Below are 72,089 nucleotides of genomic sequence, written 5' to 3'. Positions count from 1 at the left end.
TAGTGATGGAAATCAAATGTGCCTTGTTGTAATCTTTCTTTAGCCCTGAACATGCATTTTAAATTTCACTGTCATAATTGTAAAGCAGACATGTTTTTTTGCATAAAAAGAAATGTCAAATGGTTGCATGACATCTGATACATGTGTACACATATCGGCATCTCAGTAGGTCTATGTGCCTTATACTTATGTACCATATGCTGAACAACATTTATTTACAGGCTCTCAAAGTGCTTGTACAAGTTCTGCTGTGTACTTACAGGTGCAGGTATGTATGGGGGTTCAACCTTAAGGGCTTCCAACGAGACCCAGTCAATATGCTTAAAGAATGGATGCTGGCGGATGTTTCCATGAACTCCTAATCGCATGCCTTGATCTTTACAGAGGAGCTGAAAGAGAAATTTGATTTTAATTTCGGGACTTTGATTTACTCAGCACGGAGCACAAACTTTTTCAGACATTGCATTTCTACACAATACAATCAATTTACAAACATTTTGCTGCCAGAAACATATAGCGTGATTTGTCCATGGCTACAGGAGGTCGATAAGGAGATCAGATCTGGGGTCTGTAGTATATCTCACATTTCTACAATCAGAACATCTAACCACAAATCATTCCTTATATCTGTCCTAATATTGATCTCTCTATGCAACTACGGGTGTTCTATGCAACTTCACTGGAATGTACTTTATCTTTATGTATTTTACTATGTCCTATTGTGTATGAGAGGAGAATATCTCTGTTCAGGAAATCTATGAGTAGACATCATTTATCTCACATTTCAGGAACGGTCTCTGTTAGCGCAGTGTCACATGGTCTAGTTTATGTTGTGTACATGCTCTTGAAAGACAATGATTTTTGCACATAGTTCTCACAAGTAAAGTGCTGAAGCAACTTTTCTGCCTATAGATATTAAAATTGCATCATTTACTGTGATAACTACTAATATTAAATTTAAAATGTATTTTACCTTTTTCACGATGTCCTTTACATCCGCGCCAAGTGCTTTAAATAGTGTGGTGTGGTACTTACGTCTTCCTGTAACCATTTGGGTCATAATGACGCCAAATGAGTACCAATCAGCACCGGCATTATACTCCTCACCAGACAGCATCTACCGGCAGAGAGATAATAGTTATTACATTTGTTTTTAGCAATCAATTTTTCCTTCTTGTTCTTTAATCCCATTGCCCAAGTCCATCACTCTCTATATAATATTTTATGTGAAAATAGATAGATACTATTCACTTACCTTTCCCCACACTTTCTTCCTATTTACTGATAATAATACTTTTATTTATTTATATAGTACTTTTTTTTCAAAAGTGCCCAATAGTGACATTAAAAGACATATCATTTAAAACATATAATAAAATACAGCCTAACCTTTCCCCCCAAAATAGGTATCTAGCACCAGTATTATAGCCAGGACTCCCCACCAGTAAAGCAGGGCATAATGAGCGTGGGGTCTATCTCTTTCTGTGGTTGGATCATCAGTGGTCTTCTGCAGACAAATCAATTGTACAACTTAAACAGGGTAGACCTGAAGTCTCACTATGAAGTGAGAATGATAAATATGCAAAATTATCTATTTATGTAACGGATAATGACAATGACTGATAATCTCTGTTGGAAGGTCTTGTGTGAAACGGCACATTGCTTTACTCATTATTGGATACTTGCAGATGCAGTTCATGTGCAGGCTTCTTCTAAAGTGTCCCCTTTGTAGCCACATTGCTTTTCTCTAGGCTTCTATACAAATATCTATAGTTACATAAGTAAACTGTAGGAAAATCCTGTGCACCTCACCTCAGGAGCAACATAGCCAGGCGTTCCAGCATATTCAGTGGCTGTTCGGTCTCCATAGATGTTCTCAATTGCAAGACCGAAGTCTGCGATCTTTACATGGCCCGTTTCAGTCACTAGGATGTTCTCAGGCTTGAGGTCTCTGTGAAGAAACAAAACCTTTGTATGCACTTTGCCATAAAGCGATGCTTTCATACAAACAAGATTTATTTTGTTGTGTAAAATGAAATTACACTTTAATTATGTACATTGTAAACATTAGTAGTTTTGAATGTAGGTTTAATAGCAGTGTCACTCTGGAGTGTCAGCGCCTATTATAATCATTTTCACATTAGTGATATTGGTTTTCTCACTTTTGTATGTTTGTTATTTATGTGTTTAGAAGTATTCTATTACATTTCATAAATAGAGTCCTAATCAGAAAGTTAAGAATCCTTTGATGACTTTTAATGCTCTGAGAATGATTACATTTAGGGCCATTTTGATATTCAAAGCGGATTTAGCATAATGCCATAAACAAACCCAATTTACTAATCTCACCATTACTGTTTATACCCCAACACATTATACTCAGTCGTGTCCTCACACATTATACCAGAACATTATTCCTGCACAGTGACCCCACACAGCTTAGATACCCTGTGCAGAGCCCTTTCCAGTGACTAGTATACAGGATTGCCTTTCCCCTAGACCACATTTTCTGTGCTGCTCCCTGATACCCTGATTTATTAACAGGCCCAAACTCAATCACTTCCCATTTGTTTATAATAAATAAATGTTTTTATTTACCAGTAATTAAAATGCTCAGTGATGTTTTTAATGGTGGCAGACATGGGTGACTCATGGCATCAGAGCCCTTGCACCCAGTAAAAGTACATATATGTAATAATAAGTTACAAATGTGATCTGATGATGAAAGCGTGGCCTGCCTAGTACCCTCTTCTGTCCTATGCCAGGCCTATGTTGCTTGGTATCCAGTTTAGAACTTTCTAACTCATATATTGTTTCACTGCATCTCTGAGCTGCTGCTAACCTTTACTATTATTTGCTAAATCACATCTTGTAAAACTCCCATACTGAACTCTGGTAACAGCTTGGACTTTCAGAACATGAGAAGAAATTTAACACTAGCCAAACATAGCTTATGTTCAGTTTCCTGGCTTGTACTAAACTCTACTGCCCAATTTTCATGGGATAAAGGAAGTAGAGCTGCTATCAGTCAGTTGTAGAGGGAAATATTTGCCAATGGATAAAAGTATGACAATTAGAAAGTAGAGAGCAGACCTCTTATTAAATATATTATTATCTGGAAATTAGAATCCATTGTAATATAACTTTATGAAACTACTGTAAAACGATAGCATTATAATTACCGATGGACTATGCCCTTAGAATGGAGGAATTGTACCCCGCATACAATTTCTGCACCGTAGAACCTGGTGGAAAGAAGAATCAGACAATCATTATGTCCATTAACAGAGGAGTTGTTACCATCTATAGTATGGAACCCATCTGACCACTTCTAAGATCGGCATAAAAGGTAGCCACATGCAAGACAATTTCTTTGGCCTATTTAGACTTGATAAACTGCCTGGAATTGTTTAGTGTATTAGTTCCCGCAACCTATAACAATCAGCCACAACAAGAATAACATTAGATTTGTATCCTGCATGCTCAAAAGTGTAATAATCCATGACCGAGTCATGTATGTGACACATATGGTGTTTGATATAGGGAGAGAGACTGTTCCTTTGCCCCAGTGATGTGTTTTGTGTGATGCTGCTATAGGGGGAGAGGACAATGACGTATCCCTGCCTCAATCAACAATTAAATAAACATTAAATAAAAGGCTTGTAAGGAAAAATACGAAGCAAACAGTATTGGAAATAACAGTAGATGCCAATAATGGTAATACCATTAAACGATATATCTATAGTACATAAACGCAACAGTAGCAACATGCATGAATAACAGAAATCATATATTAAAGAATGATGGTGGATTTAAGGGCAGGGAGGGTTTGGTTAATAGGCCCCTATGACTGATAACTTAACGCTGTCAAAGATAGGTATCACATATATGCAGATTTGAAGGGAGACCTTTTGGGAATTTTGTGTTCAGCTGATATATCCATCTTTCTTCCTCTTTCAAGATCATGTCAATAAATCATCCCTACTCCTCCATAGTTTGAGACATTTTTAGATGCAAATAAATCTGAGAGCAGTGGGGTCGATGGTCTGTCAGGAAGTGATTTTGAAGGCGATGGGTTTTCCAATTTGTTGGTTATATTTCTCAGATGTTCTGAGATTGTTACTTTTAGTCTTCTGATGGTAATTCTGATACACTGAAGGACATTCTAACAAATATCCTGCTGGTGCCACACATGATTTTTGTAAATCCACCTGTTCAGCTTAACACACAAAATTTAGAGGGTGAAGTTTTAGACTGCAGAGGCTGAAGAGTGTCACAACTAATAATAGGAGTAGATGGGCAGATTGGGGCATTCCTAGCTTAGTTCATCCAGGCACTTCAATGCATCTAGTTTTCAGAGAATGCAGGTGTTCCAGGTTTAGTGTCTGACCATAGAGACTAACTGGCCCCATAGCTCTAACTTTATATATTGCTGGTCTTATCAATCATGGTGACATTGCTAAGTTTTTTATCTGGGACCCAGAACTTATAAAATTCACAGAGCTACCATGGCTATGCTGATGACTTTACCCAGGAGCCAGTTAATGTTGAGACTGCGACCTGTTTATCACTGCTTATATTTTTGTATCCTACTTATAAGATATAACTCAGATATGAGTCATGCTTTAGAACATCTATTTCTATTGGAAGCACTCTTTCTGCAAAATATAGTGTAAATAGTTATTTATAATATGCCATCTATGTTCCTGATCAATGCATTTAGTCCTTCCTATATCCAGTGGCTTTTATAATGTATTATTCTTATATTTACCTTGCACTGGGGATGTTAAGGGGACCTTTCCTGCACAGCAAGTCGTGGAAATCTCCTCCTCTTGCATATTCCATTCCAAGTAGCACAAGCTCCTGTTTTGTGGTAGAAGCAGAAGTATAATTAAATATGTGGGGTTAGCCAGGAGGAAAATATAAACCAATAATTAAGAAATATATATGTTATGTATTTTAAAAAATGTCCCTCCCTTCCTGTTTCCTTTTGGGATTATAACAGACAGACATTGGGAGTGAAAGATGAGGTAATTGGAGGCATAAAGAACATGGAGTAATACTAGTCAGACTTTCAGCAAGAAGGAAGTTAGAGAATATGCTTTTAGGAGACAATAGCAGAACAGACTTGAGGAAATGCAGTCATTATTCCAGAGGCTGTATTAGCACTACAAGCTGTTATTGGTAGCAGCCATACACAACCCGTGGGCCACATGAGGACCCCACGCCATTTCTTGCAGCGTACATGTAGCACGAAAGATGCAGGGGTACCTATTAATATTATTATATTATTATTATTATTATATTATTATTATTATTATTATTATTATTAATAATAATAATAATAATATTATTATTATTATTATTATTATTATATTATTATTATTATTATTATTATTATTATTATTATTATACCTAAGAAATATAACTCTTCCCCTGTATTAGTCCTGTCCCACATTGCACCGAGTCTCAGTGTAGTTGTAGGGGTTTGCCCACTGTGATGCAGTGAATCACATCCATTTGTTAGTGAAGTCAGTGTGGCAGTGAATCAGAATGAATGAGCTACCACTATTGCTGTATTACAGTTGAGCACAGTCTTGCATTTGAGACTAAGTTCCGCTGCCTTGGAAAGCAGGTAAATTATATGAAGGGAACAGCATGACAGGAGGAGTGCAGGAAATAAGTGTGTTGCAACAGAGGGGATTGGATGTTCTACAGGCGAGGGATGGGGAATAAATGTGTTACTTTAGAGATAAGGGGATAGGATGTGTTACTAGATAGGTGAGGGGGAGAGAATGTGTTACCACAGAGGTAGGAGGGATGGGAAAGAAATGTGATACAACAGGTGGGAGACACGAAATGTGTTGCTACAGTGGTAATGGGGAGAATGTTTTACAGCAGCGATGGCGGATGATATATCACCAACTATATGATAAAAGGAGTCATGGTCAGCTGGTTCATATATGAATTTTCAATGTAGGACATTTCATCCTCATGATCCACTACCTTGTCCCTTATATCAGTCCAGTGAGTGCCCATACCCAGATAACCCCAAAATGAAATGACTAAATGACCAGTATGGAAGTAGTGGACAGGGCAGGAGATTCAAAACTGCTGTGGAGAGGAATATAAAACTGGATGTGGAACTTAATTGTGATGCGAATGAGCCCGAAAGATTCCGGATGTATCTGGAATGTAGGAGATAAGATTTGCTGTTTAGAAAAGAAACATAATTTCCAGTAGAAACAAGTGAGGTTATATTGCATATGTGTGGATATTTGGCAATAAGGAGGTGGTCCCAGTGGTACCTTGGTCTGGAAAGCAAAGCAGCCATGAACGAGGAAGGCGCTTCCAGATGCAAGTTGTAACACTGTCCTCTCCACCATCACATGCTCACTGCCCTCAACTAGCAGATCCCTCTTGCTGATGACTTTCACAGCCAAATGCTGACTTGTATAAGAATCTTTTGCCAGCAGGACCTAGAGGAGACATTACAGGGTCAGCCTCACAAGAGCACAAAAACATAAAGACAAAAGCATATGTAACATTAGAGGACAAATAAAGTATGTGTGCAAAGGTTTATAGATATCTTCTGAAATTGTGACATTATCTATTATTGATGTTACATGTTATATAATGGAGAATTCATATTTTATAACATTTAACTATGTGTTGTCATGGTTTATCTAAATGTCCCTAACCACTAGTGTAAAATATTAATGGGGACCCCATCACATTCCCGTTGAATAATAACACCCAATGCACATACATACACACATATATATACAAATATATGTCCATGGAATTTTACCTATGATGCCTGTCATACTGGGTGTATTTCAAAATCTACCCTTATCACTTGTCTGCCCAACTCATGTCACAACATTAAAACCACCTGTCTAATATTGTGTAGGTCCCATTTGTGCCACCAACACAGCTCAGACCCGTTGAAGCATGAACTCCACAAGACCTCTGAAGGTGTCCTGTTGTATTTGGCACCAAGATGTTAGCAGCTGATCCTTTAAGCCCTGTAAGTTGTGAGATGAGGCCTCCATGGCTCGGACATGTTTTTCCAGCACTTCCCGTGCTTGATTGGATTGAGATCTGGGGAATTTGGAGGCCAAGTCAACACTTTGAACTATCTGTCACGTTTCTCAAACCATTCCTGTGGTGTATATTTACTAAACTGCAGGTTTGAAACAGTGGAGATGTTGACTATAGCAACCAATCAGATTCTAGCTTTCATTTATTTAGTGCATTCTACACAATGACAGCAAGAATCTGATTGGTTTCTATAGGCAACGTCTCCACTCTTTCAAACCCGCAGTTGAGTAAATATACAGCCTTGACTGTTTTTGCAGTGTGACAGGGTGTATTATCCTGCTGAAAGAGGCCATTGCCATCAGGGAATACCATTGCCATGAAGGGGTGTACTTGGTAAGCAGCAATGTTAATGTAGATTTTTCGTGTCAAAGTAACATCCACATGAATGCTAGGACCCACAGTTTCCCAGCAGAACATTGCCCAGAGCATCACACTGCCTTTGCCAGCTTGCCTACTTCCCATAGTGCATCCTAGTGCCATCTCTTTCCTAGATAAACGACACACGCGCACCCAGCCATCTACATGATGTAAACTACAACATGATTCATCAGACCAGGCCACCTTCTTCCATTGCTCCAAGGTCCAGTTCGGGCACTCACATGCCCATTGTAGTTGCTGTCGGCGGTAGACAAGGGTCAGCATGGGCACTCTTACTTGTCTGAGGCTGCCATGCACTGTGTGTTCTGACATCTTTCTATCATAGCCAGCATTAACTTTTTCAGCAACTTCTGCTGCAGTAGGATAGTGTGAGACAGTGTAGGATTAGGCCAGATGAACTAGTCTTCGCTCCCTATCTATATATCTATCTATATATTTTGGTCAAAGCGGGGGTCTATACAGAGGTATGCCGCACTGCCACTTCTCTTACCTACCTTTACTTACCTTCATTGTAAAACTATTCAATTCCACTCACTTACATTTTTAATGCCCCCACTTCTAAATTTCCACTTCAACCACTATATACTATATATATACATTACTTTACACAATGTATAAAATAAAATAAAAAATCACACACACAAAATTGAAATTTATAGTAAAGACAGAGATGATATCCTATCACTCTCAAGGATAATTTAAGTTGTAAATGCTGCTGCACCGAATCTTATTTTGAAAGAAGTAGGTAAACGTCTAAGTTAATAAAAGGTTTGGACGATGAACTTTACAATTCTTCTGCCTGCATGCAAACCATCTCCTTATTATACCATAACTGCACTGCAGAACACAATGAATTAACAATATTGTCCTCCCAACTTTAGAAATTTGCACAAAACAGAATTCACATACATTGCAGTTTATTATTCCATTGAATGACGAGCAAAACTGAAACTGAAAGATTATATCTGCAGAGAGGCCTTTTCCACTGCAAGATATGATATATGTGAAACTGGGATGAAGCTCATGTCTAATAACATCCGCCTTCAGACATAAATACCTTGTGACTATTGAACACTCATTACTTACCTTTCCAAAACTGCCCCGTCCGAGCTCACGGCAAAACGATAGTCTCTGGATGTTGTCAGAGACTTTATCTCCGAGGCAGATGGGCTGAGCAATGCTGGTTCCTAATGGAGTGATAAAATAGATTACATCAACATTTGCTTTATATTATAGACTATATTATAGACTATAGGTTGAGCCAACAGTTCTATTAATTCCTAAAACTGGGACAACTATGTGATATGAAGATTCCCATTTCTATACTGAGGAATTCTACTTATTATTGAGTGCTAAGTGCAGTTGAATAATATGGAGTAATACTATTCATAATAATAACATACACACACAAAAGTACACATACATATGTGTGTGTGTCTAACTTCACCGAAGGAGCTTTGTGCAATGTGCGCCTACACGTATTATTACAGTAAGTAAAACCCTCTATGAAGTGCAAGCAAATGTCAGTGATGTTTTACTGCTTGAACTTCCTGTAGAGATGCATCGCTCAAGGCTCCTACAGGACCATAGGCTCAACTGAATTCCTCCCTTCATTTTGGTTGATTTCCTTTCTGTGAAAAACAGGACAGTCTACAACATTTGTATTTGCATTACATCTGCCAAATGTGTGTGGTCACATGACAATGCTCTTACTATAAACCAATCACTTATCAGCGCCTAACCAGCAGCACCGGGAATTGCCATATTCAAATGTGCAAAGCCCTGCAGAGAGGTCTAGACTTCAGTATAGAACTTACCAGGGTTACTGACAGTAAGAAAGAAGCTATATTGTTCAAGAGAAATGTGAGTAATAACCATCCCTCTTCAGACACAACAAGAATACACTTAGAAGGGACACCCAGGGGTCTATGCATCAAGCTAATTTCCATGGCTGTATTTGTTATGCTTTAACTGCCTCTGTGAAATCTCCCCAGTTTAGGCTAATACCGTGCAGCATCACAATCCCCATAGATTATTATAGGGACTGCGATGTTCTGCAATGCTTAAAGCTTTGCTAAGCTTCGCATTGCACGGACAGGTAATGCCATCTCAGGATGGCGTTACCTGTTATTTCCTATGGGATTCTGCTGAAGCCACTCTGTTTCGCAGAATCCGATACAAGGTTAATGCTGTGTGCAAGTGCATAGCACTCCTTTCTGTCACCAGCAGCGGTAAGCTGCCGGTAAGCAGGAAAATAACTCTGTTACAGAGGGGTCACTTCACCGGGGCTCCCAGAGTAGCCCCGACATGATGCATCCTAGCGCTACATAAATATACATCACTGCGATGTGCAGCGATACATATATAGTTGTACAGCATCAAATTGATGTATAGACCCCCCCGTGATTCTGAAATTGTGTAGAACTGTGAGACCCTTACTTACCCCATTGTATATTGGATGCTGATATTACTTTTAGATCTAGACAAGTTTTCCTGATAATGTGTCAGTAAAAAATGTTAGTAGTCAGTAATATTTTATAACATTGTCATGAAAAAGCATTTGCAAGAGTTAATAACCCAGGTACTTAAGCAGATAAATTGTTGAAAGTGTCAATTGTCAATATGGGAATGATTTGGGGGATATGATCATTAATCTGAATGTAGGTTTGGGACATTAAGTTTAAGCAGTGGCTTTTGGACATATAATATAGTATTTAGAGATTTATGATTGGATCTGGAGATAGATTGGGATATTGATATGATGTTTGTGACTGTTAAGGGCTCATTATGGACAGATTAGGTTTTGGAGGGAACACAAATAAGTGTCTGGGCACATTAAGGGGTAAGAGGATTTATCATGTAGTTAGGTAAGGAACATTTGAAGACACATTAGTAAATAGTGATGTTGACAAGAAACATTATCACATAATTTATGAGATGTGATTGTGATCTATGTGCTGTGACAAGGAATTGGAATGGAACAACACAAAAAAAAACTTCAGCCTACATTCAGAATTGCCCATCTCTCAGGAAGTAGGTCCTGGGACATAGTAAGAGATGAAATACAAGTAAAATGCTTTTTATATTGCTCCATAACTCTAGTTTAAGAGTTGACACGTCAATGATTTAAATATTAATTCCTGTATGTTAAATTATGTACAGTACTATATATATATATATATATATATATATATATATATATATATATATATGTGTGTGTGTGTATATATATATATGTATATATAAATGTTTGTGTATATATATGTATGTATATACATATATATATATATATATATATATATATATATATATATATATATATACATATGTTTGTAATACAGTGGTGTGCATAATTTATAATATATATATATATATATATATATATATATATATATATATATATATATATATATTTATTTAACATGAGTAATGGTTTAATAAAATTATGCTAAGTTACTTACAGCAAAACATAAATTGGTGGTATTGCCTTACTGGTAGACTCAATAATGCTTATAAATGACAATCTTTGTATTTATTGAGAATAAGGGTTGAGTTATAGCTGGACTGAAATATTGTACCCCTTGGACTAAACCAACATTTTACATATTGTATGTTTTGTACAAGAAGTATCAGTAATTTGTAAGGTTTCATTTAAATCATCTGTTCTTAATGTGCAATTTGTCTTTGCTATGGAGATGTTCTATTCAATCACAAAAATGTCAAATGAGACATCTGGATTGGAGCAATGTTATTCAACACCTGTCTACAATAGGACAGCACAGCAAAATCAATGTAAATTGGTTGTATGAGAATAATTTCTATGTACGAGTCCACAGGTGTAAATGAACCTTCAGTATCTACCTGCTCCATCCTGAATATGTTTCTCCATCTCTGACCCAGATGTGACCTTTCTCCTTTTCTTCCCGTGCTTTCTCTTCATGGACACTTTCTTCTGGTCTACATCCGATGAGTCTAAAAGTCTTCTTTTCTTCCTGTGCTTTCTCTTCATGGATACTTTCTTCTGGTCTTCATCCGATGAGTCTGAAAGTCTTCTTTTCTTCCTGTGCTTTCTCTTCATGGATACTTTCTTCTGGTCTTCATCCGATGAGTCTGAAATTCTTCTTTTCTTCATGGCTGCCTTCTTCATCTCTTCCTCCTCTTTTTTATCTTCCTCCTTGGCGCTTATTCTCCGCTCTGGATCCAACATTTTCTCTGAGACAACTGCAATGCAGGTAGGTTGCTTCCAACTGTCGCTGTGGTTGTCCACTGGTCTGAAAGTAAACACCTTGGTTGCCCCGGCAACAGCATCATAGAATCTTGCAGTGAGGGACCATTTAACTGCCAATATCACTGTGATATATAGGGTTATCCTGTATGTGTTTATGTGCATTTAACATAAGTTGGGAGGTATGGGTGATATTGACACTGCATACAATAGAGGTTTCCTAATTTAAGGGATTAAGTTGAGTTCATCAATGAAGATTAAAATTGATTTATGTTAAGTTACATATGGAATTTTGTTTACCACTTTTTTCAATACCCTTTTTTAAATTTATAACAATACCAACTAGTTATTGGAAGATTATACTCAGAACACACAGTTAGTGCAAATTATGATGTTTATTGAACAGGTGAACATAGAACATGAATCTTACAGTATAGTCTCTTGTGAGAGGTGAACTTTCCATGACTGACAAGATCCCATTCAGGAACCTAGTCAGTCATGGAAGTGTCACCTCTCACAAATACTATCATCCTTCTTGAGATATAATGGCTGCTTTCCTCTGGATCCTGTACTGTGCCTTGTAATTTATATTACCGTTCTAATTGAATCTATGTACACGTTTCATAAACCAGGCGCAGAATGGTCTTAACTTAGATGCGTTGTAATTAGAGATGCTCACTGATCCCCTTGTTTTGATTTTGGTTTTGGATCTGGATTACCGTTGTGTTTTGGTTTTGGTTTTGCCAAACCGCCCTTGCGTGTTTTGGTTTTGGTTTTGTTTGGTTTTGTTTTGCTATTTTTGAAAAAATAAATTTTTTTTGGTCTAAAATAACCTAATTTAGTGCTCCACCAGTTTCTTGGATAACTGAGGTAATTCTAAAGCTAATAAATTAGGAAAAAACATTTTAATCCCTGGTAGGCCGTCCTTAATTCTAACACTTGCCTGCAAATTATACAGACAAAACTGATTGTCTTCCCCCTCCATCTTTGACTATTGTCAATGTAGCCATTGTCTTTGGGTGTATATTACACCCTCCACTTATAGTTAAATAGAAAAAAAGCAGCCTGCATAGACTGAACAATATAAAGAATAAATGGACCAAGGTAGTTTGGTGGCTGTCTATGACCCCCCTCCACTTGTAGTTAAATAGAAAAAAAGCAGCCGGCATAGACTGTAGAATTAGAATATTAAAAGAAATGGACAAAGGCAGTTTGGTATCTGTCTGCATCAGACCCCCTCTCCACTAGGAGTCAAATAGAAAACTATTCAGCCGTTATAGACTGTAGAATATAAATAGAAATTGGGAAAGGCAATTTGGTATCTGTCTGCATCATCCTCATCAACATCATCATTAGCGCCCTCGCCGCCTACACAAATCTCCCCCTCATCCTCTTCTAATTCCAAAGTGGCATCCTCAATTGGTGTATCACCGACTACACTCGGGCTGTTAAGACACACATCAACAGAACTGCTGAAAGGGCCCTTCTTTATGGGTACACTAACAGAATGCTCACGATTAGACATACCACTGGTGGATGGACTCTCCACAGGGATTGGTGTCATTTCTGATTCTGAGCTTACATTATCCTCTAAAGCCTTACTGTTTTCTTGCAGCTCGGCTTTCACGCGTAACAGTAGTTGTGCACCACTTTTAGACTCCAAATTACTTGGTCTTGCTTGGTCACTAGTGACCATACAAGAAGAAGGCTCAGCAACATTTTTTTATCTGCCACTAATAGAGAAAGGCAAAGGCCTCATTCTTTCTTTGCCACTGCATGTGTAGAATGGCATGTTGGCAATTATTTTTTTATCGGTCACTTAACTTTTCCTCAGTTACACTTCTTTTTCGCTTCAACACGGTAAAAAAAATGTTGGTGTGTGTTTTTTTCTCTGCTTTAAAAAGACTATGTACTTTTACATAGGCTTTACCAGATGACGTACTGGGAACACTACCATCAGGACTGATGCCAGCAAATGCTTGCTGATTCTGCTCATATGTGGACTGCTTTGAATCCATTTTATTGAGCCCAAAGCACTTGTAGTGCAAAATATTGTATAGATACTGCTGATAAATAGGACGTTTGACAGCCAGAAAAATTAGTGTTTCACACTGGGAAATATGGGACACCCCAAAGCACTTGTAGTGCAATTTTTTTTATAGATACTGGTGATAAATATCAATTTTGACAGCCAGAAAAATTATTGTTTCACACTGGGGAATGTGGGACGCCCCAAAGCACTTGTAGAGCAAAATATTGAAAAAAAAGACTCCTCTATCCTCCTCTTTTCCTGCTCTAACAATTGCTAATAGAATTGGTAATAATAATAGAATGGAATAGAATAGAATTGAAATAATAATGGAAAGAATGAGGTGTACAATTATTGCTCTGTCCCTGCTCTAATACAGCCTGTGACCTAACCCTGCTCTCTCCCTCTGTCAAATGGCGATGGATTGCTGTGGAGGCAGGTATTTAAGCATTTCAAATATCGTGAGATCTGACGACGTCACAATGACGTTTTGCCTCGATTTCGATTCCGAACGGTCGGGAGAGTACTGAGCCTGCTCGGCTCGGTACTCGGATAGGCAAAGTTTGGGTGGGTTCGGATCTCGGGGAACTGAGCCCGCCCATCTCTAGTTGTAATGTTACGTAAATATCACCATTCAGGTCCCTGAGAGTTTTGATTCACCAATACCAATGTCATAAATTGACAAAACATCTATCAAATTGCTAGGAAGTTACTATTATAATCAATGTGGCAGTTAGAAAATGCACAATACTGTGATACATGTTGCTTTTCTTGTGTTAGTATTTTAGCAGGACTGCTATGTAGATTTATGTTCATATTTTAGAATTGAAATGTACCATGACACAGGAGCACATAATTAGTAGATGTCAGATATTTGTATATATATGTGGGCAGATATAAATGGGTTTGTGCTGATAAGGACATGCACCCACGTACTTAGTGGAAATTATGCAAATTTGTAGTGAGCATGTCTGCAAAAATATGTGTACGCCTACATCTGTATGCAGATCTAACACTTGTGACTCCTTACTCTTGCAGAGGTAGAATGAAGTGAGGGGCTCATAGACTCAGTCCGAGTACAGTTAGAAGGTATTTGCCTAATTGGGATCTAAGGGAGACCCACATGGAGACACAGATATATCTCCTAATAGCCATCTCTCTTGTGGGTACCCAATGGCTGGAGCAAATACCCACAGATGGTGATGTCAGTTTCCAAGCACTATTTAACTGCTTCTGATTGGCTGATTGTGGATTCAGCTCTGAAGCTGATAGTGTTTTGATCATTGGTCGTGCATATATTATATGAATTTGTGGGCATATTTTAGAAGTTTTGCTACTATCATTCATACATAAAAAGTAAGATCATACCTGTTTTTATTTAAATCAAACCTAATAGGGGATGAAATAATAAGTATCATACAATAGACATAATATGATATCAACCGTTGGTCTCAGTAAATAGCCAACTCGCATTTCTCTCCTATGAGCTTGTTCATGGCTAACCCAATTCTCAGCAGTCTCTTAGTTGTGCCCTCATAGTAGAGGCCCAGTAAATACTGTGGTAAATAGTCCTGCCCACAATTTATAACATACCACATAGTAGAGTCTCCAGTTCATATTATAGCACAGTAATGACCTCAATTCCTTTTATGCCACACATAAGTGCCCCAATTCATATTATGCCTCACATAAGTGCCCACAATCACATTATGCCTCACATAAGTGCCCCCAATTCATATTCACTGGGGAAATACAATGGAAGAGGCCTACCAGATGGGGTGTGTCCAACCACTAGCGAGGCATAACCAAACCACCAGAGGGGGTGTGGTAAGCCCACAAAGGACATCTAGCACTATAGTGTAGTATATAAGGAATGCATTGTGTACATAGAGTCATTAATAAAAGTAAGGCAAAAAAAGGAGTAAATGTTCTCTAGGACAAACCATGTTATAATGCAAGAGGTGCAAATTAATTTATTATTTTGCACATAAGTTAAATACTGGCTGTTTTTTCATCTAGCACACAAATACTTAATAGCTTTATTTTTACACTGAAATGTAAAGTTGATCTAGGACATGACCTACCCCATCTATAAATATGTCCCCACATTTTAACTTTACCTCCCCCTCCAATGCAACATGGTTTTGCCCAGGTACAAAGTTACTCCTTTCTTATGCTTTGCTCTCCTTAATGACTCAGGCCCAGAGAGTTCACAGACAGCCTGCCCCTTACATTGGGCAGAACAGTCACCAAAAATTGAGATTGTCCCACTAGAATCAGAAGATTTGACAGACTGTCCTGCTCTCTCTTACCTGTTCTTGTCCCTTTCACCACCTGTGGCCGCAGGTTTCTTTAGTTGCTGCATTGCTGGATTCCATGATAGGTTATTTCCATCGATATTTACAACCATAAAATGTAGGAACTTATAACACACATCAAAGCCAGGGGCAATACGTGAGATTTTGTCTTTTGGTATTTTAATTACCTTCTTTATTTCTTGATTGACGATTCACGATTTGTGAAAGAAGAAAAAGTGTAATTACAAAGCAGAACATGAGAAAAATAATATAAATAGTAAATATACACACAGAGTAATGTACTAATAATTCACAAACACGTATGCAATAGTTTTAGAAACGTGCCAGAACTAAATATTTTACGGCAAATTAGATTGAACATTTTTTCACTGGAAACTAGACTCTCTGTAAATTAGTTATCAAACAATGCACAGAGATACTTGAACCTAGAATAGAAAAGTACAGAGTGCGATGTATTGCATTTCCCATCTAGCCAAATTAAATAAAATGCAAAATATTTAAATTCTGCCAGGGCGTGTGAATTATTCACTTACTACTTGAATTTTATAAAGTGAATTTTCATGTAAATTTTTAAACTAAATGTAGTTATCTAGTAAAATCTCCTTTCTAGCTTCCCAGAATGCTTCATTCTATTATACAGGAATTGCTACTGCAAAAGTGTCATCTTGACACAATTATACTTTGCATTCTTTCAGGATAAGAAGATGTCTTAGATGTATGTAACAGGATATGATTAGAGATTGGATGTAGGAAGAATGACATCTAGGCAGTGAGCATGAGGAGTACTAGGGTTTATTGCTATTTTTACAAAAAAAAAATCACAGGGTTAAAAAAAAAAGAGTAAAAACTCCAGAACCAGTTGACGAGTTTCTCCGCCCACTTTCATCACTGGCGGTTTCATCAGAAATATAAATAAGAATTATAAATAGAGATGGGCGGGCTCGGTTTCCCAAAAACCGAGCCCACTCGAATTTAGGGGATCAGAGTACCAAGACGAGTTTTTTCGGATTCCAAAACGTCATTGTGACATCGTCGGATCTTGCGAATTTTGGAATCTATAAATACCGCCCTCCACGGCGATCTAGCGCCATTTCAGAGAGGGATACAGAAGGGTTAGGATAGAGTGTAGAGCAGTTGGGCAGGCAAACTTACAGAAGTGAAAGAGAAGAGTGGTAGCAGTGTTCAAAAAAGCTCCCCCCCACTGCCACTGTAACGCTACCCTGCTCCCCTTGATCCCCCCCCCCCCCCCCCCGCTGCACCTATAACGCTGCCCCCCCCTGCATCCCCGCTACCCCTGTATAAGACACACCCAGGTTTTAGACCCAAAATTTTTTGGAAAAAGGTGCGTCTTATACGGTAATTCGGACTCCAAAATTGGTGCACAAATACTGTTACATGTTTAAATGCCGAGCTAGAGGAAAACAGTAAGGCATTAGAGGATAATGTATACTCAGATTCAGAAATGACACCAATCCCTGTGTAATCGTGACCATTCAGATAGTGTATCCATAAAGAAGGCCCCTTTCAGCATTTCTGCTGATGTGTGCCTGAACAGCCCGAGTGTAGCCGGTGATACACAAATTGAGGATGCCACTTTGGAATTGGAACAGGATGAGGGGGATATTTGTGTAGCCGACGAGGGCGCTAATGAGGATGTTGATGAGGATGATGTTGTTTGTGTAAATCCTGCACCAGTGGAAGCAGTTCTGGCACGTGACAAGAAGAAGCCCATTGTCATGCCTGGGCATAAGACCAAAAAAGCCTCTTCTTATGTGTGGAATTCTTTCTACCCAAATCTTGACAACAGTTGTCTAGCCATTTGTAGTGTATGTAAAGCCACAGTCAGTCGAGGGAGGGACCTTAACCATCTAGGAACCTCATCCATGTTAAGGCATTTGATGCGAGTTCATGGCAAGGTGTTGGGAAAATCAGAAAGTTATGGTAAAAAATAACAACAAGCAGTCCATCAGCAGCTAGAACCCTTCTCTCACCTACATCCCGTTGCCTGCAATCTACACCCACAACACCGTCCTCATCAATATGCTCAGTAGTGATCGGAAATAGTCCTGCATCTAAGTTGCTAAGACTCCTGCACTATCCCTGATTCCTCTGAAGAATTCTTGAGCGTTAGACCCACTGCTGCTGCTGTTGCTACTGCTGGGGGTGAATCTTCATCCCAGAATCAGACCAAGAAGTAGACTACTAGTAGTTTAAAACAATTGATTGTTAAACAATCCTTTGCAAGAGGAAGCAAGTATGAAAGCTGTCACCCAGTCACAAACCAGATCACAGACGCCATGGCGACAATGCTCGTATTAGATCTGCGTCAAATATCCACTATTAATGCAGCTGGTTTTAGACTTGAGGTCTTGTGTCCCCGTTACCAAATTCCATCACGACACCATTTCAGTAGAAAAGCTATTCCTCACCTTTATCAGAAGGTCCGCATAAATTTTATTTTTGGGCTGCAAAATGCCATTCTACCCACTCTACACTTAACCACAGATATGTGGACAAGTCGAACTGGGCAAACTAAAGATTATACGACTGACAGCCCACTGGGTTGGTAATTCGCCTTCACCAGCAGGAACAGCAGCAGCATGTACCCAAGTATTTCATATTTGTCAGAGGCAGGCTACTCTGTATCACCGGCTTCACTATGAGGCATACAGCTGACAATCTGTTACAAAAACTAAGGGATGTCATTGCAACATGGCTTATCCTGCTTGGACTCTCCTCAGGATATGTCATTTCTGATAACGCCACCAATATTGTAAGAGCATTACAGCTGGGTGAATTTCGTCACATTCCCTGTTTTGCTCACACAATAAACTTGGTGGTGCAGAGATTTTTAAAAAATGACAGGGACGTGCAGGAGATGCTGTCTGTGGCCCGTAAAATATCTGTACATTTCCGTCATTTGACAACAGCGTTTAGGAGATTGCAGCAGCTGCAAGAGCAATTTAATTTGCCTTGCCACCAACTGAAGCAAGAGGTGGTAATAACAAGGTGGAATTCCACCCTGTATCTGAGGATGGAGGAACAGCGAAAAGCCAAAATTTGTTGATTTGTGTTACAGCACATTTGAGCTAATAGTTCCAGCTCTTTCAGGCGTAATTATCATTCAGAGCACCATTCTGGCAAAAGCTAATATATTTTTGCCACTAATTAAGAAAACTGGTTGTCTTTCTCCAGTAGAGATAAATTCCACCCAGCATTATTGCCGTGGGAGAAGTTATCACCCAATTCATGTTTGGGCAGTTGTGTCCTCTTTTGCCATGGCAATGGAAAGTATAGGTATTTCTTATAGATAGATCTTATAGATCAGTCTCCTAGTCTGCTCCCTACTCTAGGAATATATGAATACTTTAGCTCTGGGTCCTGCACACGCTTTGATTAAAACCACACGGCTGGCCTCTCCCCGTATTTATATATGTATGTGTGTATAAGTCTATGTGGGATGAGATGGGGAGTCAGGTCATTAAAACTAGGGGTTAATCGTGCTGGACAACCCTTCTCATCCAAAACTGTCCATTGTTTAATTCTTAAAGGATGCCAGGTGGGTTCGCAAATATAACTTTATTCTTATTTTTAGTATTGTAATGCAGTAATTATATTGAGGTATTTTATAAAAGATAATCTGCATACAGATGGAATGCTCATGGTAATTAGCCTTTAGTTTAGGCAGCAGGGAAGGTGTTATCTTGATGAGCACATTCCAAAATAATGTTGTGTTGAAGAAGGGCTGTGCTACTCTGTCCAACTGCCATTGGCCAGTATAAATTTCTAATCATTTCCATATGCACATCACCAAAGAGGATATTGTGACAAACCATTGTGTGTGCCAAAAATGACGTCCATATATATATACACACACACACACACATATAATACATTTGCAGCCTTCGCCAACATCAGATGGAAACCTTGTCACTTATGTATGAAATAAAAGATTCTACGGGAAATTAAAATTGATCATGGCCTATTCATGATACATGTGTGGAAGCCTCAGTGTTACTGCAAAGTAGGCTACCTGATCATCAGGTCATTCACAGATCTGTTTCAAGCCATGTCCCAAACTGTGACATTGGTGCCCACCGCCAGTTGCTTGGGGAGTCACAAGGCAGTGGGATGCTTATTGTGGAACACACAGACTCTTCCTAGTCCTGGGAGTCATCAAGTTCCAAACAGGTGTAAAACACGTAGTAGCTCATTCTCTTTATTCCGATGCTGTACAGCATGGTACTATTCTGTGTATAATTCACCTAATGGCTGGTTACATTTGTGGTTTATCTTTTTAGGTAGTGGTATCCTAATTGGGATTTTACTAAGATATCTGTAATCCAATGCAGTCTGTTAGACATTTTATTTTCCACCATTATTGTGTTAATAGCACAGGAGACTTCTATCATACTAAGCTGTATTTTGTTGGTGGGTAGAGATGCTCGAAATTGGTTCATCAGACCTCTTCTAGAGTTCAAAAATTCTACAACTTTAAATTGCAGCTAAATTTGAAAAAAGGAGAACAAGATCAAGCTTGTTTGAAGTTGCATAATCCACAGAGCATCTCTATCAGTGAGTATGGATTAATACAGACAGGAAATCTTCCCTTTCCCACCAATTGTGTCAGGCAACAATAGGAGGAGGTTGAGGGAATATAAACGGTCATTAGAGGCGGAGTATTATTTTTCTTTTAAAATGTATCCTATTCTAGATATAAGATGCTATGTTTACCATCTATTCTTAATTTAGGAACGTGAAATGTTAGTATTTAGTAAAGAAGAGTATTTAGCAGACTTGTCATGATTGGGATTGTAGTGCAGCGAGGTGAGCTTATACTGCATTCTGTGTAACCGGTATAAGTGAAACTGCTCAGCAGCAATGTGCCCTGGGAAATTATCTTAAAACATTATCAACTATGGGGCTCATTGTGAGTGGGGTGTATGCCCCTTTTGCTTAGCATAAAATACACAAACCTGCACATGCTCACAATAAAGTGCTCTCCGTCGTCCATATACAAATGTGGGACTTGCTCCTCCTTACATCTGGAGAGGCAGAATGCAGACTGAGGAAAGTAAGGACGTGTTCACATTAGTATGAACTAAGGACCCACACGGAGACGCAGATATGCTTGTCAGTAACTACATACATTTTGGATGCCTGAGGGCTGGTGCAAATACATTCTGATGATGGTGATGACAGTCGCCAGCAGGGGCAGGCTGGGCTGGGGGACAGGGGGGCATCTGCTTAATTAGTTTATATCTTTTATTTCATTATTAGCATTTGTACTTCAGTAATATTCATTTGGATATACATAAGTGGTGTGAAACAGCTTGATAGAAGATCAGTGTTTGAAATGTAAGACAGCACTGATCTTGCTTTTCACACACATCTGATGAACTTTGCCGCTGGTGAAAGAACATGTATACCATTTATTTATCAATTGAAATGCACAGTTTTGTTTGAAAGAGGGTATACATACTATTAGAAGGTTAGATGCAGGTTGTTTTATGTTATTTCTGTATGTTTTAAGAACGTTTATGTGATTTATTCTAATTCCGATTACACCTGAATCCTGCTGATTGAAGTAGAGGATTGGTTAAGAGAGGTTTAAATACCCAGAGGAATGCTTCTTTCCATTTCTTGAAAAAGATTGTGACAATTGAAACGTTGACGTCAGGTTCGGAGATTACTTACCGCATAGATATTCTCAGATACAGTAAGTCACCTAGCGGGGATTCATGTATTTGATTATATGCTGTTTTACCATCTATATGTGGTAAGGATCCATGTGTACCGATATCCAGGATTGATTTTTAAGGAATGTATTTTGTTTGTCTGTATTTTTATCCAGTTGTCATATTGGTAATAAAGCTCTATCTGTGATTTTATGCCCTCCTAGTTTATTTCTATTGGTGAATATATATTTTCCATAAACCGCTTATCGGTTGACTTCTTTTACCTTTACCATGGTTTTACTGCAAGAGTTAACTTACCAACATAAAATAAAGACACAGAGACTTGTTTTGACAAAATGAAAGGTCAAAATTTATTGAAAGATAAATATGCTGAAAAGAGGTGGCAATTATAAGCAGACCAATCAGCCCTCAGGCCACACCTGTAACTTGTAATCTCTGTCCAAAATTATTTGGATAAATCTAGGCGTTAAATGCCAATCTTCCCCATTTGGCACATAAGCTGAGGCCCGCCCACCTAAGCGGAGCCCCATAACCTGAAGGGTTATTCTGACTAATTGCCCAATCCCTTTAGGGGCGAAGGCTTACCACGCCTCGAATGTAACCAAATTGGCCACTGATTGGGTTGCTTACTGCCACTACTAACCTTTAATTATGAAAATCACTCGACATACAAGACAAACAAATACACACCCTGAGACTAAAAATATCGACTGGGCGGGAGGGTAAGCTCTCCGGATGGCAAGAGGAAGTTAACTGTTCTTCCCATACGTTATAAGCCTTCCTGCATATAAGCCTTCCCCTACATCCCTTCTGATTGGCTGACTTACTTCCCACTACACCCAGCTAAGTTAACTCTTGCTATACCTCATGTGATGAAACGAGTGTGATAACCCTGTAACCATTCTGTTTCTCGTTGCTCACATAATGTGGATTATATCAAGTAATTTTATAGCCCTTGCTTTTGTTCCCCAGCTCACCAGACTACAACTGCATTGTCTAATTACATGTGGCTAAGGGGACATTGTAGCTCAGTGTAAATATGTATGTTGTGTATTGTTTATTGAAGATGTGGCAGTGAGTATGTTATTCATTGTCCTTAAAGTGAAGCCAGGAGGGTTATGGGTAAAGATCAGGTGGTGTCCAGGATACAGGTGAGAGGGCTGGATCTGCATTCATTCTCTCCCCCCCCCTCTTTCCTCTACAGGAAGCATGGAAATGCTGGGAACACTGTAACATCACAAAGTAGTGTAAGGGGTTAATTTTAGGAGGGGCTCACTGCTACCTTATCCTGGGAAGTAGGGGAAGCCAAATAGTATCAACTGTTCTCCTTAGGACTAGTCCAGACGTTTTGTCTGCATCCCAGCAGGGGGCTTCTGTGGAAGGACAGCTTATTTCCACTGCCCTCTCCAACACCCCCTAGTCCTGCACTGACCAATGGTTAAGAAGAATAGACCCAGGGGTTTGCCCAGGGAGGGAAAAGACGGTGGAAATTAGAACTGAGATATAAGGAGCCACTCCAGGGGGGAGGGGTGGTCATTCTGGGATTTCATTCATGAAAGGTGCAAGATCTGGGTTTTGAGTTGTCATTCTCTACTAGAGTCTATATTTGCAGCTGAGAGAGATCCATGAGTCATTAAGTTTGGACAGCCAGGTGACTATAACTCCTTAAGCTAGTGGGGTAAGGGATAAATGATGTGGTAAACCTGCCTTGCATTTATTTACTGTGTGTACATAATATTCTATTGTTGTTTGTATGACAATAAATATACTGTTGTATTTTTATAACTGCATTTGCCTGAGTGACTATACGAATCCTAGAAGGTACTGGGTAGACTTTCCTGGCATAGGAAGGCATCCGTGGGTGCATTGGGCCAGATAAACACGGTATCTTCACACCTCATATTTTTGACCAACATGCACCCTCACCATTTATATTACTTTGGGCTAATTCCAGCCCTCTGTTAATCTAAACCGCTTATCGGTTGACTTCTTTTACCTTTACCTCTGCAAGAGTTAACTTATAAAATAAAGCCACAGAGACTTTTTTTTTTTACAAAATAAAAGATCACAAATTTATTAATAGTAATAATATATAATAATGAAGGAAAAACACTACTACAGTCGCGCAACGCAGGGTGACCCATGCGGAGGTAAAACCGGAAACCCCGGGGTGCCACCAGCCAATCAGGCCCCGAGGAAAAGAAATGGAAAAATCCCTCCGCGCCTCCTTTTAACAAGACAAGCAACACATGTCATGGGTCAGCCTTACCAATTCGCATCTATTAAGCCTAGAGCGCAAAGGATGGCCTAACATACTGTCTAAAACACTTTGATCTCCATCTAGCCAAGGCCATGATATTCTGCTCCCCTGTCGCTACTGTAGCAGCTCCTATTCTAAAAGAATGAGTCCCATAATCTGCTTTATTCAAACCGAGCTTAGCAGCACAATTCTTAAAGACAGCGGAAAACTGGAACTTCGTAAGGGGGTACCCATCACGATGCCTAAGCCAATTACCACCAGAGGCAGGGGCAATATCTCTATACAACCTTGTTAACTCAACCGGGCAAACTACAATATCCTGACTACGATTCAAGCTAATCCTCCACCCCCTACCCAATGGATCAGTCTTTGATCTATAGATATTACAAGCTATGCTGTCATTCTTTACCACAACATTCTTGTGAAGCAACCCCGAACTAATTGCCAATCTAGAGAAAGCTAACAACTCACCTATTCTAAAAGAACCGAAAAAAGCCATTGCAAAAGCCACCCGAAACAAAGCAGCCACAAACTCATCGTTAGCAACTAACAAAATCACATTCATCAGACCTACTAACAATCCCTTGTCAATAGGTCTACGCATGTCTTCCACCGCAGTGGAGATTCTAGCCCAACCTCTTAAACCTTTACAAACCAAAACATGCTTAGTAGCATCACGACTACCGTTAAGCTGAAGCAAAAAGGAAACACCTGACAGAGCCAACACCATACAGGGCTTAGATTTACCCGCCTGAAAACAATGCCACACAAAAGACAGAATGCGCTGCTACTCAGTCTTACCTCGAACCTCCCTTGATTCACAAAACCTTTCCCAGGACTACGAAGCGTGCTGATATTTCTTCACCGTGCCCGGAGCTACCGAATGTTTAGCAAGGTCCTTTATACCGGCCTTATAATCTGCCAGACAAAATCAGGGAATGAAACACCAACATCATTAGCATTGGGCTAGCAAGCAAAACTTCTGCCAATCAAACCTAAATAAAGCACCCGCAATCCGATTAGCCGCCACAGGCACATGCAGTTACAATCTGCTTTATAGACATTGTCACTATCGCCAGGTCAGGATAGAGGAGTTACCTCTCTAACTGTTTCTCAAGATATGCTGAATGTTTCCTCTGTTTCACTTTCTCAAGATGCCATCAATACAGAAGTCAGACCCGGGCCCAGTCAGGAACAGTCGGAGGAGAGTAATCAGGAGTCCGCAGTGGCAGCAACTTTGGCAGTGCAAGAAGAAAACACGGAAAAGCAAGCGGGGCAAGTGGATGAGCATGAAATTTGCACCATGCAGTCAACGCAAACACTCAGTCCACCTAGATCAACAACGAGTGATGGCTCTTCAGGTTCAAAGCAGGGAGCGTGAAAGCTTATAAGAATTTTAAGCCAGCACTTTAAGAGAGCGAAGAGTTCATATAGAAACGCAGATCCGGAAACTGTTAGTCCGGTAATGTTAGGCGGACCCCTAGTTAAATGTGAAAACACTTCTCACTTTAATTCGCCCTAGCGTAAAGGATAAGATTCGTAAAAGTTATTATGTGGATATGTTCTCTCTCACAGAAAAGACGAGAAAGGAAGCCATAGCAACATGCTCCAAAGGAAGCATAGGCTTAGAGGCGTTTCGTTGTTTCCCTAACTGGTTAATAGGTTTTTGTATGTTTGCGGTATCTACTTAGAGACCAGAACACAGGCCAACATAGACGTGTCAGACGCCGTCCCTGCTGATTCCCTGTCAAACGGGGAACGGACGTCTGACCTCCCTCTGCGGCTGCTCTCCGGAGTTCCTGTGCAGTCCTCTCGCTTCCAGGATCTCTTCTGCTGCTGTCGGGCGCATGCGCCCTTCCTCCGTCCCGTTGCTAGGCAACGGGACGCTGCTTTCTCCACTGATCACGCCTCCCTGTGCCTTCCAATCAGCGCCTTCTGACCATTTTTTTAAACCTGGCTCCATTAGGGTGCATAACAGGTAACAGGTCTACTAGCCTGTGTTCCTGGTTCCCTTGCTCTAGTCTCTCCTGTGTGTTTCTAGAGTTCCTGCTTCCCGTTGTGACCCCGGCTTGGAGACTATCCCTTTATCTGAGTGACCCATATTGTACTGCGACCCTGGCTTGGCGACTATTCCTTCGGATTCTCCTTGGTACTGTATATTCCTGATTGGCGTGACCAGGACCGTCTGACCCTTCTACACTATACCAGCAACTGGCTAATAGGACCGCGACCTGCGTACCCTGTGCAGCGAAGTCCAAACCTCCTTGCGGGGGTCCCTGGCGAACATCAGGGGTATGATAGACTCCGCACCTACTAGTTCAGTAGTGCTAATACCAGTTAGTGTTTTGCTCTATTACATTCCTCAGAAGGCCTACGGCCTGACAGTTTACTCTGGCCATGACCGACGGTACTAGAGAACCCTCGGCTCGAGACCTCCTCCTCCATTTAGGACTGCGGGTGGAACAGCAAGAATCCAACCAGGCGCAACTCCTACAGTGTATACAAGGGGTGATTTCACGTCTGGATTCCCTGAACATCGCTCAGGCGGCTGCTCCTGCTTCTTCTGCTCCTCCCAGTGGGAATGTCCCTACTTCCAGGACTCTACGGATCCCCACACCTGAGAAGTATGACGGTAATCCCAAGGGATGCCGCGGATTTCTTAACCAGTGCTCCATCCAATTTGAACTGGCACCGGAAAATTTCTCGTCCGAGAGAGCTAAAGTAGCCTACATTATTTCCCTCCTTACTGGACAAGCCCTGGCCTGGGCCTCCCCGCTTTGGGAGAGGAAAGATGGGTCCCTCTATAATTCTGACACCTTTATCGAGAACTTCCGAAAGGTATTTGACGAGCCCGGCCGTGTGTCCTCTGCCGCATCAAGTCTTCTAGCTCTTCGTCAAGGTTCCCTTACAGCGAATCAATACGCTGTTTAGTTCCGTACCTTTGCCTCTGAATTAGGATGGAATGATGGGGCTCTAACGGCTACCTATTGGCAAGGTTTGTCTGATCCCATTAAGGACGCTCTTGCCTCCCGAGATCTTACTACCAAACTCGACGAGTTGGTTTCTCTTAGTATCAAAGTGGACATCCGCCATCAAGAGCGTTCTGCTGAAAGGAACCAGGATCGCCGTTCTGTTCGTTTGGCTCCCCGCTTTCAGTCTCCAGTTCCTCCAGCTGAAGAGCCGATGCAAATTGGGCACTCTCGCTTGTCCCGGGATGAAAGGGAACGTCGGATTAGGAACCGTTTGTGTCTGTATTGCGGAGAATCCGGTCAACTTTTGTCTTTCTGTCTAAAGAGGCCGGGAATCTCCACCTCCTAGGCAATGAAAGGGAGGTTGTCCTAGGATTCAGTCTCCATACTCCCTGTCCTCCTAAAGATACAGACTGGAATGTTCTGCCTTCGTGGATTCTGGATCCGCAGGGAAATTCATCTCCGCCACTCTGGTGTCCAAGATTCACATACCCTGTTCTCTTTTGCCGCAACCATTGGTCCTTACCGCAGTTGACGGTAACCGAGTCAGCAACGGTTCCATCACCTGTATCCCCTCTCCAGTTCGGTTGCAGGTAGGGGTTCTTCACCATGAGTGGATTAGGTGCCTGGTCATTCCGCAGTCTGTCAACTCTATCATCTTAGGGTTACCCTGGCTTAGGACGCATTCACCGCAATTTGATTGGCTACATGCCCAAGTATCTTCCTGGGGTACTTCATACTTTAACCAGTGTCTCTCAAAGGTACTCCCACCCACCCGCCTACCTTGTCTCTCTCTTGACTCCCAGGTCAAGCTTCCAAACCCGTACTTAGAGTTCCTTGACGTCTTCAGCAAAACTGCCGCTGAGAGTCTTCCTCCACATTGTGCGTGGGATTGTCCCATCGAGCTGATACCCGGCAAAACTATTTCTAAGGGTAGAGTCTATCCACTTTCCCTACCAGAGACGAAGGCTATGTGCCTGTACATCTCTGACAACCTTCAATGAGGATTCATCAGGAAGTCTACTTCTCCTGCAGGAGCTGGATTCTTTTTTGTAAAGAAGAAAGATGGCTCATTAAGACCTTGCATAGACTACCGTCGCCTAAATACTATTACTATCAATAATCGTTATCCTCTCCCCCTTATCACAGAGCTGTTCGATCGTATTAGGGGTGCTAAGATCTTCTCCAAACTGGATCTCAGAGGGGCTTACAACTTGATACGCATTCGGAAAGGTGACAAGTGGAAAATGGCATTCAACACCCGTGACGGGCACTAAGAGTATCTAGTGATGCCTTTTGGGTTATGCAATGCCCCGGCCGTCTTTCAAGATTTCATCAACGAGATATTCAGGGATCTTCTGTATCAATTCATGATTGTCTACCTGGACGATATTTTAATATTCTCATCCGATATATTCTCTCATCGTCTTCATGTTAAGACAGTCCTCTCTCGTTTCAGGAGACATTCTTTATATTGTAAACTGGAAAAATGTATTTTCGAATGTTCTCAAGTCCCTTTTCTTGGTTATTTAGTTTCTGGCACCGGCCTCCAAATGGACCCCACAAAAGTAGAAGCCATTATCAACTGGCCACTCCCCACTGGCCTCAAAGCTATGCAGCGTTTCATCGGGTTTGCCAACTATTACCGTCAGTTCATTAAAGGATTTTCTTCCATCATCTGTCCCATCACAGCTTTAACCCGCAAAGGTGTCTGCTGCAAACCATGGCCTACCGAAGCAATATTGGCCTTCAAGACTCTTAAGGAGGCATTTCTTTCGGCTCCCATACTCAAACAGCCAGACTAGAAGAGACCGTTTTTTCTTGAGGTTGACGCTTCGTCTGTAGGAATTGGGGCTGTCCTGTCCCAGAGTTCCTCTTCCGGCATCTTGGAGACCTGTGGATTCCTGTCTAAAAAAAATTCCGGTTGTGAATTTAATTATGGAATCGGCGACAAGGAGCTATTGGCCATCAAGATGGCACTAGAAGAGTGCCGCCACCTGCTTGAAGGTGCTTTACATCCTGTGACCGTGATGACAGACCACAAGAACCTTACCTACCTCCAGGAGGCACAATGTCTAAACCCTGGCCAGGCTCGCTGGTCTCTTTTCTTTTCCCGGTTTCAACTTATCCTTACTTTTCGTCCTGGTTCCAAGAACTCTAAGGCTGATGCACTATCCAGGTCCTTTGATAATACGGATTCTCTTGCCTTCTCAGACAACAAAATGATTCTGAATCCTATGCAGGTGGTGGCCATTACCAATTCTTCATCTCTCTCTCCCCCTCCTGGATGCTCTTTCGTGGAACCACATCTTCGCCCTAAATTACTATGCTGGGCCCACGAGTCTAAATTTGCAGGTCATGCCGGCTACAAGAGGACAAAGGAATTCCTTTCCAGATAATACTGGTAGCCTACTCTAAGTTCTGATGTTCGTAAATTTGTATCAGCATGTTGTGTTTGTGCACGCCACAAGATTCCTAGACAAAGTCCACCTGGTCTTCTCCTTCCTCTTCCCATTCCTGACTCTCCCTGGATCAGCATCACAATGGATTTCATCACCAATCTCCCTCGGAGCCACGACTACAATACCATCTGGGTCGTGGTAGATCGCTTTTCCAAGATGTCTCACTTCATCCCTTGTAAAGGTCTCCCATCAGCTCCTAAACTCGCAGACCTGTTTTTAAAGAATATTTTTCGTCTCCATGGGTGTCCCCAGGAGATCATCTCCGATCGTGGGGTACAATTTGTCGCTAGGTTCTGGAGAGCCTTTTGCACTAAGATTGGAGTTAAACTCAAATTCTCCTCCGGCTATCACCCTCGGACGAATGGACAAACAGAACGAGTGAATCAGGACCTAGAATGTTTCCTGTGGTGCTTCGCCTCTGATCATCAGACTTCCTGGAGTGATCTTCTTTACTGGGCTGAATTTGCCCACAACAATCTCCTGCAGTCCTCCTCAGGCCATTCACCATTCTTCGTTATCTATGGGAGACATCCCACGCCTCCTCTCCTATCCGAGGCTCTTTCTTCTCAAGTACCGGCTGCTGACTTCCTCATCCATGACCTTTCTCAAATCTGGACTCAGACTAAAACAGCACTTTCTACTTCTGTGCAACGACATAAGAGAGCGGCTGACCATCATAGGAGAAATTTTCCAGTCTTGTAAGTGGGAGACCATGTTTGGTTGGCTACTCGCAACCTCCGACTTCAAGCTCCATCAATGCAATTGGCTCCCTAAGTTTATAGGTCCTTTTGCTATCTCACAAGTCATCAATCCTGTTTCCTACAAGCTTTCTTTACCTCCTTCCCTCAAGATCCATAACGCCTTCCACATTTCCTTGTTGAAGCCTCTAATCCTCAACCAATTCTTCAAGGAACCTGTTTCTCCTCCACCTGTCAAGACCTCTCTAGGTGCTGAATTCGAGGTTGAGAGGATTTTGAAGAGACGTTTTTTCCAGCGCAAACCCCAGTATCTGGTACATTGGAAGGGCTACGGTCCTGAGGAAAGATCCTGGGTTCCGGAGGTCGATCTTCATGCTCCTCATCTCCTTGCTAAATTTCTGAAGAGAGCTAATCCTTCTCCGAGAGGGAGGAGGGAGGGGGTACTGTCAGACGCCGTCCCCGCTGATTCCCTGTCAGACGGGGAACGGACGTCTGACCTCCCGCTGCGGCTGCTCTCCGGAGTTCCTTTGCAGTCCTCTCGCTTCCGGATCTCTTCTGCTGCTGTCGGGCGCTGATCACCGCCTCCCTGTGCCTGCCAATCAGCTCCTTCTGACCATTATTTAAACCTGGCTCTGGTGCCATTAGGGTGCCAGAGTAACAGGTCTACTAGCCTGTGTTCCTGGTTCCATTGCTCCAGTCTCTCCTGTGTGTTTCTACAGTTCCTGCTTCCCGTTCTGACCCCGGCTTGGCGACTATCCCGTTATCTGAGTGACCCATATTGTACTGCGACCCCGGCTTGGCGACTATTCCTTCGGATTCCCCTTGGTACCGTATATTCCTGATTGGCAACCCGCTTGTCTTATGTGGGCATTCAGGTTGACACAGATGCCGGGTGCTGCAGGTTACCTATGGATAAGGTCAAGAAGCTATCGGATTTAACTGGGGAGGTACTTTCAGCCCCTTTGAGGCCTCTTCGTCGCGTTCAGTCCCTTTAAGGCTCCTTTAATTTTGCCTGTTGCATCATCCCCTGCCAAGGACCCCTTGGCTGGCTTTGAGCGGTCGCCAATGTCGAGTCCAGGAGGGGCGCAGCCGCCTCATCAGCCCAAATTTAACACCAGTCTATCGGAATTACTTTCTGTTAAGATTAAGTTCATGGGTTAAGACATATAGACATGAACATTCAAACACATAAAATATATACATTTGAGAAACCATCACTCTAACCAGCATTGCTCTCATCTCGGGCTCGTTGCTGTTGGGAGCGTTTTCCACTTGGAGGTCACAAATGTGAACCCTCTAAATATGGCCTGGTCCTTGGCTGCTATTGATGGTCTCTGGGCCTCTGCTTTCTCCATCCAGCTTAAATCCATCTCTCTGGAGGGTGAGTGTGTGATCGTTACCTATAGAAAAGCAAAACAAAAGTGTACTTTAGCTATAACTGTATTTTTTTTAGGAGATACAGAAATCATTTATGATGCTGCCAATTGTTCTTCTTTTTGAGCAGTTTGGGCCTGACTCATCATCGGAGGCATCTTGTGTTTATATAACGGTCACATAACATGATCATAGTTCTGACCTTATTCAAATACAAGCATATCTCACATTACTAGCTGTATGTAGACTGCTGTATCTTAGTCGTCAGTATCAGTCAGCACTTACACCTATTCTGTAGCTAGTGCAAATGATGTGGCTAAAAAACATGTACTGAAGAGAAAACCAGGACTTGAATCAACCACATCTGTGTTGTCACTCCCACAGCATGGCCTTACTGTACATTGCCTACGTTCATTCACCCCTTCCTTATCATATTCCGCCCCTCAAGTCGTAGGCATTTACACTGCCTATGACTTGAGGGGCGGAATAGGATAAGAAAGGGGTGAATGAACGTTTGTGTTCAGAGATCATTTGTGTTCAGAGAGGAATTGCATGCAATTGCATTCCCTGTTGCAAGGTACACTTCTGAGCATGCTCAGAGCTATTTCACACAAGATAGGGCGCACAAAGGGAATTACGTCTAAAGATGAATCAGGCTCCTTATGCATGTTGGTGCGAATTTTTGGCTCTTGCAACATTTCTGCAGATCGCTGAATGAGATATCAGAAAAGTGGCGCAAATATAGAAAGTTATCGCTCAGAATATCAATTTTACAGAGGTCTCTATATTATTGCACAAATCATCCAATTGTGTCATGTGAGCTTTCTGGCCTCGTACACTATTACAGTGGTACTGGAAGAATAAGAAGGGCCTGAGTCATTAAGGAAAGTAACGCAAAAAAAGGGGTAAATGTTCTCCGGGACAAGCCATGTTACAATGCAAGGGGTGCAAACTAGGTTATTATTTTGCACATAAGTTAAATACTGGGTGTTTTTTCATCTAGTACACAAATACTCGCTAGCTTATTTTTACACTGAAATTTAAAGTTGATCTAGGACATGCCCTTCCCCAACTATATATCTGTCCCCACATTTTAAATTTACCTCCCCCTCCAATGCAACATGGATTTGCCCAGGTGCAACATTACTCCTTTTTTATGCTTTGCCCTTAATGACTCAGGTCAGAAGAGTTTATTTAGAGGAAAGCAGCATATATTTATTAGAGATGCTCACTGACCCCGTGAACTGGTTTTGGTTTTGGTTTTGGATCGATCTGGATTAGGTTTGTGTTTTGCTTTTGGCAACACCGCCCTTGTGTGTTTTGGTTTTGGTTATGGATCTATATTTTTTAGAAAAATTGCTAAAATATATTAAAATCACATAGTTTTGCTCTTTTTTTGTTCCTACATTACTATTAACCTCAATAACACTAATTTCAAGTCATTTGCAGTCAAATTTGACCACCTCACAGGTCATAATATTATTTTCATACACTTTCGGACAAATACTGCAGCGACCTGGCTGAAGCTAAGCAACAGAGCAATGACTCAAACACACAGCAGTTCCTAGCACATCTAGGAAACATTGGCACACAGCAGTGGCAGAATAGAAAAGTGCTGCAAGATGGAATTGTCCTTGGATCATGAAACCAGTTATGGTCCATTTGATCACTCCAACCATTTCTTGGATAACTGAGGTATTTCTACAGCTAATACATGGCGACTAGCGCTGGCCACCCCCCCTCCCCCAGGATGTATGCATTTATCAGACCCAGACAAATCCAGGGTTACCTGTATAACACTGTAACTGCAGATTTAGAAGACCAAGACTGTCAGCCATATTATTTCTATTTCAGCAATGACAATTAGCAGTGGAGCGCTCCTTTTTGTGTGTAACCTATATAACACCAGACAATTTGACTGCAAACTCAGAAGGAAGCCTTCCAGCCCTAGTATTTCTATTTCAGCAATGACAATTAGCAATGGATCAATGGAGCTTTCCTGAATGTCACTGTAGACTTTGTTGAACACTGCTACCCCTCCTCTTTCTATTCTATCTGTGTTGCTCCAAACTGCTCTACAGACTGTGCTACCCCTTCTGTGTCTCTCTGTGAAATGGCGCTAGATCGCAGTTGAGGGCGGTACTTATAGAATTCAAAAATTTTGATATCCGAGATCCAACGACATAACGATGACGTTTTGCCTCGTTTTCGATTCCGAAAAAGCGCGAAAGTACCGAGCCGGCTCGGCTCAGTACTCGGATATGCTAAGTTCGGGTGTGTTCGGTTCTCGGGGAACCGAGCCTGAGCATCTCTAATATTTATATACAAGTATCACAGAGTGATGTAAAAAATAACAACAGCTGTTATGACATCACAGCAGCAAAATATATTGAAACAGGTTGAAATGTTGGAAGGACACACTGTAAAGTCTATCACAATTGTAAATCACTATTTACTGACCACAGATTCCTAAATGTTTTTTTTCAAAGTGTAGGACAACACGGGTTTGTGAGGGGATCATCAGATACAACCAATACATTTAGTGGGGAGATTTCTGTCTTTCTAGTATGGAAATATATTAAGCTAATGCAGTATAGCTGTAAATCATGTGTATTATGTGAATTATATGCCATTAGTCAGATAAAAGTAATTACACAGTGGAGGTAATTTATGAATTGCTCCCAGTGCTTACTATAAAATGCCTTGATTTTCCATCACCTCTTATAGATGTTCCACCCGGAGCACTACTCTGTGCTCTAGAGAGACGCTTCCATAAACTAGATGTGTATCTCTGTGTGCAGAGAGGCTAATTAATCTCTGGAAGTCACTGTGCAAAAGTGTAAACATGATCGACCTACTAAAACCCCTTTCATTGTTTCTTCAGTTTTTCTTCTAAAATACTATATTATATATGACAACTTTGAGTATGTGGAGCTCAAAATGCAACTTAAGGACAAAAGGGTTACATTAAACGTTTAGGATGAGACCCAAAGACCACCAGCGATGAGCTAGTGCAAAAGAAAACCTGGTTTCTGCAATGATCTGGAAATGTAAGTGTGCTGGTGCCTACTACCTGATGTGTACAAATCTCCCTTATTCTACACAAGTCCTCTGACTGTGCAAACTAGTGGTTTTCCACTAACATCATCATCTTGCTCTGCAAGCCCATGCGCCTAGATGGAAATCTAGGTATAGTGATGGAAATCAAATGTGCCTTGTTGTAATCTTTCTTTAGCCCTGAACATGCATTTTAAATTTCACTGTCATAATTGTAAAGCAGACATGTTTTTTTTGCATAAAAAGAAATGTGAAATGGTTGCATGACATCTGATACATATGTACACATATCGGCATCTCAGTAGGTCTATGTGCCTTATACTTATGTACCATATGCTGAACAGCATTTATTTACAGGCTCTCCAAGTGCTTGTACAAGTTCTGCTGTGTACTTACAGGTGCAGGTATGTATGGGGGTTCAACCTTAAGGGCTTCCAACGAGACCCAGTCAATATGCTTAAAGAATGGATGCTGGCGGATGTTTCCATGAACTCCTAATCGCATGCCTTGATCTTTACAGAGGAGCTAAAAGAGAAATTTGATTTTAATTTCGGGACTTTGATTTACTCAGCACGGAGCACAAACTTTTTCAGACATTGCATCTCTACACAATACAATCAATTTACAAACATTTTGCTGCCAGAAACATATAGCGTGATTTGTCCATGGCTACAGGAGGTCGATAAGGAGATCAGATCTGGGGTCTGTAGTATATCTCACATTTCTACAATCAGAACATCTAACCATAAATCATTCCTTATATTTGTCCTAATATTGATCTCTCTATGCAACTACGGGTGTTCTATGCAACTTCACTGGAATGTACTTTATCTTTATGTATTTTACTGTATCCTATTGTGTATGAGAGGAGAATATCTCTGTTCAGGAAATCTATGAGTAGACATCATTTATCTCACATTTCAGGAACGGTCTCTGTTAGCGCAGTGTCACATGGTCTAGTTTATGTTGTGTACATGCTCTTGAAAGACAATGATTTTTGCACATAGTTCTCACAAGTAAAGTGCTGAAGCAACTTTTCTGCCTATAGATATTAAAATTGCATCATTTACTGTGATAACTACTAATATTAAATTTAAAATGTATTTTACCTTTTTCACGATGTCCTTTACATCCGCGCCAAGTGCTTTAAATAGTGTGGTGTGGTACTTAAGTCTTCCAGTAACCATTTGGGTCATAATGACGCCAAATGAGTACCAATCAGCACCGGCATTATACTCCTCACCAGACAGCATCTACCGGCAGAGAAATAATAGTTATTACATTTGTTTTTAGCAATCAATTTTTCCTTCTTGTTCTTTAATCCCATTGCCCAAGTCCATCACTCTCTATATAATATTTTATGTGAAAATAGATAGATACTATTCACTTACCTTTCCCCACACTTTCTTCCTATTTACTGATAATAATACTTTTATTTATTTATATAGTACTTTTTTTTCAAAAGTGCCCAATAGTGACATTAAAAGACATATCATTTAAAACATATAATAAAATACAGCCTAACCTTTCCCCCCAAAATAGGTATCTAGCACCAGTATTATAGCCAGGACTCCACACCAGTAAAGCAGGGCATAATGAGCGTGGGGTCTATCTCTTTCTGTTGTTGGATCATCAGTGGTCTTCTGCAGACAAATCAATTGTACAACTTAAACAGGGTAGAACTGAAGTCTCACTATGAAGTGAGAATGATAAATATGCAAAATTATCTATTTATGTAACGGATAATGACAATGACTGATAATCTCTGTTGGAAGGTCTTGTGTGAAACAGCACATTGCTTTACTCATTATTGGATACTTACAGATGCAGTTAATGTGCAGGCTTCTTCTAAAGTGTCCCCTTTGTAGCCACATTGCTTTTCTCTAGGCTTCTATACAAAATATCTATAGTTACATAAGTAAACTGTAGGAAAATCCTGTGCACCTCACCTCAGGAGCAACATAGCCGGGCGTTCCAGCATATTCAGTGGCTGTTCGGTCTCCATAGATGTTCTCTATTGCAAGACCGAAGTCTGCGATCTTTACATGGCCCGTTTCAGTCACTAGGATGTTCTCAGGCTTGAGGTCTCTGTGAAGAAACAAAACCTTTGTATGCACTTTGCCATAAAGCGATGCTTTCATACAAACAATATTTATTTTGTTGTGTAAAATGAAATTACACTTTAATTATGTACACTGTAAACATTAGTAGTTTTGAATGTAGGTTTAATAGCAGTGTCACTCTGGAGTGTCAGCGCCTATTATAATCATTTTCACATTAGTGATATCGGTTTTCTCACTTTTGTATGTTTGTTATTTATGTGTTTAGAAGTATTCTATTACATTTCATAAATAAAGTCCTAATTAGAAAGTTAAGAATCCTTTGATGACTTTTAATGCTCTGAGAATGATTGCATTTAGGGCCATTTTAATATTCAAAGCAGATTTAGCATGATGCCATAAACAAACCCAATTTACTAATCTCACCATTACTGTTTATACCCCCACACATTATACTCAGTCGTGTCCTCACACATTATACCAGAACATTATTCCTGCACAGTGACCCCACACAGCTTAGATACCCTGTGCAGAGCCCTTTCCAGTGACTAGTATACAGGATTGCCTTTCTCCTAGACCACATTTTCTGTGCTGCTCCCTGATACCCTGATTTATTAACAGGCCCAAACTCAATCACTTCCCATTTGTTTATAATAAATAAATGTTTTTATTTACCAGTAATTAAAATGCTCAGTGATGTTTTTAATGGTGGCAGACATGGGTGACTCATGGCATCAGAGCCCTTGCACCCAGTAAAAGTACATATATGTAAAATAAGTTACAAATGTGATGTGATGATGAAAGCGTGGCCTGCCTAGTACCCTCTTCTGTCCTAGGCCAGGCCTATGTTGCTTGGTATCCAGTTTAGAACTTTCTAACTCATATATTGAGTTAGAAACCATCCACCTACCAACCATCCACTTAACCCCCATCTCCTCCACTCATTCTCCCCTCTCTCCCATTCCCTCAACTGGCTCCTCTTGTGCCTGGTCTGTTTAACCCTCCCTTAGGATGTAAGCTCGCTTGAGCAGGGCCCTCTTCCCTCCTGTCTCCTTACCCGTTCTTCTGCTCCGTGTCTATTGCATCTGCCTGCCTGGAGTTTCTGAAGTATTGGTACTTTTGTTTATTGTTCTGTACTGTTATACCCTGTATAGTCTACTGTTTGTACTATGTGCGGCGCTGCGGAAACCTTGTGGCGCCTAACAAATAAATGATAATAATAATAATAATATTGTATCACTGCATCTATGAGCTGCTGCTAACCTTTACTATTATTTGCTAAATCACATCTTGTAAAACTCCCATACTGAACTCTGGTAACGGATTGGACTTTCAGAACATGAGAAGAAATTTAACACTAGCGAAACATAGCTTATGTTCAGTTTCCTGGCTTATACTAAACTCAACTGCTAAATTTTCATGGCATAAAAGAAATAGAGCTGCTATCAATCAGTTGTAGAGGGAAATATTTGCAATGGATAAAAGTATGACAATTAGAAAGTAGAGAGCAGACCTCTTATTAAATATATTATTATCTGGAAATTAGAATCCATTGTAATATAACTTTATTAAACTACTGTAAAACCATAGATTATAATTACCGATGGACTATGCCCTTAGAGTGGAGGAATTGTACCCCGCATACAATTTCTGCACCGTAGAACCTGGTGGAAAGAAAATAAGTTAATTTTGCATTGGTGTAATGGTACATTTATGGCTAAGAAAACTCCCCAAAATCCTTTAAAAGTCCCCTGGTTTTTTTTCTGCACTGACCAACTGTCTAATATGATGTTTCTTGTTCTGTGCGCTAGATAAAAGTCTCACATTTTTTTATTCAATATATTCCTTATAAGGATTTATAGAAAATAAGTATATAAATTAAAAAAATAACTAGAATACAATCAGACAATGATTATGTCCATTAACAGAGGAGTTGTTACAAACTATAGTATGGAGCCTATCTGACCACTTCTAAGATCAGCATAAATGGTGCCACATGCAAGACAATTTCTTTGGCTTATTTAGAGTTGATAAACTGCCTGGAATTGTTTAGCGTATTAGCTCCCGCAACCAATAACAATCAGCCACAACAAGAACAACATTATATCTTTATCCTGCATGCTCAAAAGTGTAATAATCCGTGACCGAGTCATGTATGTAACACATATGTTGTTTGATATAGGGAGAGAGACTGTTCCTTTGCCCCAGTGATGTGTCTTGTGTGATGCTGCTATAGGGGGAGAGGACATTGATGTATCTCTGCCTCAATCAACAATTAAATAAACATTAAATAAAAGGCTTGTAAGGAAAAATACGAAGCATCCAGTATTGGAAATACCAGTAGGTGCCAATAATGGTAATACCATTAAACGATATATCTATAGTACATAAACGCAACAGTAGCAACATGCATGAATAACAGAAATCATATGTTAAAGAATGATGGCGGATTTAAGGGCAGGGAGGGTTTGATAAATAGGCCCATATGACTGATAACTTAACGCTGTCAAAGATAGGTATCACATATATGCAGATTTGAAGGGAGACCTTTTGGGGATTTTGTGTTCAGCTGATATATCCATCTTTCTTCCTCTTTCAAGATCATGTCAATAAATCATCCCTACTCCTCCATAGTTTGAGACATTTTTAGATGCAAATAAATCTGAGAGCAGTGGGGTCGATGGTCTGTCAGGAAGTGATTTTGAAGGCGATGGGATTTCCAATTTGTTGGTTATATTCTCAGATGTTCTGAGATTCTTACTTTTAGTCTTCTGATGGTAATTCTGATACACTGAAGGACATTCTGACAAATACCCTGCTGGTGTCACACATGATTTTTGTAATTCCAAATGTTCATGCTTGACACACAAAATTTAGAGGGTGAAGTTTTAGACTGCAGAGGCTGAAGAGTGTCACAACTAATAATAGGAGTAGATGGGCAGATTGGGGCATTCCTAGCTTAGTTCATCCAGGCACTTCAATGCATCTAGTTCTGAGAGAATGCAGGTGTTCCAGGTTTAGTGTCCGGCCATAGAGACTAACTGGCCCCATACATCTAACTTTACATATTGCTGGTTTTATCAATCATGGTGACATTGCTAAGTTTTTATCTGGGACCCAGAACTTATAAATATCACAGAGCTAACATGGCTATGCTGATGACTTTACCCAGGAGCCAGTTAATGTTGAGACTGCGACCTGTTTATCACTGCTTATATTTTTGTATCCTACTTATAAGATATAACTCAGATATGAGTCATGCTTTAGAACATCTATTTCTATTGGAAGCACTCTTTCTGCAAAATATAGTGTAAATAGTAATTTATAATATGCCATCTATCTTCCTGATCAATGCATTTAGTCCTTCCTATATCCAGTGGCTTTTACAATGTATTATTCTTATATTTACCTTGCACTGGGGATGTTAAGGGGGCCTTTCCTGCACAGCAAGTCGTGGAAATCTCCGCCTCTTGCATATTCCATTCCAAGTAGCACAAGCTCCTGTTTTGTGGTAGAAGCAGAAGTATAATTAAATATGTGGGGTTAGTCAGGAGGAAAATATAAACCAAAAATTAAGAAATATATATGTTATGTATTTTTAAAAATGTCCCTCCTTTCCTGTTTCCTTTTGGGATTATAACAGACAGACATTGGGAGTGAAAGATGAGGCAATTGGAGACATAAAGAACATGAAGTAATACTAGTCAGACTTTCAGCAAGAAGGAAGTTAGAGAATATGCTTTTAGGAGACAATAGCAGAACAGACTTGAGGAAATGCAGTCATTATTCCAGAGGCTGTATTAGCACTACAAGCTGTTATTGGTAGCAGCCATACACAACCCGTGGGCCGCATGAGGACCCCAGGCCATTTCTTGCAGCGTACATGTAGCAGGAAAGATGCAGAGGTACCTATTAATATTATTATTATTATTATTATTATTATTATTATATTATTATTATTATTATACCTAAGAAATATAACTCTTCCCCTGTATTAGTCCTATCCCACATCGTACAGAGTCTCAGGGTAGTTGTAGGGGTTTGCCCACTGTGATGCAGTGAATCACATCCATTTGTTAGTGAAGTCAGTCTGGCAGTGAATCAGAATGAATGAGCTACCAGACCATCACTGTATTACAGTTGAGCATAGTTTTGCATTTGAGACTAAGTTCCGCTGCCTTGGAAAGCAGGTAAATTATATGAAAGGAAAAGCATGACAGGAGGGGTGCAGGGAACAAGTGTGTTGCAACAGAGGGGACTGGATGTTTTACAGGCGAGGGATGGGGAAGAAATGTGTTACTTTAGAGATAAAGGGATAGGATGTGTTACTAGATAGGTGAGGGAGAGAGAATGTGTTACCACAGAGGTAGGAGGAGTGGGAAAGAAATGTGATACAACAGGTGGGAGACACGAAATGTGTAGCTACAGTGGTAATGGGGAGAATGTTTTACAGCAGCGATGGAGGATGATATATCACCAACTATATGATAAAAGGAGTCATGGACAGCTGGTTCGTAACTGAATTTCCAATGTAGGACATTTCATCCTCATGATCCACTACCTTGTCCCTTATATCAGTCCAGTGAGTGCCCATACCCAGATAACTCCAAAATGAAATGACTAAATGACCAGTACGGAAGTAGTGGACAGGGCAGGAGATTCAAAACTGCTGTGGAGAAGAATATAAACTGGATGTGGAACTTAATTGTGATGTGAATGAGCCCGAAAGATTCCGGATGTATCTGGAATGTAGGAGATAAGATTTGCTGTTTTAGTAAAGAAACATAATTTCCAGTAGAAACAAGTGCGGTTATATTACATATGTGTGGATATTTGGCAATAAGGAGGTGGTCACAGTGGTACCTTGGTCTGGAAAGCAAAGCAGCCATGAACGAGGAAGGCGCTTCCAGATGCAAGTTGTAACACTGTCCTCTCCACCATCACATGCTCACTGCCCTCAACTAGCAGATCCCTCTTGCTGATGACTTTCACAGCCAAATGCTGACTTGTATAAGAATCTTTTGCCAGCAGGACCTAGAGGAGACATTACAGGGTCAGCCTCATAAAGAGCACACAAACATAAAGACAAAAGTATATGTAACATTAGAGGACAAATAAAGTATGTGTGCAAAGGTTTATAGATATCTTCTGAAATTGTGACATTATCTTTTAATGATGTTACGTGTTATATAATGGAGAATTCATATTTATAACATTTAACTATGTGTTGCCATGGTTTATCTAAATGTCCCTAACCACTAGTGTAAAATATTAATGGGGACCCCATCACATTCCCGTTGAATAATAACACCCAATGCACATACATACACACATATATATACAAATATATGTCCATGGAATTTTACCTATGATGCCTGTCGTACTGGGTGTTTTACAAAATCTACCCTTATCACTTGTCTGCCCAACTCATGTCACAACATTAAAACCACCTGTCTAATATTGTGTAGGTCCCCTTTGTGCCACCAATACAGCTCAGACCCGTTGAAGCATGAACTCCACAAGACCTATGAAGGTGTCCTGTTGTATTTGGCACCAAGATGTTAGCAGCTGATCCTTTAAGCCCTGTAAGTTGTGAGGTGGGGCCTCCTTAGCTCGGACATATTTTTCCAGCACTTCCCGTGCTTGATTGGATTGAGATCTGGGGAATTTGGAGGCCAAGTCAACACTTTGAACTATCTGTCACGTTTCTCAAACCATTCCTGTGTTGTATATTTACTAAACTGCAGGTTTGAAACAGTGGAGATGTTGACTATAGCAACCAATCAGATTCTAGCTTTCATTTATTTAGTGCATTCTACAAAATAACAGCAAGAATCTGATTGGTTTCTATAGGCAACGTCTCCACTCTTTCAAACCCGCAGTTGAGTAAATATACAGCCTTGACTGTTTTTGCAGTGTGACAGGGTGTATTATCCTGCTGAAAGAGGCCATTGCCATCAGGGAATACCATTGCCATGAAGGGGTGTACTTGGTAAGCAGCAATGTTAATGTAGATTTTTCGTGTCAAAGTAACATCCACATGAATGCTAGGACCCACAGTTTCCCAGCAGAACATTGCCCAGAGCATCACACTGCCTTTGCCAGCTTGCCCTCTTCCCATAGTGCATCCTAGTGCCATCTCTATGCCAGCTAAATGACACACGCGCACCCAGCCATCTACATGATGTAAACTACAACGTGATTCATCAGACCAGGCCACCTTCTTCCATTGCTCCAAGGTCCAGTTCTGGTGCTCACATGCCCATTGTAGGTGCTGTCGGCGGTGGACAAGGGTCAGCATGGGCACTCTTACTTGTCTGAGGCTGCCATGCACTGTGTGTTCTGACATCTTTCTATCATAGCCAGCAATAACTTTTTCAGCAATTTGTGCTACAGTTGGATAGTGTGGTATAGTGTAGGATTGGACCAGATGAACTAGTCTTCACTCCCTGTGCGCATCAATGAGCCTTGGACGTCCATGACCCTGTCGCCAGTTCACCGGTTGTCCTTCCTTGTACCACTTTTGGTAGGTAATATAACCACTGCGGGAACATTCCACAAGACCTGCGGTTTTGGAGATGCTCTGAGCCATTTGTCTAGCCATCACAATTTGGCCCTTGTCAAAGTTGTTTAGATCCTTACTTGCCCATTTTTCCTGCTTCCAACACATAAACTTCAAGAACTACCTATTATATCCCACACCTTGACAGGTGCCATTGTAACACAATAATAAATGTTATTCACCTCATTTGTCAGTGTTTTCAATGATGTCACTTATCAGTGTATATATGCTCAACCTGTGTTCTTTGGCTCAAAGGATCTAAAGCTCAGACTGCCAATGCCAAGCCTCTAAGTGATGTCCAGGAAGGGTACTTTGTACATGCTCCCTGTGCTCTTTCAACTACCCTGTCTTGTGGGCAGAGCTGGATTTAGACGTCATGGGGCCCTATGCAAGATACTGGTTTGGGGCCCCCTCCCTAAAAAAATCCATAGCACTATAGTTTTTAAGCATAACATATACCCCTATTTAGGGGCTATCTGGCAGACTTTAGCCCAGGGGGCAAGCATATAGCACTGGCCCATAAGTAGCGGCCCATTTCTAAAGGGTGGTCTCATCGCCGGCCATGGGAGTGCCCTCTGGGGACCGCTGGGCCCTAGGCAATTGCCTATGTTGCCTAGTGGTAAATCCGGCCCTGCTTGTGGGCAAAAGTTTGCAGCACTGATAAGTACAGTGGTTGGTATTTGTTAAGTGTGTATTAAATGTAGAAGTGTAATTAGTTTGCACTGAAGTGCAAAAATCAGTTTTTATTTTTTAATACAGGACTAGTTAAATAATATTAAGCCAGGAAGAGGGTTATTTACAGCGCCATTCCCTGCTTTTATCACAGAGAGTTAAAATAATTGCTAATCCTGAAGTCTTCACCTCAATTTTTATAATCAGACGCATATCTATCTATCTATCTATCTATCTATCTATCTATCAATCTATCTATATATCTATTTATATATCTATCTATATATTTTGGTCAAAGCGGGGGTGTATACAGAGGTATGCCGTACCGCCACTTCTCTTACCTACCTTTACTTACCTTCATTGTAAAACTATTCAATTCCACTCACTTACATTTTTAATGCCCCCACTTCTAAATTTCCACTTCAACCACTATATACTATATATATACATTTCTTTACACAATGTATAAAATAAAATAAAAAATCACACACACAAAATTGAAATTTATAGTAAAGACAGAGATGATATCCTATCACTCTCAAGGTTAATGTAAGTTGTAAATGCTGCTGCACCGAATTTTATTTTGAAAGAAATAGGTAAACGTCTAAGTTAATAAAAGGTTTGGACAATGAACTTTACAATTCTTCTGCCTGCATGCAAAACATCTCCTTATTATACCATAACTGCACTGCAGAACACAATGAATTGACAATATTGTCCTCCCAACTTTATAAATGTGCACAAAACAGAATTCACATACATTGCAGATTATTATTCCATTGAATGGCGAGCAAAACTGAAACTGAAAGATTATATCTGCAGAGAGGCCTTTTCCACTGCAAGATATAATATATGCTAAACTTGGATGAAGCTCATGTCTAATAACATCCGCCTTCAGACATAAATACCTTGTGACTATTGAACACTCCATTACTTACCTTTCCAAAACTGCCCCGTCCGAGCTCACGGCAAAACGATAGTCTCTGGATGTTGTCAGGGACTTTATCTCCGAGGCAGATGGGCTGAGCAATGCTGGTTCCTAATGGAGTGATAAAATAGATTACATCAACATTTGCTTTATATAATAGACTATATTATAGACTATAGGTTGAGCCAACAGTTCTATTAATTCCTAAAACTGGGACAGCTATGTGATATGAAGATTCCCATTTCTATACTTAGGAATTCTACTTATAATTGAGTGCTAAGTGCAGTTGAATAATATGGAGTAATACTATTCATAATAATAACATACAAACACAATAGCACACATACATATCTGCGTGTGTGTCTAACTTCACCGAAGGAGCTTTGTGCAATGTGCGCCTACACGTATTATTACAGTAAGTAAAACCCTCTATGAAGTGCAAGCAAATATCAGTGATGTTTTACTGCCTGAACTTCCTGTGGAGATGCATCGCTCAAGGCTCCTACAGGACCATAGGCTCAACTGAATTCCTCCCTTCATTTTGGTTGATTTCCTTTCTGTGAAAAACAGGACAGTCTACAACATTTGTATTTGCATTACATCTGCCAAATGTGTGTGGTCACATGACAATGCTCTTACTATAAACCAATCACTTATCAGCGCCTAACCAGCAGCACCGGGAATTGCCATATTCAAATGTGCAAAGCCCTGCAGAGAGGTCTAGACTTCAGTATAGAACTTACCAGGGTTACTGACAGTAAGAAAGAAGCTATTTTGTTCAAGAGAAATGTGAGTAATAACCATCCCTCTTCAGACACAACAAGAATACACTTAGAAGGGACACCCAGGGGTCTATGCATCAAGCTTATTTCCATGGCTGTATTTGTTATGCATTAACTGCCTCTGTGAAATCTCCCCCGTTTAGGCTAATAACGTGCGGCATCACAGTCCCTATAGATTATTATAGGGACTACGATGTTCTGCAATGCTTAAAGCTTTGCTAAGCTTCGCATAGCCCAGACCATTAACGCCATCTCAGCATGCGCATAGCACTCCTTTCTGTCACCTCAAGAAAAAAAACTTAGTTACAGAGGGATCACTTCACCGGGGCTCCCAGAGTAGCCCCGACATGATGCATCCTAACGGTACATAAATATACATCACTGTGATGTGCAGCGATACATATATAGTTGTACCGCCTCAAATTGATGTATAGACCCCCCAGTGATTCTGAAATTGTGTAGAACTGTGAGACCCTTACTTACCCCATTGTATTTTGGATGCAGATATTACTTTTAGATCTAGACAAGTTTTCCTTACAATGTGTCAGTAAAAAATGTTAGTAGTCAGTAATATTTTATAACATTGTCATGAAAAAGCATTTACAAATAAGTGTCTGGGCACATTAAGGGGTAAGAGGATTTATCATGTAGTTAGGTAAGGAACATTTGAAGACACATTAGTAAATAGTGATGTTGACAAGAAACATTATCACATAATTTATGAGATGTGATTGTGATCTATGTGCTGTGACAAGGAATTGGAATGGAACAACACAAAAAAAAACTTCAGCCTACATTCAGAATTGCCCATCTCTCAGGAAGTAGGTCTTGGGGCATAACGAGAGATGACATACAAGTAAAATGCTTTTTATATTGCTCCATAACTCTAGTTTAAGAGTTGACACATCAATGATTGAAATATTAATTCCTGTATGTTAAATTATGTACAGTACTATATATATATATATATATATATATATATATATATATGTATATATATATATATGTTTATATAAATGTGTATATATATGTATATATATGTATGTATATATATATATATATATATATATATATATCATCATTTATTTATATAGCGCCAACATATTTCGTAGCGCCTTACAATTGGATATATATATATATATATATATATATACATAAATGTATATATATATATATATATATATGTGTGTGTGTGTATATGTATGTGCGTATATACATGTGTATATATATATATATATATATATATATATATATATATATATATACATATGTTTGTAATACAGTGGTGTACATAATTTATAATATATATATATATATATATATATATATATATATATATATATATATATATATATTTATCATGAGTAATGGTTTAATAAAATTAGGCTAAGTTACTTACAGCAAAACATGAATTGGTGGTATTGACTTACTGGTAGACTCAATAGTGCTTATAAATGATAATCTTTGTATTTATTGAGAATAAGGGTTGAGTTATAGTTGGACTGAAATATTGTACCCCTTGGACTAAACCAACATTTTACATATTGTATGTTTTGTACAAGAAGTATCAGTAATTTGTAAGGTTTCATTTAAATCATCTGTTTTTAATGTGCAATTTGTCTTTGCTATGGAGATGTTCTATTCAATCACACAAATGTCAAATGAGAGATCTGGATTGGAGCAATGTTATTCAACACCTGTCTACAATAGGACAGCACAGCAAAATCAATGTAAATTGGTTGTATGAGAATAATTTCTATGTACGAGTCCACCGGTGTAAATGAACCTTCAGTATCTACCTGGTCCATCCTGAATATGTTTCTCCATCTCTGACCCAGATGTGACCTTTCTCCTTTTCTTCCCGTGCCTTCTCTTCATGGACACTTTCTTCTGGTCTACATCCGATGAGTCTGAAATTCTTCTTTTCTTCCTGTGCTTTCTCTTCATGGAGACTTTCTTATGGTCTTCATCCGATGAGTCTGAAATTCTTCTTTTCTTCCTGTGCTTTCTCTTCATGGATACTTTCTTCTGGTCTTCATCCGATGAGTCTAAAAGTCTTCTTTTCTTCATGGCTGCCTTCTTCATCTCTTCCTCCTCTTTTTTATCTTCCTCCTTGGCGCTTGTTCTCCGCTCTGGATCCAACATTTTCTCTGAGACAACTGCAATGCAGGTAGGTTGCTTCCAACTGTCGCTGTGGTTGTCCACTGGTCTGAAAGTAAACACCTTGGTTGCCCCGGCAACAGCATCATAGATTCTTGCAGTGAGGGACCATTTAACTGCCAATATCACTGTGATATATATGGTTATCCTGTATGTGTTTATGTGCATTTAACATAAGTTGGGAGGTATGGGTGATATTGACACTGCATAAAATAGAGGTTTCCTAATTTAGGGATTAAGTTGAGTTTATCAATGAAGATTAAAATTGATTTATGTTGAGTTACATATGGAATTTTGTTTACCACTTATTTCAATACCCTTTTTTTAAATTTATAACAATACCAACTAGTTATTGGAAGAGTATACTCAGAACACACAGTTAGTGCAAATTATGATGTTTATTGAACATGAGTCTTACAGTATAGTCTCTTGTAAGATGTGAACTTTCCATGACTGACAAGATACCATTCAGGAACCTAGTCAGTCATGGAAGTGTCACCTCTCACAAATACTATCATCCTTCTTGAGATATAATGGCTGCTTTCCTCTGGATCCTGTACTGTGCCTTGTAATTTATATTACCATTCTAATAGTATCTATGTACACGTTTTATAAACCAGGCGCAGAATGGTCTTAACTTAGCTGCGTTGTAATGTTACGTAAATATCACCATTCAGGTCCCTAAGAGTTTTGATTCACCAATACCAATGTCATAAATTGACAAAACATCTATCAAATTGCTAGGAAGTTATTATTATGATCAATGTGGCAGTTAGAAAATGCACAATACTGTGATACATGTTGCTTTTCTTGTGTTAGTATTTTAGCAGGACTGCTATGTAGATTTATGTTCATATTTTAGAATTGAAATGTACCATGACACAGGAGCACAGAATTAGTAGATGTCAGATATTTGTATATATATATATATATATATATGGGCAGATATAAATGGGTTTGCACCCATGTGCTTAGTGGAAAATATGCAAATTTGTAGTGAGCATGTCTGCAAAAATATGTGTACGCCTACATCTGTATGCAGATCTAATACTTGTGACTCCTTGAGCTGGGTACACACTACAGAGATTTCGACCAACTCTTTATGCCGAGCGATTTTACATGCGATCGATGGTCCGATCGCTCGGTCCATGGACTGCATACACACTAGCCTTGTTTAGGACGATAAAGGGAAGAGCGGACGTCCCTTTAGCGACTTTTTACAGCCATGCTGACGTGAGCAATGATTTTAATTTCGTACACACTGCAGCGACATTTGCGGGAAATGTAACGAGATACCAAAGACATTAGCATAAAGGGGCAGAGCTTTCGCTATAGTTTACACCCAAAGCTGCATAAAAAGAGAAGGCAACACTGTCTCTTCATTAATTTCTATAAACTAGAAGTTTAGTAATATACATTAAATTTATAAAAACATTTAACTGCAATGCAATGAATATTCCCTAATAATAAAATCCCTTCGTATGTAATAGAATGCTCCATTCTCGGCTTGCATCATCGCTAATTGGTCCACAGCAGAAACGAACGCCCATGCCTGAGTGTATAAAATGACAGAGGAAACTGTTGGCGCCGAGGAGCGTCAGAAGATGGCAAGTGAGAAAGTGTCAGTGGGGGTTGCGGGTGAGGAGAAGATGTCAGTGGGGGTTGCGGGTGAGGAGAAGGTATCAGTGGGGGTTGCAGCTATGGAGACAGAGACAGAGTCAGAGATGGTGCTGGAAGGGCCAAAAAATATTGGAAAAGTTAAGGTGGGGGATGGAGATACTGAAGAAGAGCAAAGAGCAAATCCAATGAGCCCAAGAGAGGTGGAGATGATGGTCAAAGTACTGGACCAGGAAGACAATGACATTAAAAAAGGTCAGTAGCACGTGTAGTCTACCTGCTTAGAAGGACTTTATTTCATTCTAGTTTCACACGAATCAATGTAAACTAATTTGTAACCTAATTTTTTATGTCAGAACGAAGAATTAACGGTGAGAAGGCCTGTTTAGATACCACTTATACCACTAATGTTACACCTGTTAGCAAACAAGAAAAAATTGAAAAAGAAAAATATACTAAAGAAGTTCTACACCAGGGTTGTCCGACCTGTAAATGTGGCCCAGAAGGAGTTTTGGTTGTGGCAAGGGGGCAGCGCTGTTAATGGAAAAAAAAATCCTGCAAAACAAAAAAAAGAAGAAAAGTCACGTCAGCTGGTACTCCGGCTCCCTCCCTTGTCTCTTCCTCCGTGCGGTGCTCGCAGTGAATGTCGCGCGTGATGTCACAGCACAGAGGAATCACCCGTGCGAGAAGAACAATTAGCAGCACAGAATTGGAGAAAAGAAGAGAAGAGGACAGGAGAACAAGCCGATTAAAAGGTAAGTTAAGGGGGATTTTTTTATTATTTCAAGGGACGCTGACAAGTGAATAAAAGTCACCTGGTCCTGGAGCATCATAACCCTTATCTCCCTGCTACATACTTCTACATGTATTACTAATGGGGCATTATATATTATTCTCTTTGGCCCATTATAAGTTGTTATCCCTTAACTAACATAGTGGTGTAATTATCAAAACAGGTGACAATTTGGGGTCACAGTGGTGTATATGTCAGGTACCGCAGGCCTGGTCACGGCACCCTGATATACAATGCCTGGCTTAAATGCACTTTATTGATATTGCATCGAAACAATACAAAAAGTGATTATAGTATAATAACTAGAGAGGATTTTTTGAACAGGGCGATTGAAAGGTAAGTGTAGGGGGATCTTAAAAAAAGTGATATATATATATATATATATATACACAAGTTAACCCGTGCATGATACTCATGCATTCTAGTCAAATCAAGCTACTTAAGGTCTTAAAAAGGTTCTTGTCATGCATTTGGACCTAGCCCAGGCCTCCTCAGGGGAAGAGCGTTAGTTCCCGAAGCAAGCGGCCTTTTTAATGAGTTTGACCCCTCAACTCGTAAATTTAGCCTTTACTACCCCTCCCACGGGGGGAAGGGGGGATGATGGAAGTTAACTGACTTGACTATTCTAATTTTTTTGTCAAATAATGTCAGTATACCAAATTTCAGGTCAATTGGATGAGCCCTTTCTGAGAAAATAGTTTTTTCCACACACACACACACACACACACACTAACGCACGCCTCTACACATGTGTGTTCATGAGGTAAAATTACCTCACGAAAATGAGTTTGAGCCCTACCAAATTTCAGCCCTTTTTGAATTTTTTTCCCCACACACACTAAGAATTTAGTAGGTCAGTGTATAACTCTGCCCAGCAGGTGGCGCTGCAACTTGTTTTTTTTTTCCACACACAGACGCCACTAAGCATTTATATTATATATATATATATATATATATATATATATATATATATATAATATATAAATGTCTAGTGGCGTGTGTTAGTCTGTCTGTCTGTGTGTGTTTGTGTGTGTGTGTGTGTGTGTGTGTAAAAAATAAAACCAAGCTGCAGCGCCACCTGCTGGGCTTTTACACTGACCTACTAAATTCTTAGTGTGTGTGGGAAAAAAAATTCAGAACGGGCTGAAATTTGGTATACTAAGATGTTTTTAATTTGTCAATTGTTAAAAGTGTTTATAAAGATTTTAAAAAATATATATATATATTTCTTGAAGGAGAAGTGACAGTTGGGAGTGGTTGGTGGTTGCCGGGGGTGACAGTGGGGAGTGGTTGGTGGTTGAGGCCTGGGCTATGGCCCAAATGCATGACAAGAACCTTTTTAACACCTTAAGTAGCTTTGATTTGACTAGAATGCATGAGTATCATGCACGGGTTAACTTGTATATATATATATATATATAAATATATATATATATATATATATATATATATATATATATATATATATATATATATATATAAACTATGTTTTCTATGTTTTCTATGGTTTTTTGGATGATCAGCTATCGTTATTGTTATTGTATCTTTTATGTACGGCCCAAACCAACTCGTCGTCTTCCAATGTGGCCCAGGGAAGCTAAAAGTTTGGACACCCCTGTTCTACACGAAGGTATTTCAGTGAACATGTGTAGACAACTAAATGCTTTGGGCACATACCTGTACCATTATAATAACCAAAATGGCGCCTGTTTTCCAGAATGTATGGAGGTTAAGCCCGCTATTATTGCGATTTCGCCACAGGGACCAAAATATAAACTGATCTCGAGCAGTGTGAAAGGTGAGAAAATGAGAGTATTTATGTCGTTGAGTAAAAATTACAGATATAGAAGTTAAATGGTAAACATTTCTTTATTTCCTTGTATCGTAGATAAAGAAATCAAAGGGAATAGAAACCCAAGCGACATCAAGACCTGTTCTGCCACAAACCAGTAGTACATATATGAAGCCAAATGGGAAAAGTAGATTATAATGTTTATATATATATATATATTATATGTAAATCAATGTAATGGACTAAAGCATACATGGCTTTATGATTTATCCTTTTCGTCCTTTATGTGAGCTGTACATGGCGAGGAACCCCATGATAGTGGAGAAGAACCCTATTGTGACTGTGACGAGGAACCCCATGACAGTGAGGGGGATGAAAGGCCACTATCTCCATCTTCTGAGAGGAAAATGTTATCAACGCACAACAAACGTTGATGGATATAAAGGCAACCAACAGCCAAGTCCAAACTTCCTTATCAGATATCTGTCAACATTTAAAAGAGATTAAAGATTAAAATGCAAAAGACATTTGAGCATTTTTTTGAGCAATGATTCGTCTTTTTACGAAACACAGTGCTGTCACACCTGCCCCTGTTGTACCTGCTACTTCTGGGGAGTCTGAGCAGGCAGAGCCAGAGGTTGTACCACCCGCTACTGAGCCTGTTCCTTTCCCTGATCAGGTGACTGTATGTAGTTGTGCTCCAACACTGCAAATAGTGGGGCAGGGGGGAAAAGATTGCAGAAATCTATATGATTTGTGTGCTTCATTTTTGTTGATGCATGTCAAAATGTTGTTTGTTTATTTAACTAAATGCCCTGTTTGACAAAAAACTGGTTTCTTTACTTATTTTTACATTTATTGTGAGTATTAATTGTAACTAAATCCAAAATGTACTTACATGAAAAGTAACCAGTAAAGACATATGCCCTAGAGGTGGTATAGTCTTGTGATTCTGGAGGACCATCATCAACATCATCTTCCTCCTGGTCAGCAACCTTGGCCTCTTCTACCCATGGAACCCCGCTCTTGATGGCAATATTATAAAATATCACACACATGTTGCACACAATATCTGGCGTATACATAAGTGCTCCACCAGATCAGTCAAGGAAATGGAAAGTCTGTTCTATAAACAATCTGGTTGAGGTATAAGTGAAAATATAAGTGTCCTCTTGCTGTGAATGTAAAATCAGAGTGAGGAGCCAAGAGTGTCAAGGGTAAGCATTGTCTCCTTTGAATGGAAATAAGGAAAAAAAAAAAAAATTAACTAGTGTGTATTAGGATACAATTGTATAAAAATTACTGTGAAACTTTACCATTGTATAGTACTATTAACTTTAAACACTGTTCAACATAGTTTGAAATAAGTATACCATAATGCAAAGAGTATCATGATTTTGTCAGGGTTCAAAGAAAACCTTTTAATAGTACAATGTATAAAATCTATTTAGGATAAAAACTGGCCTAACAATAAACAATTATTTTAAAATGATAAAAAAAAATTACCTAATAACCAGACATCTCCATGTGGACGTGTTCTTGCCTCTGGGCAAATTTTGACACATGCCTGATGGCAAAAAAATTACGACTTCTTCTAGGCTGTTTAGCAACCAGGCATCAAATCTGGAGATATGCATCACATATATCCTTAATAATTATCGAGTGGAAATGCTTTCTATTACAAAATATAAATGCATTTCAACCCGAAGCGATCAGTGCTATATGTGTACCATCTAGTGCCACTATAACATGTGGAAAGCCAGCTTTGGTAGAAAATTGCTGCTCTATGGGTACAAGGGACTCCCGCTATGACAACCACCATCACGTGGAATGACAGAAATATAACAATACCAAGAGTTTGGTCAGCGTGGTATTGCTGTGGGGAATTTGTACAGAGGCACGAGGTGGAAGCTGATATTGACGGATCACCTCAGAATCGGAGATCCCAAAGAAGCTAACACGTGGTCTATAGACGCACTGTATGGGTCAGCTACATTGCACCAGATGCAGGTTTCAGAGTGGACGATGTCTGTCGTCCTCCAGAATCCAGAATATGAGGGGGAAAATATTCAATATTATGATTGAATTTTTTCAGGTTCTGTGTAAGAAAAAAGAAGAAAATCTCTATCTATAGTAAATATTTATAACATATTTAATTGTCATTCAGAATAATCATGGGTGTTGCACTCTTTGTCCTATATAAGCAATTGCTTACACAGGATAAAAACACTTAAAAAATAAAAATAAACACAATGCTAATGTATGCAACTGCTTATAAAAAAATAACAGCTATGGTAACATATGAAAATACTTAGAAAGGATCAGAAAACATTTTTTACAAATCTGGAAATGCTAAGGTATGCAAATGCTTTAATAAAAAACTTTTACTTTGTTCCTACTGGGATGAATGTGTGAAAGTTTCACCTACTTCTTTAAGAAAGAACACAAGGGTCTTTGTTATGAAACAAAATGGCACAAGTGGCGTCCCCCTGCAATGGTCTTATATAGTGTTGATGAAATAAGTGGTGTCAGGTGTCGACATGAATTGGAAATCGTCCCATTCAATTGTGGCAATGCCATGTTTGGTCATCACATTCATCCATCAGTTGTAACTGCCTGTGCAAACCCTACGTCTGAAAGGAAGCATACTTACCACAAAGCCAGGATTTAAATCACCATAGAGATGCTGACCACACCAAACTGCACAGAGACCCCTTCATTCAATAAATCCATCCTGAACTCTCTTTCCCCACTTACCTTTATCTGTCAATATGTCCCTGTTGAATCCCCCTTTTAAGGCAGCAGAAGGTGCTATTATTGGCATCTTGTATGGCAGTTATATAGTAAATCTAGCTATAAGCATTGTTCTTATTTCTGTTCTTTTGATAATTGTCCTCCATGGACTCAATTTGTCATGATACTCTCCAGAGCTCTCTGGTCCAACCTGTATTACCTTCTACAGGCAGCACCGCAGCTCTGACTGTTTCAGGAGTTCCAGTTTTTGTCAGCCAAATGTGATAGGGATCCCTAGAGTTGTCACAGAATCTTTAACCAATGCGATATTCAATTTGATTTCATCCCAGTTAATTTTACTACCAATAGAGCAAAGGTGGCATAAATTATTTTTTAACTTACTAGTCAAAGCCCTGGCCTGGGTCTCTCCTCTGTGGTAATGTAGTGACCCAATCCTGCATTCCAATACCACTTTTATTATGTCCTTTTGCTGAATTTATCTTGGGAATATTCAGTTACCTGCAGTCAAGAAATATTAGTACTGCAATATATAAATACGTTCACTGTTCCTGCAGTCAAGAAATATTACTACTGCAATATATAAATACGTTCACTGTTCCTGCAGTCAAGAAATATTACTACTGCAATATATAAATACGTTCACTGTTCCTGCAGTCAAGAAATATTAGTACTGCAATATATAAATACGTTCACTGTTCCTGCAGTCAAGAAATATTAGTACTGCAATATATAAATACGTTCACTGTTCCTGCAGTCAAGAAATATTACTACTGCGATATATAAATACGTTCACTGTTCCTGCAGTCAAGAAATATTAGTACTGCGATATATAAATACGTTCACTGTTCCTGCAGTCAAGAAATATTACTACTGCAATATATAAATACGTTCACTGTTCCTGCAGTCAAGAAATATTAGTACTGCAATATATAAATACGTTCACTGTTCCTGCAGTCAAGAAATATTACTACTGCAATATATAAATACGTTCACTGTTCCTGCAGTCAAGAAATATTACTACTGCAATATATAAATACGTTCACTGTTCCTGCAGTCAAGAAATATTAGTACTGCAATATATAAATACGTTCACTGTTCCTGCAGTCAAGAAATATTAGTACTGCGATATATAAATACGTTCACTGTTCCTGCAGTCAAGAAATATTACTACTGCGATATATAAATACGTTCACTGTTCCTGCAGTCAAGAAATATTAGTACTGCGATATATAAATACGTTCACTGTTCCTGCAGTCAAGAAATATTAGTACTGCAATATATAAATACGTTCACTGTTCCTGCAGTCAAGAAATATTAGTACTGCAATATATAAATACGTTCACCGTTCCTGCAGTCAAGAAATATTAGTACTGCAATATATAAATACGTTCACCGTTCCTGCAGTCAAGAAATATTAGTACTGCAATATATAAATACGTTCACCGTTCCTGCAGTCAAGAAATATTACTACTGCAATATATAAATACGTTCACTGTTCCTGCAGTCAAGAAATATTAGTACTGCAATATATAAATACGTTCACCGTTCCTGCAGTCAAGAAATATTAGTACTGCAATATATAAATATGTTCACTGTTCCTGCAGTCAATAAATATTACTACTGCAATATATAAATACGTTCACTGTTCCTGCAGTCAAGAAATATTAGTACTGCAATATATAAATACGTTCACTGTTCCTGCAGTCAAGAAATATTAGTACTGCAATATATAAATACGTTCACCGTTCCTGCAGTCAAGAAATATTAGTACTGCAATATATAAATATGTTCACTGTTCCTGCAGTCAATAAATATTAGTACTGCAATATATAAATACGTTCACTGTTCCTGCAGTCAAGAAATATTAGTACTGCAATATATAAATATGTTCACTGTTCCTGCAGTCAAGAAATATTACTACTGCAATATATAAATACGTTCACTGTTCCTGCAGTCAATAAATATTACTACTGCAATATATAAATACGTTCACTGTTCCTGCAGTCCAGAAATATTAGTACCAGAGATTAAACTATAATGGAGTACAAAAATTTGGAGGATAAAGTAGGGAAAGATCAAGAACCACTTCCTCCTAATGCTGAAGCTGCTGCCACTAGTCATGACATAGACGATGAAATGCCATCAACGTCGTCTGCCAAGGGCGATGCCCAATCTCCTAGTAGAGGGCATGTAAAATCCGAAAAGCCAAAGTTCACTAAAATTAGCAAAAAAAGAAAATTTAAATCATCTGAGGAGAAACGTAAACTTGCCAATATGCCATTTACGACACGGAGCGGCAAGGAACGGCTTAGGCCCTGGCCCGTGTTCCTGACTATTGGTACAGCTTCACCCAAGGATCTAAGCCCTCCTCCTCCCCCCCTCTTAAAAAATTAAGAGAGTTAAGCTGTCATCAACAACACAGCAAACAACTCTGCCTTCTAAAGAGATGGCATCACAAATCCCCAAGGCGAGTCCAAGGGTGTTGGCGGTTGCGAAGCCTGACCTTCCCATCACTGTACGGGAGGAGGTGGCTCCTTCCACCATTTGCAGCACGCCCTCTGCATATGCTGGAAGGATCACCCACAGTCCAGTTACAGATTTGGCTAATGAAGGTGTCAATGTTGTACACTGGGAGGAGGATATTGATGTAGCTGGCGCTGAGGAGGAACTTGACGAGGAGGATGCTGATGTGGTTATCTTAAATGAGGCACCAGGGGGAAAAACAGTTGTTGTCCATGGGAAGAAAAAGCCCATCATTATGCCTGGCCAGAAGACCAAGAAATCCACCTCTTCGGTCTGGAATTATTTTTATCCCAATCTGGACAACAAATGTATGGCCATATGTACCTTATGTAAAGCTCAAATAAGCAGGGATAAGGATCTTGGCCACCTAGGGACATCCTCCCTTATACGTCACCTGAAGAACCTTCATAATTCAGTGTTTAGTTTAGGACCTGTGGCTAGGACCGTCAGCAGTCCAGGGACACCTAAATCCCTTGGTCCTGTTGTATCCACACCAGCAACACCCTCCTCGTCAATTTACTCCACGATCTCGATCAGAGATAGTCCTGCAGTCCAGAAATATTAGTACCAGAGATTAACCTACGTTCACTGTTCCTGCAGTCAAGAAATATTAGTACCAGAGATTAACCTACGTTCACTGTTCCTGCAGTCCAGAAATATTAGTACCAGAGATTAAACTAAGTTCACTGTTCCTGATTGGTTTGTTAAAGTGCGAATGTCCTATTTCAACAACATCAGGGTGGGTGACAATTCCATCTTGCACCTCTAGCAAACTCTTGCAAACTGCCATCCTGTCTGCCACTGCAGTGCCACTACTAGATGGGCCACGTGTTTGTGCCGCCCACTTGTGTCGCTTAGCTTAGACATCCAGCTACCTCGGTGCAACCTTTTGGACTAAAAACAATATTGTGAGGTGTAAGGTGTTCAGAATAGACTGGAAATTAGTGGAAATGAATGTTATTGAGGTTAATAATAGTATAGGAGTGAAACAAAAACCAAAAATAGCACTTTTTATGCTTTTTTAAAAAAAAATCAGAACCCAAAACCCAAAATCAGAACCAAAACCTTTCGTTGGGTGTTTTGGCAAAACAAATCAGAACCCAAAACCTCAAGTTAATCAGAACCCAAAACCCCAAAAGTGGCCGGTGCACACCCCTAGACTTAGCTGCAAAGGGTGCACAGGTCGAGGTTCTCCAAGACAGTCACCAGCGAGATAGGTGAACAGTGGATAATCAGACAGACCAAGGTCGTAACCAGGAGGATGATGCAGTACCGAGTCAGGAACCAAAGAGTAGTCAGGGAAGTCGAGTAGTTCCAAGAGAGCAGAGTCAGTGCCAAATCAGGATCCAGAGAGTAGTCAGTAACAAGCCGAGTCAACAGGATAGAAGAAACAAGGCTGGAACAAACGCTGGAGACCAGGTGTGAGCCTAATACTCTGGCATCCTAGTGGTGTCAGATGCAGGTTTAAATAGAGGCAGGGCGCTCCTGATTGTAGCGTAAGAAAGCCTGCCCCGGATAGGCAGATGTGAACAGAGCAGCTCGCCAATTCAGACAGGAAGCATCCCACTGCTAGGCAATGGGACAGTCTAACGCATGCATGCAGAAGGCCGAAGACACTGCATCCTGTTTCTAGACAACAGAACACTTGCAGCCAGAAGGAGTCGTGTGTCCATCCTCAGCAACTACAGCACTGCGGGGATGGTGCCTGACAGTACCCCCCTCCCCGCGAGCTTCCGAAGAGACCAGAAATCTCTTAAATCAGGACAAAAGGTGGGGAGCATGAAGATCCCCCTTAGAGACCCAAGATCTCTTCTCTGGTCTGTAACCTTTCCAATGAACCAGGTATTGAGTCCTGCCTCGAGAGAATCGAGATTTCAGAATACGTTCTACCTCAAACTCCTCCCCAGAGGTAGTCTGAATGGGAGCAGGAGCAGACAGTTCTCTAAAAAATTTGCTAAGGAAGAACAGTTTCACAAGGGAAATGTGGAAAGAATTGTGGATTTTGAGGGATGGAGGGAGTTGGAGCTTATAGGATACAGCGTTGATGACCTGAGAAATCGGAAGTGGCCCGATGAAACATGGTGTCAGGTTCATATAGGGATCTCGAAGTTTTAAATTGCGAGTGGACAGCCATACCTATCACCCACGTGGAGAATAGGAAAACATCTTCACCGACGATCCGCAGAGTTCTTCTAATGTGTGAAAGATCTGGCAAGTTTAGCTCTGGTTTGGGTCTTGGAGAAGAACTGCACAGCGGAATTGACGACAGAAACAGGGGAAGAGGGAATCTCAGAAAAAGTGGGAATGATAGGATGTCTTCTGAAGACAACAAAGAAGGGGGGTTCTCTGGAGGAGCTGTGGAGGCAGTTATTGTGAATTAAGCCCTTTGTTAAAACGCACACTCCAGGCCACTTGGTTTAGAGGTATACAACCGGAGGAAAGACTCAAGGTCTTGATTCACGCGTTTAGCTTACCCGTTGGTCTGGGGATGGTAGACGAAAGAAAATGTAAGTTCAATACCACTGCTTTAACAGAAAAATTTCCAGAATTTGGAGAAAAAGTGAGCTCCTCTGTCCGAAATGATCTCTTTAGGACAGCCATGGAGGTGAAAAATATTCTGGATGAATAGAGGGGCGAGGTGGGCGTCAGAGGGTAAACCCTTGAGAGGTGTAAAATATGCTATCTTTGATAAACAGTCCACCAGAACACAGATGGTGTTGAAAATATGACTCTTTGGCAGTTTTGTAATGAAATCCATGGATATACTGACCCACAAAGAGTCAGCAATAGGAATAAGATGGAGCAACCCACCAGGAAGACTTCTGGGTGTCTTGTGTTGGGCACAAACATGGCAGGCTGCAACAAAATCTTGGACATCAGCAGGAAGAGAAGGCCACCAATAATAGCGTGACAATAAAGCTATTGTTCTTTTAATGCTAGCATGACCTGAAAAGTTAGAAACATGAGCTCATCGATGAACTTTGTGATGGAGATGAGGTTCAACAAAGGAACGACCAACAGGTGGGGTCCTAACTGAGAAGCGGGTAAGAGCCACAATGCTAGTAGGATTGAGATAAGTTTAGGTTCAAATGACGAAAAAGCATAGAAATTCTCAAATTCCTAAACAGTGTCCTAGATTAGTTTTTTGGATCACCTAATATTTATGTCCACTGCAAGCAAAAATTGTTCCCACGCACAAGTATTAAAGACAAGTTTCACTTATACAGGGAGACGGACTAATGGTTACACTGACTGGAGCTTTGGGTTTTAAAGAACATGTCCGGAGATGGTCAGTATGGATTATTCTTCTGATGAAACCGTCAGATCGGACGGAGAAACGCGTCAGTGTTTTTTGCATCTATTGATTATATTTGCAATTATTTTTCACTGTGAAAGCTACAAAAAATATCTGCGAACAGCTTTTAATTGGAAGCGATAATTGTGGAGAGTTTTTATCAGCCGGGCCAAGGATTCCTTACAAGTGATGAGATATACAACACCAGGATTCTAAGCTGCTTTGTCATCAAGTTAAATTTCCAGAGGGACTGTTCTTAGTTCCTAAACCTCCTTTCCACCACAGTTATATTAAGAATTACCGATCATCTCTTAAGAACAGCCTCTATTTGAAAATTTTGGTGTATGGGGTAATATTTATGAGCTTCATATGTGATTTATTTTGTGTTAATTGTAGATAATTAATTTCTTAAAATAAATATATATTAATTTTACTGGTTTCTACTCAATACATATATATATATTTACAAGCACCTATATTGCGTCAGTGATTTTATTCATTCTAGTTACCATTTCCGAAGAGAAAGGCAAATCTCTTTTTGGTAAGCGGCTTGTGGTGTATTAGTAAATAATCAGCTGGTGTACCTTACAGGGACTGAGGGACTGATGATAACTCCTGGTATCCTCCTTAGAATTCATATTAGTTATTAGTGTCTTTAGGATTAAGTCATGTTGTCAGCATAAAGTGCAAAATCGATGTATTGCTCCAATCAATTATATTGTCCTCCTCAAAAACTGTGTATACACGGAGCAGGGAAAAACCTAAGGAGCTTCTAAGCTACTGACGCGCTTCTCCGCCCCTTCAATGGGCGGTTTCATCAGAGGTGCCTCTGATGAAACCGTCCATACAAAGTGTGCATGGGCTCCCTGATTACAGTTTATTATTGCTGGACTTATTCCTTATTGAGGTCACCAATTTGTGGCTGGATTTATAATATATTTGTACCTAGGGACATCTAACTGGACTTTCTCCCATATTGGTTATTGGCGCGAGGTCTATTTATAGTATTAGGGGATTTTTCCACGACAGCGTGGGAAACCCCTAATACTATAAATAGACCTTGTGGCTGTGCTAATTTCATTGTGTATCGGAGCTTCTACAGTGTAGAAAGAAGCTGTTTGCGGCATCTCTCATCTTTTTTTGGTTTTTAACCAAGTATGTTCCGGATTGGATTGTACAAATATGGGGCCCTTTTCAAGCATGGACTATTGGAATTACAAATTTATTTTGGACATGGTCAAGCCGGACTTTGGAAACAATAAATTTTTGGGACTTAGTTTACACTCATTTTAGGATTAATAGCTGCTAACGACAGATGAAAATAACACTGGTGAGTATTTTGGGGATCTTTTATAAAATTATTAGAGATGTTTAGACTCGGTTTCCCGAGAGCCGAACACACCCAAACTTAGCAGATCTGTGTACCGAGCGCGCTTTCGGAATTGAAAACGAGGCAAAACGTCATCATTACGTCCTCGGATCTCACGAGTTTTGGATTTTATAAGTACCGCCCTCCACGCCGATCCAGCGTCATTTCACAAAGGGACACAGAAGGGGTAGCACAGTCTGCAGAGCAGCGTAATAGGTAGAATAGAAAGAAAAGGGGGCAGCAGTGTTCTTCAAAGTCTACAGTGACATTCAGGAAGCTCCATTGCTCCATTGCTTCTAAATCTACAGTCCCACAATGTACAGTGTTATATAGGAAACACACAAACAGGAGAGCTCCATTGCTCCATTTCTAATTGTCACTGCTGAAGTACAAATACTAGGGCTGGCAGGCTTGGTGTAAATCTGCAGTCAAATTATACGGTGTTATATAGGTTACACACAAAGAGGAGAGCTCAATTGCACCATTGCTAATTGTCATTGCTGAAATACAAATACTAGTGCTGGCAGGCTTCGTGTAAATCTGCAGTCAAATTGTACTGTGTTATCAAAATGGATTCACAGCAGTACACAGAAGACCAGGAGCACCAAGCTACTGCAGGTACCAGTCATGATGATAGCAATCCCTCTATGTCATCTGCTAAAGCCTATGTTAAAGTGCATAGTGTTTTTAAGTCAGGGAAACAAAAATGTAAAAAAAAACACCTTTCACCTTGGTCAAGAAAAAAAGACCTGTAACTATCAATATCCAAAGAATGGTGAAGGATTATTTTAAATTTTTTTGAACGGTATAAAGGCAACAGTTTTATTAACAAAGAACAACGTTGCTTGCAGAAGTAATGTAAGCATGGATGTCTAAATAGATGTGTATATGTACTACCTTCCACTTTGCTGCTGTTTAATCAAGTGTTTGTAATCTGCAGTTTACATCAAAGGTACCTAACTATATTATAGTTTTGTGGCAATTGGGGCTGATTCGAAGCTCAGTGATGAACTTGCTTTTTGCTGGGAATTACAATGTCTCTTTTTAGTGCATTGCCTTGCACCATGAATTGGTCTGGGTCTGATAAAAGCACGCATTCCGGGGGGGGGGGGGGGGAGGAGGCAGCGCTCGTTGCCATCTACTAGCTGTAGAATTACCCCAGTTATCCAAGAAACGGGTGGAGCGATCAAATGAACCATAACTGATTTCATGATCTAAGGACAATTCCATCTTGCACCACTTTTCTATTCTGCCACTGCTGTGTGCCAATGTGTCCTAGTTGTGCTAGGAACTGACGTGTGTTTGAGTCATTGCTCTGTCGCTTAGAATCCAGCCAGGTCGTTGCAGTATTTGTCCGAAAGTGTATGAAAATAATATTGTGACCTGTGAGGGGGTCAAAATTGACTGCAAATGAGGTTAATTATAATGTAGGAACAAAAAAAGAGCAAAATTATGTGATTTTAACATATTTTATCAATTTCTTGTAAAAAAATACGGATCCAAAACCAAAACCAAAACACAAAGTTAATCCAAAACCAAAATCAGAACACGGGGTCAGTGAACATCTCTAGAAAAATAGCATAAAATAGAGTACCAAAGTAAAGCAACATTGTCATCTAGTGGTAAATTGTAATAAAAGCAACTGCTAAAGTTAGCCGTTTGAAACAAAATACCTTAACAAACACTAAGCATAGATATATTTTTCATATACTTTATTAATGTTTGCACTTCCAAAGTACATTATTTTTCAAATCTAAAAAAAATATAAAAATGCAAAATATATGTGCAGGAGATAACATGCTGGATACCTTTGCGATGTCACATGCTGCTTCAAAATGTTTCATATGTACCTGAAAAAGTGACTACTACGTGACATATCCTTTGTGGGAAACAGCTGGCAAACATAGAAAGTCATATACGAAGCACATCCGTTGCACACCACAAAACTCTTTGGGGCAGACTCAATTCTGCGTGATGTGCCGCAAAGTGCCTCGAGAACAGTCCGCAAAGAAACTCCGCAGCAATGTCTGGCCTGAAATCTTTGCTTAAATGAGGTATGAGCAAAAATAAGCAATAACTTTCATACCATATTTACCAGAAGTGCACTGTGATATCAGCACTTTGCGGAGAATTGAATCTGCTTCTTTGATGTGTGCTGGGTGGAACATCAACATGCAAAGGCAAAGTGCACTCTCAAGACAGCAACATAATTATTACTATTATTATTAATATTATTATAATTATTATTATTATCAGCATCATCGTCAATTATTTGTAATTGACACATGACAACAAACTTCAGGAAGGTTCCTGTTCATGAGGACTTACAATCTAGTGGGAAAAGGCATAATGAGTGTGGCTCAGAGTGGAGATTGGGTCATTAGCGAGGGTGTAACAATGTGTAGCAAATAGCAGATAAAAATAATATATAAGTCGCTCCTGAAAAAGTTCTGTTATAGAACGAAACGCGTTGAGCTAATGAGACAGACTTTCTAATTGAGCTATACATCGGGACTTCATAGTTCCTAATTTAGTGTATCAATGTTTAAACCTAAATTTATATATTATTTTTATCTGCTATATGCTATGACATTCTACTTTGTTTTATATTCACTTCCATAACACTGAACATATTTTGCCGCAGTCTTGCACACACAGGCTGTTTCACTCAAACTGGAACATAAGTTACAGATATCCTTTGTATTGTAATAAATGCGATATCGATTCTGATATCAATCCATTTCGATTTTGATTTCATCTACATCGAGGTGAGATATAATGGCAATATAGATTTCTGAAAGGAGTTCCAATCAGGATTAGGATGTGACTATAGACCTCCATCGGTGTGTTCGGAGAGATTGAGGCGACCGTGGGTTCACTCTTGTTCCTGTAAGTGTGAGTGGATATTGTTTTCTTCATTTCTACATTATAATCAAGTAATAACAGTCGTTTTGTATCTTTTCATATGGAGATATGATGAATTGTCACTGATCACCCGGGAATAACAATGACGATACATACAGTACCTCTCTAACAAAGTGGGTGAAGAGTTTTGGACAATCTTTTATAACAGCTTGGACATTTAAGTAAGAAACCAACACTTATTGGAACAATTATAACACCAGACTCAAAGTATTTATATGGGTTTGCATGTACTTATTAATTAGATTGTTGTTGACATATTTACATTACTCATTATCTAAGATTGCACCAATTTCCTTTTGCATTGTATTGTTGCATATTTACTAATTGAGCGCTGAAGGTATTCTGTATTAGTATATTGTGAAAGACTGGGGATCTTTACTTACAGCACCACTTAGGAGATTCGGATAATTACCCGGACTTTTGCGCTGACATTATTTTTCTAGACCCCAGATCTGAATAAAATAAAATGCTTGGAATAATTACTAAGATAAAATCCAAACCAAATGTGGCTATCACCACCAAATGTTAGACAGAAGGAAAAAGTACAGTAGGACACATCCTAGAGCACAGTCCCTAAATGCTCACTTGGCAAAACGATATATTTACAAAGTATGCTATTCAAGTTTTTTGAATCTTCATCACTTCAGTAATTGGTGCTTTATTTGGAACAAATGTGATGAGTATATTGTCTCTATTATTATTTTTAAACAAAGATGTACTCACTTTATATGCCAATACTATTTTTTTTGTACTTTTATGCCTTCCTAGCTTTCACTCACTCTGTTGTGAGCTAGAATCCTGTAAATAAGAGTGAATTGAAGCTAATAAAAAAAATTATTTTGCCACGCAACATTTCAGCCTAACTTTTACTAAATTTCAGCAAAGAGATGAGATTTCATACGACCCTGGACCATATAAGATATTCTAATATCTTATATGGTCCAATGAGGAGCTAGTCTGAAAGAGAGCAATCTGAGTTAGATTTTTTTTAGTGGAAAATAATAACTTATTTCCAGAATGAAAGAGAGATGATCAGAAATGGTAATATCAACAAAAAGTATACCTGAAGGAGAGGAAACTAATACCGGAAGTCTAGGATAGTCATTGGAGACAATGAAGTATGAATGTGAGGACCCACTGCAATACCAGCTATAGCTGACAGGTGGCAGTGCACCATCAACACTGCATGTCAATTTGCCCCTCTCCCTCTGCTACGAAATGCCATTATTCACAGCATTGCATGGCGGGAGGCGGGGCTTAATGGCGTGTCCACGTCATTAAGCTCCATTCCCATAAGGATCCGGGAGGATAGCTATTCTGGGGTATTAACATTTGGTGGTCAGTAGTATCATTCACAAGTCCAGCTCAGGTAGTTGTAACAAATTAAAAGAGTAGTGGATGCATATATCTAACTAGCAGAGGTGTTAATACATAATATTTTGTAAAATAAATGAGAACGTCTTCAAACAGAGTATCTTGGGAAGAAAAGATCAGGTGAGATAACATTGTTATATATACTCATGTTTCTATGTCCACAGGTTACCAAGATCAGGTTTCCCGGCTTCTCCTCCCCAAGTGATACACAAATCATTGTAAGGGATAAAGTGGAGTTATTTGCAATACAGACAGGGAATAATAAAAATAAATCAGATATTTCCCAGATGGGACATATTGGAGGATTTGATGGTAATTATGTAAAAAGATGAGGCAGTTTGGAATTCCCAAATAATACCCGGTGGTTGAAATAATGTGAAGTTCAGTACATAACACTCGCAAAAGGGACAATTAATTATGTTCGTGAGGGAAGTCTTCCTGGAAAAGTTTCTTGTTTTACTGGCTTATTTTTAATGAATATAAAATTATATAAGTAAAAATAAATCAGAAAGGGGCTGATTGGTGTTTCCATATATACTAGAATTTACTGATTCCAAACATCAGAGCTTCTCCAAGAAGGAATGAATAACAAACTGTTGCACACTCACACAGAACACTCTTAACATCCATAAATGTCCATATAGGTCAGTCCCCCGGTGCTAGCTAGGTAGATTGAAGAATGGATGAAAGAAGAATTAAAAGGAGCCCAATGGAGAAATAACGTGAAATAGAGCCAAAACACGTACCAGAAACAGTCTTGGGTAAAGGATAAGTCCACTGATTTATTCACTTATATATTGGTACTCCTATGTCCTGTACTGAAGAACCATTGTGGTGCTTTATAAATAAAAGACAATCAATAATAATAACAACAACTGTTTAGCACTGGGAACTTCCAAGAAAATTCAGACTCCTAGGGATATATTTACTAAACTGTGGGTTTGAAAAAGTGGAGATGTTGCCTATAGCAGCCATTCAGGTTCTAGCTGTCATTTGGTAGAATGTACTAAATAAATGATAACTAGAATCTGATTGGTTGCTATAGGCAACATCTCCACTTTTTCAAACCCGCAGTTTAGTAAATATACCCTCAAGAGAGAATAAACTCTCACAGAAAGGGATAGGAATGCACCTCAGATCTAAGGAACATAGCAAACACAGCAAAGTTTATTAAACGCTTAATATAAAAGGCGTACGTCAAAATAAATATCATAGCTTATTTAAATGTGGTAATGGTCCAGTTCAGATATTCCAAACAAGTGACAGTTTTTTCTTGTCAAGAAAAAGCTCATTATTATAAATATCACAAAGCGGGACCTTTATCAGAAATGAGAGAATGGTAGCACTCCTCCCCTAAAATATTAAAATCATATATACAGAATATTTTAGAATCCTTAGATCTTGCTACTGATCATCGTCTTTCAATATTTGTTTTCTATCCCCTGGAAACCATGAATTCTGGAATGACAAATACACCAACTAGTTTCATCATACGAATGGTAATAAAATATCAAAATATTTTGTTTATTACAGCTTTTTTTCCATCAATGACCCAACTGTGGTCTTCTGGAGAGGTGTCATTCTATTCTCTTCTAGTGAAACAAGAAGTAGCATGTGTTTGTAAAATGTATTTGTTACTTTGCAAATAACAATGTGAAGAATATTGCAGCAATAAAACGTGAACGGGCAAGTCATCTTCTTGACCTCGAAAACACATTCTTCAGGTGGTCTGTCAGACATGCAAGTTCAAAGGTCAAGTCATGTCATGTCAATGGCACAAGCTGCAGGAGAAACATTCTACTCTTGCAATTAAGAGCTTGATGAAAAGTAAATGAACAAATAATGCCGTTTTTAAATTGATTATGATAATTGGGATGACAATGATGATGATGATGATTATTATTATTATTAATATTTGTTTATATAGTTCCTACCTATACTAATATTCACTATTACTACTAAAAGGAGGACTATACAGTATACATAGTGGCAAAGTGCTTTTAAACATATAACATGTGCGTATATCACATAGAACATTCTGAGTATACCAGTGGAAGAGGGCTCTGCTGCAGAAGCTAGGAATGGAATGTAAAATGCAGTATTTAGTTAGTTATTGTCACACATGGAAAACTGATCTCCAGAACTAAAAGGAAAAAGAAATATGTATGTATGTATGTATGTGCCTGTGAGTGGTTCTAACATTGGGTGGCATCTTACACATATATCTGTCCACATACCAGCAACAAGGAATTTCCCCAAATCATAGTAACCTGTTCAGCATGAGACTGTTTTTAGTAAAGGGAGTTAAAAATCCCTTTAAAAACCCTTTAAAACCCTATTTATGGAAAACCCAATGGTTCCCCTAGCCACCGTTATGGCAATATTATGCTATGGCTATGTAGGAATACGGATTCTTGCACATAATTTAAATCTAAAAACTCAACTGCTTATACAAAAAAAGAAATATACTCCTCCATCATTTTAAAACCCTTTTATTTTAACTGTCTATTTTCTTTTCACATTTTACTTTCATGGTCTGTTTCCTTCCTTCTTATTTCTTCCATCTTCGCTATTGCCTCTCAGTGATAAATACAACAAGTTAGTACGGGTTTCTTAGATACCATACAACGAGCTGCTATTGGTTGACCTTACCAACCTTATCCAATATACATGACAATTCTGCCTTATGTATACTCTACCTATTTCACTAGGAGCCAGTGATATTACTAGGTCACAATAAATTAATCAGCCGTATTTTTAAAAGATATTGTTTCAGGTAATACTGGCAGGTTAACGAAATATATAGTTTTAAATTCTATTTGTACAAATGCTCACAATTGAGAAGATAAATAAACTGATTTATATTATAATCATTTAGATCTCTTAGCTATATTGCGTCATAGTATCATCATCATCATTTATTTATATAGCGCCACTAATTCCGCAGCGTGGTACAGAGAACTCACAACAGTCCCTGCCACATTGGGGCTTACAGTCTAAATTTCCTAACACAAACGCACTAGGGTCAATTTGTTAGCAGCCCATTAACCTACCAGTATTTTTTTGGAGTGTGGGAAGATACCGGAGCACCCGGAGGAAACCCAGCAAACACAGGGAGAATATACACACTCTTCACAGATAAGGCCATGGTTGGGAATTGAGCTCATGACCCCAGTGCTGTAAGCCAGAAGTGCTAACCACTTAGCCCCCGTGCTGCTATAATGATGTGCATGACAGGGAAGTAGTTATTCTCAGTTATACTATTTAGAAAAGACAGGATATGAGAAAGGGGAGTTGGAGATGTTTTATATGGAAATAATGAGATAAATGCAGTTTAATTATAGGACATTACAGATAGGATTGAGGTTATTTTGGTATCTCTGGACTGGATGACATCATCACACCTGACTGGCTATCTCCATGTGTATGCGCTGACTTTTATTGGCAGTCACAATGGAGGTCAAGTGTTGAACTGAAGGATTTTCGGGTAGTCGCAGGAGATATAACAAAGGGCAACACAGAGATCATTGCAAACAGATCTAGTGTAATTTTCTGACTTGATAACTAAAGTGATAGCTCTGGGTGGATTGGTGGATATGAATGAATGAAACAATCAATTCATTCAGAAACTGAAAATCCTTGGATGAGACTTAAAGATAGTGTAATGGAAAAAGCTAAAAGAAAGCAGAGAGACTGTTGTAGTCAATGGTGAAAGTACCATTGCAGTATCTCAGTGATCAATCCTGGCTCCTGTGTAATGTATTCATTAGTGATATTATTTGTGGTCATTAAGCAGGGAAAGGCTGGCAAGTTTTAGCGCAGGGGGCAAGACTCGACTCAGCACCCTATTAGGAATATTTTAAAGGGAAAGAAATGCAGATGGCTCTGTAATCCAGCCCAAGGTAGCCCACTATGGGACCGGCACAGGGGGCAGATGACCCCCTGCCCCCCAACCCAGCCTTCCCCTGTCATCAAGAGTGGTATATCATTTTATAAAGGATACAAAGATTTGCAATGGTTGGTACATCCCTATGGGTAAATGAAATGTGTAGTATCACGCTAGCCGTGACACTACACATTTATTGGCACTGCTACTCTGCCTCCCGGAGTAGCAGTGCCAATATCCTCTACTATTGGCGGGAGGTGCGGAGTCTAAACGTGCCCCTGGTCTTCACCAGGGACCCCCGCAAGGAGGTTTGGATTTCGTGGCAGAGACACGCAGGTCTCGGCCCTCCCAGGTAACCACCAGAGAGGTGAAGAGATATGCAAGGTCATACTATCATGGTCAGAACCTTGCAGGAGAATGGGAACCAATGGAGCAGACAGAGGCGGAGTCAGGAAATGCAGAGGTCAAACCAGAAGATCCAAAATATACCCAAGGAGATTCCAAGAACTGGGTCAGACGAGCCAGGTCAAAAGCCAAAAGGACGGTCAGAAGCAGGAATGCAGATACAAGTGCTGGAGCAATGGAGGACCTTGATACATCTCCTTTAAATAGTGAATGATGTTTCCTCATTGGTGGCAGCGGGGTCGGCGGTCAGAATCAGCTGATCGCCGACAGGAAACAGAGCCGAGTATCCCGTTGCCTAGCAATGAGGACGCCACGACTCTGAGCATGCGCCAGCGATCGCCGGGAATAGACACGTCTCGTTGCCTAGCAACGGGATGCGAAGGCGCAGAACAGGAAGGCGCCCATCCCCGGCAAGTCCTGACAGTGCGGGGACGGCGCCTGACATGTAGTGATTTAGAGGAAAATATTATAATGAGCTAAATTATGGATAGTTATGGATAGTTATGGATAGTTAAATGTAATACATAAAAAGTGGTATCATACATGACATTTAAACAGGGCCTGATTAAGAGTCAAGCCACCCTAGGCTAATATGTTTGTAGCGTCCCCTCACCGTCCACACCAAGCTAGTAAGCGGTAGGTAAAAAGGAACTTGTCCTTCATTTAAAATCCGGCTCCCTCCCCCCATCAATGTTTATGTTCTCATGTTTTCAAAACTCAGCTCCACTTGACTTTTTAATAGGGTCACAGCAATCTTTGTCACTCATTTCATTTTCATTCACTTTACAACTGTATAGCAGAGTGGAGGCATTGATGAGCCCTACTGAGGGGAGAGGGGGCTGTCACACCTGCACCTGTCACCATCATTATCTCTCCTACTCGCTTATCCTCAATTACCCATCCAAGGTTTTTTCTTTTGCAGGATTATTTATTCTAATTAAGAGCCCTGCCTATGGGGCCCCCTTGTCCATCGTGCCCAATGGAAAAGATGGCCCTGCTTATTACTTTGGAGAACAACTACTCTCTTATATTTTAAAAATAATATCATCTATACCCCTTTCCCTGGCACAATTTTGCACCCAAAATAATTTTATCCCCCCCCTTTCCGGCCCCAATAGCCTCTCACCCTAGGCTGTAGCCTAGTCAGCCTATTGGAGAATCAGCCCTGTATGTAAACATTTCCAGTAACATGTGAGGGTGGGGGAAAGTTGACCATTCACCATCAAATATTACCTCTGATGACTGTGGTATAGTATTACTCCTGATAGCTTAGTATAGGCTATTACCACTGATGACTGAGTAGATTAGTACTACCCAGGGTTAATAAGTAATGTAGCATTATCCCTGGTCATTGAGTGCTATAGTACAACCACTTATGACTGAGTAGTGCATGTATGATTAATGAGTGATGGAGCCTTAGCCATGATGGCTAAGTAGTGTAGAATTACACATATGACTAGGTGGTACAATATCACCCTTGGTCACTGAGTGGTACAGTATCACCCCTGGTCACTGAGTGGTAATGTGCCACTCCTGGTCACTGAGTGGTAATGTGCCACTCCTGGTCACTGAGTGGTACAGTGCCACTCCTGGTCACTGAGTGGTACAGTGCCCCCCCT

General features: G+C 39.8%; 1 protein-coding gene and 1 long non-coding RNA gene across 2 annotated transcripts in view; both read right to left on the bottom strand.

Moving 5' to 3' along the window:
- Positions 1-1,034, bottom strand: part of LOC142097068 (uncharacterized) — a 5,586-nt gene extending 4,552 nt beyond the window's left edge. The window contains exons 1-2 of the long non-coding RNA XR_012678110.1: positions 974-1,034; positions 261-389 (exon numbers count right to left, since the gene is read on the bottom strand). This is a non-coding gene — a long non-coding RNA (uncharacterized LOC142097068). The remainder of the gene's footprint in view (positions 1-260; positions 390-973) is intronic.
- Positions 1,035-30,589: 29,555 nt separating this feature from the next.
- LOC142098557 (protein kinase C delta type-like) lies at positions 30,590-47,722 on the bottom strand. The gene is made up of 9 exons (XM_075181393.1): positions 47,377-47,722; positions 44,806-44,906; positions 41,497-41,667; positions 40,043-40,134; positions 38,235-38,297; positions 36,523-36,661; positions 35,683-35,826; positions 34,970-35,098; positions 30,590-31,542 (listed from the first exon to the last, which is right to left on the bottom strand). Exons 1-9 carry the CDS (start codon positions 47,720-47,722, stop codon positions 31,378-31,380), a joined length of 1,350 nt encoding a protein of 449 aa, XP_075037494.1. The 3' UTR covers positions 30,590-31,377.
- Positions 47,723-72,089: the final 24,367 nt, after the last annotated feature.

The sequence above is a fragment of the Mixophyes fleayi genome, chromosome 7 (genome assembly GCF_038048845.1).
Source record: "Mixophyes fleayi isolate aMixFle1 chromosome 7, aMixFle1.hap1, whole genome shotgun sequence".
Lineage (NCBI taxonomy): Eukaryota > Metazoa > Chordata > Amphibia > Anura > Limnodynastidae > Mixophyes > Mixophyes fleayi.
This window is presented reverse-complemented; position numbering and strand designations above follow the sequence as displayed.

Excerpts from the sequence above, each read along its gene's own strand:
- LOC142098557 (XM_075181393.1), bottom strand. The coding sequence starts at position 47,722 with ATGTTGGATCCAGAGCGGAGAACAAGCGCCAAGGAGGAAGATAAAAAA. Across the intron at positions 40,135-41,496 it reads GCTTTGCTTTCCAGACCAAG|GAGCTTGTGCTACTTGGAAT; the intron begins GTACCACTGTGA and ends ACCACAAAACAG. Across the intron at positions 35,099-35,682 it reads TAAAGGACATCGTGAAAAAG|CTCCTCTGTAAAGATCAAGG; the intron begins GTAAAATACATT and ends TTTCTCTTTTAG.